The following is a 68400-nucleotide window of genomic DNA, read 5'->3' on the forward strand; positions in this document are numbered from 1 at the left end:
AGGGACCCTGCTCCCTGAGCTCCCATGCAGCCCCATGACCTTCCCAGCCGCGCCCCGAGCTGATGCCTCTCCCAGGTGGGACCCCGGGGGAGAAGTGAATGTGCCTAGGCTGAGCTGTCAATCTCTGTGTCCCCAGGGCCAGTGCCTGGTGTGTGTCCCCTGGGCAAGCAGTGGCTGGACAGTGCACAGGGCCCTGCTTCCTGTGCAGAGCTCAGTGCCCCGAGAGGGACTGACCAGCCCTCCCACCCTGGCTGCTGCTGCAGAGCACTGAACTCAGGGCGCGTGGCTCTGCTCTGCCAGCCCCGTGACCAGCACGTGACCCCGGGCGAGTGGCGTTCAGTATGGGCCTCTGTTTTCCTGTTTGTAAAATGTTGATTGGTCTGGAAATTCTTTTTTTTTTTTTAATTTTTATTTATTTATTTTTGGCTGTGTTGGGTCTTCATTTCTGTGCGAGGTCTTTCTCCAGTTGTGGCAAGCGGGGGCCACTCTTAATCGCGGTGCGCGGGCCTCTCACTATCGTGGCCTCTCTTGTTGAGGAGCACAGGCTCCTGTGGTCACCCTGGACCCCATGGAGCGAGTGCTTGGCCTCCTGTGGCCCTGCCCGACGCCACCGGCACCGCTTCTGCACCAGGCCCCCCGGCGTTACACCGTCCAGCTTGGCACTGCTGCCCCCACTGGCTTCAGCCCCACCTCCTTGCCCAGGCCCTGAGGCAGAGGAGGAGCCTTGCCTCCTGCTGGGGTGTGACCGTGAGTCCCGTGGAGCCCAGATGTGGCCTCTGCGCCCTGTGGATGCCTGCCGCCTTGCACCAGCCAAGCCCCCGCCACTCCTGTGTGGGCGGCCTCCAGAGCCGGACCCCACCCCGGGGCCTGGGGGATTACTGCGAGGGGCCTCGGGCCCAGGGGGCCGCCTGCCAGGCTCTGCCATGCCCAGGTACCTGCTGGCGACGGGGCTGGGTCAAGGGGCAGAGGTGGGAAAGCTGCAGGGAGCATGACGGGGAGAGGGGCCTGGGTGGGCCGGGGTGGGCGACCCACCCAGCTCTCTGCCTATCCTGTCCCCTCCCCCCAGTGACCAACTGCACCGCCATCCAGGGGGACGAGTCCAGCCCCTGTGGCCCTCCCTGTCCTTGCTCCTGTGACGACCTCGTGGTGAGTCTGGGCTCCTGAGGGTCACTTTGAGGGACGGCAGGGTGTGGCTTTGGGGTGTGGCCCCTCTGACCTGGGATTGACCCGCAGTGGTGAGAAGGGGCGGGGTCAGCGCCCATCAGGGTCCCACTTGCTCTAGAGAGAAGTGGGAGCGAGCCTCACCCAGCAGCCCTTGCCTTCCTTACCGCAAACATTTCTCAGTTTAAACGTTTTATGACAGAAGCAGCATAAACACATAGGCAGGGGCAATCATCCCGTTATATCATCGTAAACCCCAGGGGCGTATCGGCGCACAGGCCTTACCTCCGTGCGCGCGCCTGTGCGCCTGCGTCTGCGGGGGTGTGGGGCTATCCTCTGAGCGCCCGCCCAGGACCATGGAGAGGGACACAGGCAGGCCGCCGGGGTCTCTGTCCAGCAGCGCCTGCGCGGTGGTGAGGAAGCCGACCCGAATCAAAAATGCTGAGAGAAGGGCTGGGGAGAAGGGACGCGCTTGGAGGCCCTGCTCGGACCTGTCCAGGGAGGTCGGGAGGCTCCCACACGGGGGCAGGACGAGGAGGCGGTGGGTCCCGGCCTCCCCCAGGGAGCCCCAGCGCCTTCCCAAATGCCCCCTCCCCCCAGCTTTCCAGTCGCCTGCTCCCTACGTTCTAGGAGGTCTGGGAGATGCCTCGGTCCCCACTCATCCCTCCATGGGGTCCACGTTTGGAGGCCACTCCGCCCAGGGAAGCTCCTCTCAGGCTCTCCTCTCCCTCCCCCTCCTCCCCTGGAGGAGAAACTCCGGTGGCCGCGCGGCGTAAACTGAGTGTAGAACGCAGCAGTTCTGAACTGCAGCCTCGCACCTTCTCCCCTCTGCCCCCCTCCCCCTCCACTTCATCTTCCGTCCCGGGGGCCCCTTCCCGGTCCCCTCGGCCCTGCTTTCTGCTGACCGGGGCCCTCCCTTGCTGTCCCCCAGCACTGGGTTTGGCACTGCCAGCCAGGCGGTTACTGCCCGCCGGACCAGGTGCTGAGTGCTGACGACGCTGTCTGCGTGCCGCCCAGCCACTGCAGCTGCCTGGGCCTGCTGACCCGGGAGCCGCACCGTCCCGGCGCTCAACTGGCGAGGCCCGATGGCTGCAGCTGCTGGTGAGGCGGGCGTGCGGGCAGGATGCAGGGGTGAGGCACCATGTGGGCAGGGTGAGGCACCATGTGGGCAGGATGAAGACGCAGGGGTGAAGGCACCGTGTGGGTAGGATGCAGGATGCAGGGACAGGTGCAGGGGTGAGGACAGGACTAGTCCACTTTGTGTCTCGTGCACCTGAGCTCTCCCGGTCTCAGCGGATGCACGCTAGGCTCCCACAAGCCCTGAGGAGGTGTGGCAGGCCCCCTAACCCCTTGTCTGACAGGTGGGGAAACCGAGGCAGCCAGCTCCGCAGTTCTGGGAGACTTTGGAGGGCTGGGCGTGTGCTGTGAGGGGCAAGGGGGCAGCGGTGTGGTGTTTCCTCCTTCTGTCTGGCCCCTGTCAGCAGCAGCGACCTGTGATCATTTCCCCATAGGACAGAGTCCACAGGACACCTGAGAGGGCCCTGAGTGGGTCAGGGAGCAGGGGCTGGAGGCGCTAGAGGACGGGGAGGGTGACTGAGACCTCAGAGGGAAATGGGGCCAGGCGGATGGAAGGGAGGGCCGATTGGGAGGGGTGTGTGCGGAGGACCCGGCGGGACTGAGCTGCCCTCTCCCTCCTGTGCCTGCGTGCCCCGCCCAGCACCTGCTCCGAGGGCAGGCTGACCTGCACAGACCTGCCTTGCCCAGGTATGCACCCCGCTCCGGGGAAGGTGAGGAGAAGCAGCCCAGGGGCGCAGAGAGAGTTGGGTCCAGGGGAGGGATGGCTGCACCCCAATGCCCGCCATTCGCCTCCACAGTGCCTGGAGGCTGGTGCCCGTGGTCAGAGAGGACAGCGTGCTCCCAACCCTGCCGGGGCCAGACGAGGACCCGCTCCAGGGCCTGCACCTGCCCGGTTCCTCAGCATGGAGGGGTTCCGTGCCCTGGGGAGGCGGGGGAGGCAGGAGCCCAGCATCAGAGGGAGAGCTGCGCCAGCCCCCCTGAGTGCCCAGGTGAGATGCCCCACTAGGTTGCGCCAATCCCAATAGGCTGGGACCTCTTGGGCCTCCTAAGGCCGCTGGATGATTTTGTCTTCCTGGCACAGTGGATTGAGGCTGGGGCCCATGGGGACCGTGGTCTCCCTGTGACGTTTGCCTGGGGCAGTCCCATCAGAGCCGAGCATGTAGCTGGCCCCCCACTTCTGAGGGAGGCCGGCCCTGCCCTGGGGGCCACAGGCAGAGTCGCCCCTGCCAGGACAGTTCTACTCAATGCACAGGTGAGGGCTTCTGTGGAGCTCTGGGGGGGTCCCTTGTAAGGCTAGGAGATGCTGCCTCTGACCTTTGACACCCCACATACACACTTGCATGTCACTTTCTTCGAGGGACAGCCCTTAGGTCACTCACCCCGTGGAACTGGGGCAGGGTGAAGGTCCGAGCGGGTGGTGGGCATAGCAGGAGGGCTTATCGCCCGACAGTCGGGATCCCCCAGGGTGGACCCCCTCAGCACCCACCCTCTCTGCTTCCCTCCTGCTGTAGACTGTGCAGGTGGCTAGGGTCTTCTCCCTTGTGGGCGGCCCTGCCCCCGCTCCTGCCGGGACCTGTCCCCCGGGGTCGTGTGCCAGCCAGGCTCGACAGGCTGCCAGCCCAGCTGTGGGTGCCCCTTGGCCAGCTGTCCCAGGACGGCCTTTGTGTGTCCCCAGCCCAGTGCCGCTGCCAGTACCAGCCGGAGCCATGGGTCAGCGCCTCCCCTCCCCCCCCCAACGGCCCCCGAGCATGGCGGCACCCGCCTGCCCGGCCCCTGCCGCTCTGCCCACAGGGGCCAACCTGGGGCTGTGGGATGGGAATGGGCAACTCCTGCATCCTTGGGCTGGTCCAGCTTGGGGCTTCCATCTCCTGCGTCCAGGATCCCGGTCCCCATGGGGTGGAGTCTGGGAGGGAGGGAGGGAGGGAGGGAGGAGGGAGGGAGGAGGGAGGGAGGAGGGAGGAGGGAGGGAGGAGGGAGGAGGCAGGAGGGTATGAGGAGGGATTGATGGGGCTGAGCCGTCTGAAGTGTCCGCCCCCACTCCTGTGTCCTCAGGGATCCCTGAGAACCAGAGCCGGTCCGCAGGGTCTGGGCTCAGCTCCTGGGAGAGCCTGGAGCCCAGGGAGGTGGCGACTGGACCGTGTGACAACTGGTGAGCCAGGAGGGTGAGCCAGGCAAGGGGGTGGACTGCCAGCCGGGCAGTAGGGCTGTCGGGGAAGCGGGCAGGGCCCTGTCTTCTGAAGCTGCCTTCCTTGTCCCCAGCACCTGTGTGGCGGGCATCCTGCAGTGGTGGGAGGTGCGGGGCTCCTGGGGCCCCTGGGAGGACGGCAGTGTTTCGTGTAGAGGAGGGGAGCAGCTGTGCTCCCGGTGCTGCGCCAGGCCACCCTGCCCCAGACCGCCCGCCTGAGCCGCATCTGCTGCACCCAGGTCTGCAGAGGTGAGTCCCAGCCCAGGCTCTGCCCTGGACACTCCGACTGAGCTGATTCCCACTTTGGCCTTTGACCCTGACTCACAGGTGCCTTTTGACCTCTCCCACGCCATCCCCACAGGCTGCCCCTTACCCAGGCCAGTGATGGGCAAGTGAAGGAGGAAGGAGGTAGACTCGGGCTGTGCTGAGGTGTGGGGGGACCGCAGGAGCGGGCGTGGCACGGGCCCTGAGGGGCAGGCTCGGGAGGGTGTTGTTGGCCTGTCTGGGGGTGGGCGCCAGGGTGAGCAGAGGCAGGCCGCGGGGTGGGCGCAGGAGGCAGCGAGGGCAGCGGGGCCGGAGCTGGGCACTGACGCAGGTGCTGCCTCAGAGGCAGGCTGCCCGGCCGGGCGTCCGTACCGGGAGTGCCAGCCCGGCGAGGGCTGCCCCTTCTCCTGCGCCCACATCACTCGGCAGGTGGGCTGCTTCTCCGCTGGCTGCAAGGAGGGCCGTCACTGCCGAAGGTGCCGAAGGCACCTTCCTGCACCGTTTGGCCTGTGTCCCGGTTAGAACTCACCCTGCCTGGAACCCACGCCTCTCCCCTTCCCTGTCAGCTCTCACCTCTGCAGACCCTGTGGCCTCTGGCAGCCTCTAAGCCTCCTGACTTAGAACTGGTGACACTGAACCCCAGGGAGGGGAAGGGACACACCAAGTCAGGAGACAGTTACTGGCAGAGTTAGACTCAGACTCAGGTGTCCTGGTTCCTGGCTGAAGCCCTTTCCTCCTCCCTCGCTCCTCGCTCCCCGCTCCCCCGTCCCATCCTAGAAGGGCCTCTGTGGACCCTGCCGTGTCCTGGCTAAGTGCTCTGTACAGGAAGGTGCCTGGCCATCTCCGATCAGGCCCATAGCCTTGCATCGCTCACGTTCATACCCCTGACACAGGTGAACAGTCCCACTCGCTGCCGGAAATGCTCTCCTAGGGCCCAGGGCCTCACCCCTGCCCCCTACCGTCCTCCCCTACCCGCTTCCTTCTCCCCACGCGCCTTCGGAGGATGTGCACAGATGCGGAGAGCTGGCACCCGGCAGGTGGCTCCAGCCTGGGCCACCGCACTTTCTCCTGCGCTCCCCGCAGCAGTGCTCCTGTGTGCTGACTGCCTCGCTGCTGCAGGAGCTGCGAGCTGCCGGCGCTGACCCGGGGGCCACCTGTCCATTCCGGGAGAGGGGGGTCAGCCCCTTGGGCCTGGAGATGAGTTGGGCTCAGGTCAGACCCTCCATACAGGCTGCAGCAACTGGTTTGGACCGTGGAGAGCCAGGGAGCTGCATGGGGTTCGGGGCCTGGCACTGGCAGGTGCTCCAGGGATTGGCAGATTGGAGGCAGAGGGGCAGAGACAGAGGGCAGCTAGGGCAGGAGGTGGGCAAGACCCACTGTGCCTGGGGGCAGCTACAAGCGGACACAAAGCCACAGCTGGGCCTGCGGCTGCCAAGTGGGAGAACTGTGACGGCTTGGGGGCGGGGGGCCGGGGAGGAGCTGCAGGAGGAGGGGCCCCCCGTCCACCCCCACGCCTCCTTCCCTCCGTGACGTCCAAGATGAACCCCTCTCCTGCAGACCTGCGGTACTCGGGGCCTTGACAGCTCTCGCATTCTGCCTCGTGGCCGCTCACCCATGCCCTGGTTGAGCACCACACGCGTGCAGCTGCTGTGGGCCCTGCACGGCGCTGGCACTAGGATGACGAAATGATTGCCACACAGCCCTGTCCTCGTCTCCCCTTCTGCACAGGGGCTGCTGGAGCAGGCTGGAGGCTGCATTCCCCCAGAGCAGTGTAACTACCAGCACATCTCAGGAGAAGGAGCTGGGGTGACCCTGGCCCCCGGGGACCACCTGCAGCTGGGCTGCAAAGAGTGGTGAGTGTTGGGGGCGGGGAAGGTGGCACCAGAGCGCTGGGACCCGAGGGTGGAACAGGGACGGGGAGGGGTTCCCCGGGGCAGCCGCACAGAGAAGGCCAAGCTAAGCCCCACGGGCCCGGTCCCAGCTTCCTCTTGCTCCAAATGAGCCCAGAGCCCAGGTTACCCCTACGTGAGCTCCCTGCCCACGGCGCTGGGCTGGGTCCTGCCTCCTGAGCCCACCCTGACTGCCCCCTCCCACAGTGAGTGCCAGCATGGGGAGCTGCAGCGCACCAGCCGGGGCTGTCAAGGTAACTCGGGACCAGGGGGACCAACCGTCCCCGTTTGCCCAGGGTGGAGGGGTGGGTTTCCGGGACTTGGAACTTTCATTTCTAGGACAAGGACGGTCCCAGACAAACCAGGATGGTTGGTCACCCTGCCCTGGCCCCCTACACCTCCCTCAGCCTCTCCTGTTTCCGGACCTTCCTGGTCACAAGCTGAGCCCCTCCCTCCCTATCTACTGCGGTCTCTGGGTCTGGGGGAGGGTCCCGGGAAGGATGCTCAGACGCCGCCCTTCCTAGGTCTTCTGCCTCTGAGCCGCTGGTCCGAGTGGTCACCCTGTGGGCCCTGCCTCCAGGACTGCCCTAGAGGAGCGCTGGCCCGGGGACCCAGCTGGCCTCTCCTCCACCTCGGTCCCCACGCTGGCTTCAGAGCAGCACCGCCGCCGCCTCTGTTTGGACCCCGAGACGGGGAGGCCATGGGCCGGGGATCCAGACCTCTGCACCGTGCCACTCAGCCAGCAGCGTCTCTGCCCAGACCCTGGAGCCTGCCAAGGTGATGGGCGGGGCGGAGGCCACAGGGGGAGGGGCCTGGAATGCGGTGGAGTCGGGCCTGGCCAGGTAGGGCTGGGCCGCGTTGTTCACGTCAGCGTCCCAGCAGTCAGCTGGCCTGCTCGCCCTCCGGCTAGTCCCCAGGGCCTGCTGGATTTGAGGCTGGAGGGTCAGCAGCTAGAAGGTGAGGAAGGGGGCTCAGCTGGAGGCAGGAGGCGGGCCTGGGGACCGACTTCCGCTTCTTCTCCCCAGATTGATGCCAGTGGAGTCCTTGGGGGGCCTGGAGCCGCTGCCAGGTACCCTGCAGTGGGGGGTTCCAGCTGCGCTGGAGGAGGCTGCCAGGGGCCATGGGCTCAGACTGAGAGCTGCACCATGGGGTCTTGCCCAGGTAGCCGGCTCCAGCAGCGGAGGAGGGGCCAGGGGTATGGCACCTGAGGGGGATGCTGCCTCTGGCCCTGGAGGTGCCCAGGGAAGGCTCGGGACTCATGAAGTCCCGACACAGACTCCTACCTTCTGGTCCGCAGGAGAGAGCTGCGAGGCCCGGGACCCCGTGCCCACCCTGGACCGTGCCGACCACTGCCCAAGAAGCTGTGCCGACCTCTGGGTCCGCGTGCAGTGTCTGCAGGGACGGTGCCACCCAGGTGGCGGGCAGACGGCTGGGCCGTGAGTTATAGGGCAGCCGAGTGGACCTCTGAGTCACTTTCAGCAACCGGCTGGGAGTGCTGCCCGAGTGAGCCTTAGTCAAGACAGGCTGCGTCCTAAGGATGCTCTCAGGAAGCCTCAAAGTTTCCCAGGGGGTCTTCCCTGGTGGCGCAGTGGTTGAGAGTCCGCCTGCCGATGCAGGGGACACGGGTTCGTGCCCCGGTCCGGGAAGATCCCACATGCCGCGGAGCGGCTGGGCCCGTGAGCTGTGGCCGCTGAGCCTGCGCGTCCGGAGCCTGTGCTCCGCAACAGGAGAGGCCACAGCAGTGAGAGGCCCGCGTACCGCAAAAAAAAAAAAAAAAAAAAGTTTCCCAGGGTGGTGCCCACACCCAGGGCAGGTGGAGAACAGGTCGCGTGGGGGGAGGGGCGGGAGGAAGGGCGCTCCAGGGCTGCCTGAGGCTTTGGACTCCAGATGGCTAACAGAGGGATCCGTCACGTGCGCCCGCCCCAGCCCCGCTCTCCCAGGCTGCCGCTGTCCCCCTGGCCAGCTGGTACAGGATGGGCGCCGTGTGCCCATGTCTTCTTGCCGCTGTGGCCTCCCCAGCCCCAGTGCTTCATGGGTGCTGGCTTCGGCCGAGGCGGGTGGCTGCCGGCCGGCGGCCAGGCAGGGACATGGGGAGCCCTGGGTGGGAGGCTCGGGCCAGGTCAGGGTTATGGGCCTTGCTGGGGAGCAGAGGCTCTGTTCACCTGACTCTCAAGGGTCTGAGCCCTTTCTGCACACCGCTGGCACAGCACCTGTGTTAACGGGTCCCTGGTGTGCCGCCCCCACGAGTGTCCAGCCCTCGGGCCTTGGTCAGACTGGAGCAGCCGCAAGGAAGGTCCTGCGGGGGCACCGTGCCAGGCCCAGGACACGGAGCAACGGCAGGAACGTAACCTGCAGCCCTGCCCCGGTGAGCACCCAGGGCGCTGGGTGCCTGCTGTTCCCTGCCGTGCTGCCGAGCCCAGGGCCCGTCCCGGCTGATCGCCACGGCCGGCGGAGGGTCCCGAGGCAGCCCCCTCCCTGGGACACCACCTTGCTCTCTGCGCTCCCCCCAGAGCGCCCACCTGGCCAGGTGCTCAGCCCCTGTGCGACCTCGTGCCCGCGCCTGTGCTCGCATCTGCAGCCTGGCACCCTCTGCATGCAGGAGCCCTGCCAGCTTGGCTGTGACTGCCCTGGAGGGCAGGTGGGTGTGGGCACCATGCCCTGACTCTCCCGTGAGGGAGCAGGCAGGTGGGGGGAAGGGGGGATGGTCCAAGTGTAACCGGAGCCTGCCCTGCCGCGGCAGCTGCTGCGCTACGGCACGTGCGTGCGCCCAGCTCTCTGCCCTGGGGCCTCAGCTTGACTCCTGAAGAGCAGGGTCGGGAGATGCCCCCAGGGACTCTGCTCACCCGGAACTGCACCCGCTGGTGAGGGCTGGGGGCGTGGGTGGGGATGGAGGGCGGGGCTGCTGAGAACGGGGGTGGGGAGGAAGGCGTGGCAGGCATCTGAACAAGAGCAGTGTCTTCCCAGTGTCGGCCAAGGCTGAGCCTTCAGCTGCCCCGTCGCTGGCTGTCGGGGTGAGATGTGGGCTGCCCACATCCCTGCTGGTCCCTCCAAAGCCAAGGCTAGGCTGGCCCTGATAAGGGGAGAGGGGCCTGCATGTCCTAGGCGGTGCTACCTCCACTTACCAAGCTGAGCGCCACTAGTATTTGGGAGGGTGGATAGAGCAGAGAGGTATATTCGGAAACCCAGAAGTCTGGAGGCTGCTGGAGCCGAGTGGGCAGCGCTGGGGACAGGAGCAGGGACCCAAGGGTGCCTAGTGTGGGAGGGGGGAGAATCGAGGCTGCACCCAGGGCTGACCCGAGTGGTGGGCTCGGTGGTCTTCCCTGGCAGAGTGCCTCCCCCGGAGAAATGTGGCAGCAGGTGGCCCCCCGGGGAGCTGGGGCCCTGTGAGCAGACGTGCCGGGAGCCCAACGCCACGGAGACTCAGGGCAGCTGCAGTGCGGGGCAGGCCCCGGGGGACCCTGGTGCGTGCACACCACTGCGAGTGCTGGCACCACGAGCGCCCCCGCCCGGTGACACCACAGCCCTCCACGCCCCCTAGCCCTTCTTTTTTGTTTGTTTGTTTTTTTTTTCGGTACGCGGGCCTCTCACTGTTGTGACCTCTCCCGTTGCGGAGCACAGGCTCCGGACGCGCAGGCTCAGCGGCCATGGCTCACGGGCCCAGCCGCTCCGCGGCGGCATGTGGGATCTTCCCGGATCGGGGCACGAACCCGCGTCCCGTGCATTGGCAGGCGGACTCCCAACCACTGCGCCACCAGGGAAGCCCCCAATCATTCATTCTTAATCACATATATCCCTCAATGGGGAAGGACTGTCAGAAATATTGAGGAAAGGAAATGTGTAAAAGGATTGCAATTCCTGATGATAAAGCAGCTATTATAATTTGATTGTCCACATGATTTCTGTCCTCGAAGATAGGTTACACTTGCTATGCACTTGTGCATTCAACTGCTGACTAGAACATCAATTTGAATATCACTTAGATACTTAAAATCATCATGTCCCAAACTGTGCTCATCATCTTCCCACAACTCCGCTCCTTCTAGTTACTCTACTTATGTAATCCCTGTTTTATCCACCCTCAAAGTCTGTGGAGCCAGAGAAAGCAGTTGGCCAGAAGCCACACTGCTGAGCTAAGCATTTGGGACAACACTTTTATTATTTTTTTTAACATCTTTATTGGAGTATAATTGCTTTACAGTGTTGTGTTAGTTTCTGCTGTATAACAAAGTGAACCAGCTATATGTATACATATATCCCCATATCCCCTCCCTCTTGAGCCTCCCTCCCACCCTCCCTATCCCACCCCTCTAGGTGGTCACAAAGCACCGAGCTGATCTCCCTGTGCTGTGCGGCTGCTTCCCACCAGCTATCTATTTCACATTTGGTAGTGTATATATGTCCATGCCACTCTCTCACTTCTTCCCAGCTTACCCTTCCCCCTCCCTGTGTCCTCAAGTCCATTCTCTAGGTCTGCGTCTTTATTCCTGTCCTGCCCCTAAGTTCTTCAGAACCTTTTTTTTTTTTTAGATTTCATATATATGTGTTAGCATACGGTATTTGTTTTTCTCTTTCCGACTTACTTCACTCTGTATGGCAGATTCTAGGTCCATCCACCTCACTACAAATAACTCAATTTTGTTTCTTTTTATGGCTGAGTAATATTCCATTGTATATATGTGCCACATCTTCTTCATCCATTCATCTGTCGATGGACACTTAGGTTGCTTCCATGTCCTGGCTATTGTAAACAGTGTTGCAATGAACATTGTGGTACATGACTCTTTCTGAGTTCTGGTTTTCTCAGGGTATATGCCCAGTAGTGGGATTGCTGGGTCATATGGTAGTTCTAATTTTAGATTTTTAAGGAACCTCCAATACTGTTCTCCATGGTGGCTGTATCAATTTACATTCCCACCAACAGTGCAAGAGGGTTCCCTTTTCTCCACACTCTCTCCAGCATTTATTGTTTGTAGATTTTTTGATGATGGCCATTCTGACCTGTGTGAGATGAAACCTCATTGTAGTTTTGATTTGCATTTCTCTAATGATTAGTGATGTTGAGCATCCTTTCATGTGTTTGTTGGCAATGTGTATATCTTCTTTGGAGAAATGTCTATTTAGGTCTTCTGCCCATTTTTGGGTTGGGTTGTTTGTTTTTTTGTTATTGAGCTGCTTGTATATTTTGGAGATTAATCCTTTGTCAGTTGCTTCGTTTGCAAATATTTTCTCCCATTCTGAGGGTTGTCTTTTCATCTTGTTTACGGTTTCCTTTGCTGTGCAAAAGTTGGACAACACTTTTATGATAGTCATTTCCTTACTTTCTGTAGTTTTACCCCTATGTATACATAATGGGAGGGCCACAAGGAAACTTTCTGGAGTTCTGGAAATTTTTTATATATGATCTGGGTGTTGACTACATGGTACACATGTAAAAATACATTGAGCTGTACACTTAAGATTTCTGCACTTTACTGTCCATTATTTGTATTATTATTATACACATTACATCCATATACATTACAAGCGAAACAACACATTGTTACTACTACTTTATATAATTTTACAACTTTTGAAGAAGATGAGAGAAGAATGGAGAGTAAATATATGTATTTAGAGTTTGGTTTTCTCTCTTCTATCTTTTCCCCTCTATATTCACCTTCTACTCTTCAGTAACTAAAGTGCAATTTGCCCACACCAGTCACCAGCTAAAAACTTACTTCCAGCCCTTAAAGGCAGCACACAATGCCTTCCACATCCATCCCTCGTGTCTCTCCAGCGTCATTTCCCACCACTTCCTGTCTTACACACCTTCCCTACACACACTGTTTGCTCACCTCCCTTGCTTTGCCGAGGTTGTTTCTCATGCACAATTGCTCTTCCTAGCAACACTCCTCTTCTCCTCCCGTTTTAGTTGGCTCAGGTTGCCATAACAAAATACCATAGACCAGGTGACTTAAACAACAGAAATTTATTTTCTCACTGTTCTGGAGGCTGGAAGTCCAAGATCAAGGTGCCAGTATGGTCGGGTTCTGGAGAGAACTTTATTCCTGGCTTACAGACAGCTACCTTCTCTTTGTGTCCTTACATGGCAGAGAGAGAGGGCAAGCTCTCTGGTGTCTTGTCTTATAAGGACACTGATCCCATCATGAGAGCCCCACCCTCATGATCTCATCTAAACCTAATTACCTCCCAAAGGCTCCACATCTAAACACCATCACATAGGGGTTAACACATGAATTTGGAGGGGACACCATAGCACCTTCTTTACGTGGCTAACTCCTACCTCTTGTTTTAATTCAACTCAGGCAGCATTTCCTCAGGAAATCCTTGACTAACTACCCCATATCGTCCCACCACTGCACCCTAAGGTGACAAAGTGTGCTTTAATAGAGTCTTGTGTTTACGTCTTTCGTTGCACTGTCTCTTCATTTTGTAGTTATGTTTATGGTCTGTTTCCTCAATAGACTACGAATTCCTTGGAGGCAAAGTTTCTGTTTAACTCAACTGCGCATTCCCAAACCTTTGCACAATGCCTGGCAACATGACAGGCAACCAATGATGTTTTTTGAATGAATCCTACAAAAAGTATTTACCTCCTTGAGTAGATACAGTCTGGAATCTTCAAGGTTGACATTCGCCCTAAAAATGCGAGGGAATAGACGCAAGCACGAGCAATCTTATAGCCCAATCAGAGTACTTTGCCCTTCCTATAGGGCCTGGGAGAGCGTCGTGGGTACGCTACCTAGTAACCATCGCCGGGGGAGGGAGGCGGGAAGGGCGGAGAGCTAGCTGCTTCATCCAATCGGGACCCCGTATTCCCGGAGCAATAGCAGCCTTGGGAGCCGCTTACCGAGCCTGGACCGCGCTTCCCATGATGCCCCGCCGCCTCGGGCTAGGCTGCTGCCGTAAAGCGACTCGCTCGGCGCGACGCAAGTACCAGCTGCGCGCCTCTCCTGGCTCCGGGAGCGCCACCGCCCCCTCTGACCAGGGGCAGCCGGTTCCGGGCCGCGCTCCCTCCCCGCCGGGGCGCCCTCCCTTCCGGGGGTCCCGGTCCCCAGGGTGGTCGCGGCTACGGCATCCTCAGTCCAGGCCGCGGGGGGAGGGGGCGGCCTGGAGGCCGTGGCGGGGTCAGCACGGGCCACCGAAAGCTGGGCCATGGAGCCCAGGGAGTCGGGGAAGGTAGGCCTGGAAGGGCCCTGGGGCCGCCCACTCCCCTCCCGTAGATCCCTGGTCTGGGCGAGGCGGGCGGTACGGGCGGAGTCCTCGCACATGAGCCAGCCTTGCAGGGAAGGACTCGCCCGCTCGCCCGCTTCTTCCTCTGCACTTGGGCGGCCGACTCCGGGCGAGTCCCGCGCAGCCTTCCGCTCCCTCCCCACGCGGCTGGCCTAGCAGCCCTCCGCCGAGCCCGCCGCCCGGTTGACGCTGGGTGGGTGACCCGCTCAGTGTAGTAGTGCGAAAGTGCTTCCTATTTTCCCACACCACCACTGGCGTTTGGAAGAGGCCCAGCGTGTTTTAAGGCCTTGAGGCTGGATCGGACCCCACTGGGAGCCAGGCATAGGGATCACCGAGAGGCAGGATGAGGGCTTGGCCCTGCCTGGATCCCCCTTCCCAAGAAAGGGCTGAGAAGAAAAAGACAAGGCATCTGGCACATTCTTGCCGATTTCTGTTTCCAGCTTATCTACTTCGTGGAGTTTTTGAGTATTGCTTAGAAGCTTATTTCATAAACTTGCTTCCGGCTTTGAGCAAGAGGCTGTGAATTGGAAGAAAAGGTGGGGAAAAGTGCTTGAAGGTAGAGTTAAGTGGGTTTGACAGGATTGCTAGAGCTCGGAGTCAGTGTCAGCAAAGACGAGCGTGGTCGCACGCACTTGATTCGGAGACATTGGCAGCCTTTGGGGACCGAGATCTTTCTGGGTATTATTTGATACCAGTTCTTGAGGATTGTTTCTTCTTTGGCACAAAGGGAACCTCCTCAACAAACGTTTTCGGGTGCATACTGAGTCTCTCCTTTAAAAAAAATTGCTCATTTAATAAACATTTGTGATCCGTGATTTAAGTTGATGGAAATGCTGGAAGTACATATGAAATGACTACTTTCCTCCAGGAGCTTTCCCGCAGTTTTCACTTCAATAACATGGACAAGCCTGGAAGGGTTGTCCGACAGACAAAAGACAGAAAAGATAGTGAGGTTATTTTGATGCTGTACTTTTTCCTGGAAAGACTGGGAAGGACTCTGAATTACAAAAGAAGTTACTCCTTGCTTAATCATCTCTTCCGTACTCCATCCTCTCCACAAGTTACCGTGATGCATTTTCCAGATGAAACAACCTATAAACAGTCCAAGACAATAAAGCTCAACAGAACGTAACCAGAGAAAGATTGAAGGTGAACTGCATGCCAGCCTCATGCTAAGCACTTTAGGGGATACCAGAAAAGTAAAGGAAATGGCTCACACCCTCAGGTAATATCCTGAGGTTTAGTTTAGACTGAACCTGAATTTGGACAGAGGGGGAGCAAAATGCAGTAGCAGAAGGGCTATACACAATTGGCACTGAAAAGTGGAATTAGTGATTTGAGGTTGATTTCAAGGTATTCTGTTCAGTTGTAGGATTTCTTAGCCTTTGGTGTGAGAAGAGTGAAATACAGATATTTGGGGAGGTGGAGGAGAAATTTTATGTCCTTTTCAGGCCCAACCACTAATTGAAAACACTGGGGACTGGAAATTTCACCCTTGATTCTAATCGTGATTGTAAGGTGTCTCAAAAGGACACCCTTCCCAGGTACATCAGTTTTTTAACCTAGGGAATGAGGATGTTATCCAAAGATGAAATAAAGTAATTGCAAAACAAACTAGCAGTGTAAGAGGTATTGCAGATGAGTGACAATAACTAAGGCCTGGGTGCAATAGCTGTGCTGTTCTAAAGTTCCATTCTGAATATCACTTTTTTCTCTCAAAGCTGGAGGACTGGGGGGTCCACCTGAGGTAGTAGCTTGGTGTATTATTAGAATCTTCCTTAGATGCTATTTTGTGATATTTATTAACTAAAAGCAGTCTTAGCCTATTGGATTAAGTGTGGGGTATCTTGCTTGCCATTGGCAGAATAATGGATAGAGGACAAAGACCTTTCCCCATCACTCTAACCCGTTATCCTGTTTTATTTTCTTCGCAGCCCTGTCACTGTATAAAATTCTCACATTTATTTGTTTGCTGACTTCACTCTATCCCCAGCTAGACTAGTGGAGCAGTATCTGGCATGTAATAGGTTCTCAGTATTTTCTGAATGAATGACTCAAGATAGCATCTCATACAGGAGCCCTTTTGTTGTAGGTATGGGTGCTGTGAAGAACACTGCAGTCTGACACCTCATGTGCCCTCTGGGAGACTATTGTCGTTGCTGCCAAGTAGGAGTATTTACTGTGTATGTATTTATTGCTTCATACACGTTTACTGTGTGTATTTATTGCCTCAACATCTCTGGTTCCTAGCCACCACTGGCACCCCACCCCCCTTAGAAGTTTTATTATTGCACTTATATCACAGTTGTCTGTCATCTCCTGATGGGTTTTTCTCCTTGACAAATAGAGATAGTGTCTTTTATATCTTAGGATCTCCAAGCACACAGAAACAAATAGAATATGTTGAATGAAAAAATGAATTAAATGCCTATGAAATATTTTCTGTATAATGTGCTGGTGGGGAAAGGGGTGGTGATGGTGAAGGGGGTTATAAAATAAGATGATCAGCATAGGCTTCCTGTGGACCAGGCACCACGAGGGGTATAAAGCCTTCCTTGCTCGGGAGAAGTAGAAGTGCTTGGGCTAGGTGGGCAGGAAGTCCCTTGCGAGAAAGAGATGGAATGTGAGTAGGAACTTGATGAGTGAGTGGGAGGAAGTAGGCAGAGTCAGGGAATGTAAAGATTGGGTGTGAAGAGGGAGGAAAGGTACAAGATAGGTTGAGTGGCTGCAATTTAATGTTTTATTTTTTTAATTTTATTTTTGGCCGCGTCTGGTGTTAGTTGCAGCACACGGAGGGTCTTCATTGAGGCACGCGGGATCTTCCGTTGCGGTGCACCGGCTTCTCTCTAGTTGTGGCGTGAGGGTTTTCTCTCTCTAGTTGTGGCACGGAGGGTTTTCTCTCTCTAGTTGTGGCACGTGGGCTCCAGAGCATGTGGGCTCTAGCTTTTGGCACACGGGCTCTCTGGTTGAGGCGCGCCAGCTCAGTAGTTGTGGCACACTATCTTAGTTGCCCCTTGGCATGTGGAATCTTAACGTGCCGACCAGGGATCGAACCTGCGTCCCCTGCATTGGAAAGCAGATTCTTTACCACTGGACCACCAGGGAAGTCCCTGAGTGATTGCAATTATACTAATCTGGCTGTAGTAGAGATTCCAGGTGGGGCAATACCTAGAGCTGAGGTTAGGAAGGTAAGTTAGGTTCAGATCCAGGGGACTTGGTGCTGGGCTGAGAACTCGGAGCTCTGCCTTATAGACAGTGGGAATCAGTAAAGTTGAACATCCAGAGATAGTCCTTGCTTTCTATGTAGGTAAGAAATTCCTCTTATTCAAGCAGATTTGTGTTTCCTTTACATTGCAGTCATCTGAAGGCTCTTGCCATAATACTCGTTAAAAGAGAGGTTTAAGGCTTAGCATAGTTACTCGTTGGGAAGACAGTTCTTCATTATCTAAACATTCAGCCCTGGCCATACTCTTCATCGTTGTGGCTCTCATAAAGTGATGGGTCTGTTGGCTTTCATTATGCCCACCTGTCCCCTCAGGAAGACAGGGTGGGTGGGAATGAATAGGGAACCCTGCTTGCCCTTGGCCACAAACTCTAACCTGCCCTGATCAGAACAGCTTGCCCTGTAGTCCTAGTATACGGTCATCCTGCTAGGATCTGCCTTCAGTATAATCTCAAGGGTTTTCTTCCCCCCTCCCCACATTGGCTCTCCTTAGGCCATATGTTGTGTGTACCTCTTTGCCGTCCGCCCGCCTGCTCTTAGTGGAGCCCATCCTGCAGCAGGTTTTTGCAATTATAATCACATTTTGCTTTGGAAGACACTCTGAGAGCAAATCGTTATTTAAAATACACATTGGCATACTATTGGCACATACACATTGGCAGTACAATTCCATGTTTGTTTTTAAGACTGTTCATTTATACATATTCGTAGACAAAAGACTGGAAGGTTACATACCAAATGTCAATAGTAGTTGTTTTTCAGTAAGGAGATTGGGGGTGATCTTAAAACATCTTTTCTGCTTATTGTCTAAATTTTCTGCAGTAAACATATATTGACTCATAAGAAAAATACTCAACTTACTTTAAAATATACAAATCAATAGTGACTGATAATTATCTGTATTGTTTTTCTCAAGAAGCCTCTATGTTGAAGTTAAAGTAGATATTTCATGTGCTTTAAGTTTGAGTATAAAATTACAGGCGATTTTAAACAAATGTACTAGAACTTGTTACAAATGGAAATGACTGTGTCCCCTTCAGAGTTGTCACGTTGGAAGGACATCCTTATGTCACAAGGATGCTATTTCCCAAAATGTTGTTTTTTGGGGGTTCGGGGATTTCCTTTTTTTTTTTTTTTGCAGTACGCAGGCCTCTCACTGCTGTGGCCTCTCCCGTTGCAGAGCGCAGGCTCCAGCCGCTCTGCGGCATGTGGGATCTTCCCGGACCGGGGCACGGACCCATGTCCCCTGCATCGGCAGGCGGACTCTCGACCACTGCGCCACCAGGGAAGCCCGGGGATTTCCTTTTTGTTGATAGTTTTATTTTTTTTTTATTTCTTTGACTAGCTGATAAATGTTGGTGGTATGAAATTTAAAAGGGTAAACAGCAACAGATTCTGTTTTCCGATTATTTCTTTTATAACCGCTTTTTTCATGGCTGCAATATCTTACCTCTCTGAGGCTATTGATGATAGTTTTGTTTTTTAAAGGTTTTTTGCTCCATGCCCCACTTCCATTTCCTCAGTTCCTTCTCACTCTTGCTCATCTCCTGTCTGTTTTGATCTCTATCAGACCTGTTAGAGCCTTTCCTCAGATGTCTGGTAGTCCAGTTGTTTGCTGACGCTTAACAGTGGAAAACCAGAATTCTAACTGGAAGCTCTGAGCACGTGGAAGGGAGGGACTTGCCAACTTGGAGCCTGTGTAGGGGATCTGGGCAGGCATTTGTTCCGAACAGCTTCCCCCAAATTCTTATTATTTTAACCTCGCTGCGTTCACTCCCAGGCCAGAGGTTCCTGGGGCTGCCAGATCCTGAGTGTTTTGAGGATTTAGCAAATGTAAATTGGGTTGTTTCTCCATTTGCCCACTGCTGGCTGAGGGTATGATTTTCTTGGATCTGCTCAGTTATTACTTTTTAATCTGCTTTTCAGTTAACAAAATTGTATTGCTATTGTCCCCTTGTGTTGTCCATCCCAGAGGGTGTTTTTTTTTAACAATTTTTAAAAACATTTATTTATTTATTTATTGGCTGCATTGGGTCTTAGTTGCGGCACGCAGGATCTTTCGCTGTGGTGTATGGGCTCTTCGTTGCGGTGCGTGGTTGTGGTGTGCAGGCTCAGTAGTTGTAGCTCACGGGCTTAGTTGCTGCGCGACATGTGGGATCTTAGCTCCCCGATCGGGGATCGAACCGGCGTTCCCTGCATTGCAAGACAGATTCTCAACCAGTGGACCACCAGGGAAGCCCTTAGAGGGTGTTTTGTTTGGAGTTTTTTTCGGGGGGAGAGTGTCTTTTTAAACTCACAGGAGGAAGCAAAATTCAGTGTACATGTTCAATCTGCCATCTTAATTCAGAACTTCCTGAACGTTTTCTGAATTTCCTCGCCCTTCTTTGGTGGAACAGGAGAGCTCCTTTATAAGCCCCAGGGAATGCAGTTCTCAGCTCTAAAGCTTTGCCCATCTTGATAATTGACCACATTCACAGACATAGTTCTCAGTGACGGTTGACTGCTTCCAGAAATCAGATACATCTTCCTAAGTGACGATTTACCACGTTGAAGATTTTGCAAAAGAAGTGCTGTTGGTTGTTGCTGACGCACTGGCTGAGAAGTAATGGATCCCGTGCGAAGGCTGGTGAGGAGTGTGCAGGGGGACGCGTGTGGGAGTCCGGAGCTGGCCTTCGTTATGACACTGCTGTTGCAGTGTGTGGCTGTTCCTAGAAGAATGGGTCTCACTCCCGCTGTGACTTGCACCCAGGGGGTGAGAGTAACGCGGTGTAGGTCTCGTATGTAGATTGATAACGCCCCCTCCCCCAGTCTGATCTGTTCCCAGAGTGGGGGTGTCCTCAGGTGGTTGTGAGCTCAGGTGTGGAAGATTAAGGAAGAAGTTGGTGCTTAGCTGGTGTCATTTTTCCTTGCAGGCTCCTGTGACGTTTGATGACATCACGGTGTATTTGCTTCAGGAGGAGTGGATGCTGCTGAGTCAGCAACAGAAGGAGATCTGTGGTTCTGATGAGCTGGCGGCACCACTGGGTATGGGCTCCTGTTCACTTCCCCACTGCCTGAATCTAGGTCAGCATTCCCAACCATGTCTGACTATGACATACTTGAGAATTTTCTGGAATCCGACCATTTTTTTCCAGGCATCTTTATACTGTTTATCCACTCAGTCCCATATCTGACTTAACTGCACACAGATTCACACATCACCCTTTCTCTTTTCCACTTAAATTAGCCAAGAGAAGTGGGGAAATTGAGCGTGTCAAGGCTAGACCTGGATGCTTCAGAATATCCCAGCGTGCCAGAAGGGAAGCCCCACCTGTGGACTGTGGCACTGCAGGTGGATTTTGTTTCAGTGCCCAGAGGACATTGGAGGTGGTGGGTGGTGGTGGAACGAGCATCAGATCTGCAGCCTGGAAATCTGGTCTCAGTCCCAGCTCTGCCACATGGTACTGACCAAGCCCATTAGCCTTTTCAAGCCTTGGCTTCTTTCTTCACAGGCTTGTCATAGAGGTTCAATGAAATAAAACAACTTGAAACTTTGTGCCCATGTAGGTAGTTTTCATCTTTTCTATTTTCTGAATGTCCTTTCTCTGCTTCTATGGGTAGACTTCCTAGACCATGGACAGAGAGGAATGTATTTCATCATGTGTACATGCACACGTACTCTTTTCGGATTTCAATTTGATGACCATGCGCCATGCCTTTCTCTGCTTCTTTTCTTCTTGACCCCTCAGGGTTCTGGGGGCAACAGTCTCAGCTCTCTGTGGATGGAGGGGTTGTGGTCTTACTGTCTACTAAAAATGGTTTGAAAACCAATGATTCTTTTAAACCAGAAGTTGCAAAGTAGCAGCTGTGGGCCAGATTTGGCCTGCACCTTTTTTTTCTTTCTTTCTTTCGTCTCTTTTCTTTGGCTTTAAAATATTTAAATAAGTTGTCAGTATTTCGCCATGGGGGGGGTTTCATATAGAAATATGATTTCTGGCTTCTGTTGGAAACTGGGATGGTCTAGAGGCCATGCTGACCCTGTATTCAGCTGGCGGCCCCTCCTGGACTTGAGTAGCTACCGCACACCTGGGTTCAAATCCACAGCCTCCCACCCCTGCCTGGTTTCCTCAGAGTATTGTCTGGTCCCGCTCCGCATTTGAGTTTGAGCCTCTGTTCTGGACCAGTAGTTTTCATACCTTCTTAGCCTGTGTGACCTGGATCCGACCTCACAGTGCATCTCTCTGTTCCTGACTCAGGACCAACTATTGCCAACCCAGAGCTGTTCTATAAATTTGAGCGAGGGCCAGAGCAGTGGCTAGCCAATGTCCAGGGCCAGAGGAGTCTCTTGAGCCTCCACCGAGGTGAGTGCGGACCTGTCCCCGGGAGGAGGGGTCCTTAGCTGGAGGGAGGGAGCAGGAAGCTGGGTCCCAAGGCTCCAGTCTCATCCTCTGCCTCTCCCTGTTCCCCACCAATTACACACGAATGCTATTCTTCCCCCAACTGTCACCCCGTCTAAGATATACACACCTCCCCCAATGTTGTTCTCCAAACTCTCATCTCCCTTTATTTTATTTCTACCTGAGAGTAGATGTTTATGTATAATTATATATTCTAAGTTCCATGAAGGCATGACTTGGTCTTACTTACTACTGTAGTCCCAGTACCAAGAACAATGCCTGGCACGTGGTTGCGTAGTAGACAATCATGGAATGAATGAGTGAATAAACAGATGGCTGCTAAATCCTGGGGACTGATGTTTGCTTTCCTCCTTTGATAAGCATGTCCTGTTCAGGGATTGGCTTGCCCAGAGCCAGGCCAGATGGCCTCTGTCATTGTGTAAGACGAGCGCGTTAACCCAGCCCCTTCTACAGGAGAAAAGGGAGGTGGAACGAGTTCCCCGATGGATCGAATTGTGGATGTTTGCTCTCCCTTGTGATTTATCTCAGATGGACCGCAAGGAGCCCTAGACTTCACAGATACTAATTTGTTTCAGTTTGTTTCTCCTGTGCTTGGCTCTTAACTTTGAGCCCATTGACTCTTTACTCGTAGCTTTGTGCTTCCAGGGTTGGCTACAGTTTCGTAGACTGACTGGTCCATTGGCCGGGAGAAAGTACTGTTGAGTCCTTGCCCACTGGGCATCTGAACTTGTTGGTGCATAATAAATGGCTCCAGAGGAGTTAGAGTTGTCTAAGCTGCATTTCAACCAAGGAGTGAATAAAGAAACTGCTGGTTTAGCTTAAAGAAGAAAAGTCTTAGTGACGTCATGGGATTTTTCACTTCTTGGAAGGGCTGTGGTGTGGGAAGGGCTGAAGTAGCACTCCTGAGGGGGAGGTACTCAAAGATGGATTGCAGCTCAGGGAAGACTCTGGGGACCAAACTGTCTGCCCGGAAGGTAGGTTGCTCTCTTGCTCTAAAGGTACATGAGCAAAGTGCAGATGCCTGTCTGGCAGGGGTACCAAGGAGGGGGGTTCCTGCCAAGTGTGCAGTTGCAGTGTTTGCTTTAATTACCTTTTTAACCCTACCTTCTCTTAGTTCAGTGTTCTTATCCATAAATAAGTCTGCTCTCCTGAAGACTGTGCCACTGTTTTAGGTTGCAGAGATCTCTTTTTTGCCAGGTATATCTGTCCTTTATATCAAAAAAAAAAACAACTGTTTTCTTAAAGCCCATTTGGTTTCTTCTGGGTTAGGCAAGGTGGACCTGGGGGTTGGGGGCTGGAGAGAAGAGAACACGGGTGCAGGCTGTCACTTTGTGGGTGTGGTTGCAGCTTTGATAGTCCATGGATCTAAGCACCTCTGTGAGTTGCAGTGACTCAACCTATAGGATGTCAGAGAAAATTCCATGTGTTTCTTTTTTCTAAAGGAAAAAACAAGATGGGCTTCATGGAAGAAATGGACATGCAAAGTCCCGCCAGAGAAGCTGGACTCTACCTGCCTCCTCAGAAGAAAGCCTGTCCTTCGCATTTCAGCTCAGAGGGTGGCAGCCTCCAGGGAGACTGCACAGGAAGAAGCAGAAAACCATTGAGACCCCGGTCCATCCAGAAGGCATGGTTTGCGCAGTTCCCATGGTTGGTCATGAACGAGGAGCGGACGGCTCTCTTTTGCTCGGCTTGCCGGGAGTACCCATCCGTCAGAGACAAACGGTCAAGGTTAATAGAAGGTTACACAGGACCATTCAAGGTGGAGACTCTCAAATACCACGCCAAGAGCAAGGCCCACGTGCTCTGTGCCAAGGCCTTGGCAGCTCGGGACCCCAGCTGGGCAGCCCGTTTCCGGAGCATCCACGACGTGTCCAGAGAGGTGCTGGCCAGTCCGGGACACCTCTTCACTGCAGATTACCCCATATGTTACCCCCCAGGGCCTCAGGGGATCTATGATAACATGGTCCAGCTCCTGCCCAGCTCGAGAGCTGCACTGGAGGACCCTGGAGGGCGTGGAGCAATTCCTGCATTGTACCTAGACTGCATTCCTGATTTCAGGCAAAAAGAAATTGCTGATGACATCCGCAGCTCCTCAGACGTTAACATTTTGTGTAATGACTCACCTGAACCCCGTGGCCAGGTAATACGTTTATAATGATTGCTCAAGGGGAAGGATTCTGTATAACGTTACCATAAGCTGACATGCTTGTGATGTGCTGGGTGTTGTTTTAAGTGCTTTGCATGTATTAATTATCTCCTTTATTTGTGACAACAGCCCTACTCTCATCATCTCCTTTTGGCAGATGACAAAACATAATTAGTGGACCAGGATATTCTAACTTCTGATATAAAGAGAGCACCTAAATTCAGAACAGTAATCTTTATCCAGAATCCAGAACGACCACAGAACTCAGGAAATTTTCCACAGCCACAAAACAGCCACAGAGCTCTTAAATAATCAATGTAAACAAATTTTTTAACGTTAACTTCAAAATCATGTAGCACTTTTAAACACTGCAAAGTTTCTTCAGACGTGTCCTTTTATGTAGTGTTTTTAATGCTGCTATGAGGTGGGTGGAGCAAACCTAGTTAAACTCATCTTGTTGGGGAACAACTAAGACTTAGGGGGGGAGTGACGTAGCCAGAGAACAAGGGCTCTTGCGGCAGTGACCTCCCCTCAGAGCCCTTGACCGCCAGCCCAGTGCTTTCCTTCTACTCCCTGCAGCACTGGTGGGCCCTCAAAGACTCTAGTTCTCACCTCAGGTTTATTTTGTAAAATAAAATAGGTTTATTTTCTAATTCTTTGGAAAATTGTCCTGCAAAGAAACTGTATTAATTGGAATCTTCGAGTAACCAGATCTGGCCCCTTTTCTCAACTCTTCCATGTAAGCGGGATTTTGCTACAAATCACTTTGAGCAACCCCTCTGGTATTCCGATGAGAAGAGCTCAGACGTTCCGCGTGCCTAACATCATACGTAAAGTTAGTAAGCTCGAATTTTTATGGAATCCAGAAAAGTGACAAAGCTCATTTCCCTTCATGTTCATGTTCCTTCTAGTTTTTAGTATTCGAAGCTAATAAACAGGTCTAACCTTTTACAATCTGAATTCCTTTAGCAGTAAAGTGTGTGTTAACCTAGTCACTGAATATGAGCATCTTTAGTTCTTTTTCACTGCTTCTTCCTTCCCATCCTGGTGGGGAACCTTAGCAGGGGCTGCTAGAGGCAGCTGGCTACCTTTGCAGTCGTGGATGAGTAGAAGGTGCCCCTTGGGGCTGTAAAGAACAGGGTGCAGCCATGAGGTTCTGCAAGACCCCTGTTCCTCAGTGCATTTTCCTTTCCTTCCAGGAAAGAAGAGGAAGGATCATTCCTTCCTTCTAGAATAACACTGAGGTTCGTTTGGTTTTTACCTGCTAATTCTGGGCCACACACATTTGCTTCTTTGACTTTTGGTGGATAAATGAATTCCTCAGAGTGCATCGGGGCCTCTTGGCAGGCTTCCCAGGAGAAAAAGGCCTTGAGCAGGACCCCGGAAGGATCATGCTGGGTGTCTGACGTGAGAGGAGTATTGAGTGACTGCTGCTCTTTGTTGCAGGATCCTTCTGAAGAGGGGCTGTTTGAGGAGGTTCCCGTGGTGTTTGAGGATGTGGCGGTGTATTTCACCCGGGAGGAGTGGGGCACGCTAGACAAGCGGCAGAAGGAGCTGTACAGAGACGTGATGCGGATGAATTATGAGCTGTTGGCATCCCTGGGTAAAGATCCGTGTAGACCTTTGTTTGCCACCATCACTTGACGTGGGGACCCACGAGGGCAGCAGTGGCTTGTAGTCGTGTTCCCATTTCTGCCCTCACTGTGCATAGGCAGAGAGTGCTTATATCTCTGCGTCTCAGAACTCTCCCTGCTTTGGGGTACTGTGCTTTATCTCCTCTTCATCCACCCACCCATCATCCATCTTCCACCAAACATTATTGAGTACCTACTACGTGCTGGATGGACGTGAACGAGTCACGGTCTCTGCTTTCAAGGAGCTGGCAGGTTTGTGGGAGAGACAGACACTATATATAATAAGAAACTATGCAATGACACCAGCTCCATTAGAGATTCAGGAAGAGTGTCCTGGAGCTGCTGAAAAGGGTGACTTAATTTGGCCAGGCATCCGAGGGAGGGATAAGGGCTGTCTTTACAGAGTATGAAATATTTTAACTGAGTTGAAAGCCAGGTGCACAGGGACGGGCATCTAGACATGTCAGAGGTGGGGACAGCGTGAGCAAAGGCAGGGAGGCGAGAAAGGGCCTCCGGGAGGATTCCTGGATTCCGCGCTCTACTTTGTGCTGGGGCTGCTTCATCAGGGGCCAGCATGGCGGGCGGTCTCGGCCTGGGCGTCACTAGGTTATAGGCACTGGAGAATGAAGAACAGCACGTGCTGTTCATTACTTTCCCAGAAGAGGCTCCTCTCCTGCATCTGCTTCTTGTTCTTTGCCTCCTTTTTCCATCAGACACCCAGGATTTTCACGTGGCACCAAAAAGACAACTTTTCATCTTACACAGCTGTTATTTACTATTTTTTTACCAGCATATATTGTAACAGAAACCTTGCAGAACAGGCTGCTGTACATAACTTAGGAATTCCGACAGCGACCTGTATCGTGACTTGTACGGAATAGGAAATTGGGGTGTTTGTGGCTTACCTGATGTCATATCCCCAGCTTACACACTGCCCTTTCATGTGCAGCTGAGATACGGATTATTTTCTGAACATACTTGACCTATAGACTACTTGTTTTTATCACTGTTCACAGTTTTTAAATGGCTCCCCAAACATTCAGAAAGGCTGTGAAAAATTGTTTCTTTTATGAGGAGAGAGGTGCTGTAATCGTGTTCTGGGCCAGGGCACTTGTACCAAGTGCACCTTCAAAGAGCATCACTACCACTGACAGCGTTTAAAAGAGAGAGAGAGGGACTTCCCTGGTGGTCCAGTGGTTAAGACTCCACACTTCCAATATAGGGGGCCCGGCTTTGATCCCTGGTTGGGGAACTAGGATCACACATGCCATGAGGCACGGCCAAAAATAAATAAATAAATAAAAATAAAAATACAGAGCGAGAGGGAAATTCGTTTTACACACCCACTTACAAGAAGTTGGTTTTCCTTTGAAGGAGTGAGCAGCAGTGATGCCCTTTGCCCTTTGCACCCCTGTGGAAAGTCATGGGGAAAGTGGTGGGTGACCAGTGCTGTAACAGTGTGTCTCCCACAACCTGGACCTGACTTGGATTGTTCAGCCAGACAGCAGCATTTTCTTTTTAACTTCCGTATGTTAGGAAGTGGGGAAATCTTAACGAACTGGGGAAATTAAGGGACAGTTCAGCCTCAGTTAAGTGTTGTTTGGATGAACAATAAGTATAACCACGGGAGGGGTAATTAATTTTGCTTGAGGGTTGAGGGCAGGAATCAGGGAAGGCTTTATAGAGGATGGGGCTGTCCTCTTCAGTTGTCTGTGGAATTAAAATAGGTCCAGGGGTCTAGGAACGGAATTGCATGTGTGAGTCCTTCTCGCTACTTTAATTAGGTCTCCAGTTTTTATCCTTCAACTGTCCTCCAGTTGAGATGATTTTTCATGCTTGAGATATAAAAGCATTTTAAGGAGCCTTGAGGATATAACTGGGGCCAAACGTAAATGATTTGTGTGTTTAAAAATAACTTTTTAAAGGGCCTCAAGCTGATAACTGGGATGTAAAACAGTGTTGAAATATAGTGGACCTAATTATTATTTTTGCTTTGACAAGGTTTTCTTCCTCCAATACTTTATCCTCCTGTGACAAGTATTTTAAAAATAGAAAACCTAATATTATTTGGCATTATCTTTTTTTTTTTTTTTTTTTTTGCGATACACGGGCCTCTCACCGTTGTGGCCTCTCCCGTTGCAGAGCACAGGCTCCGGACGTGCAGGCTCAGCGGCCATGGCTCACGGGCCCAGCCGCTCCGCGGCATGTGGGATCCTCCCAGACCGGGGCACGAACCCGTGTCCCCTGCATCGGCAGGCGGACTCTCAACCACTGCGCCACCAGGGAAGCCCCTCCCATCCATTTTTTTTTATATCTTTGTTTGTTTGTTTGGTTTGGTTTGGTTTTTCGATTTCCTATTTCTTTATTTATTTATTTTGGCTGTGTCGGGTCTTAGTTGCAGCACGTGGGTCTTTCATTGTGGCAAGCGAGCTCTTCGTTGCAGCACACAGGCTTCTCTCTAATTGTGGCGGCGCAAGCTCAGTAGTTGCAACGCACAGGCTCTCTAGTTGTGGCACAGGGGCTCCTGTGGGCTCAGTAGTTGAGGTGCGCGGGCTTAGTTGCCCCGCGGTACGTGGGGTCTTAGTTCCCCGACCAGGGATTGAACCCACATACCCCGCATTGGAAGGTGGATTCTTAACCACTGGAACACCAGGAAAGTCCACTCCCATCCGTTTTTAACGTTTATTATCTTTTAATTGAAGTACTGTGATCTGCTTCTGTTGGGTGTTACAGGAAGCCTTTATGTTTTCTTTTATTCTTATGTCTGGAAATAATAATAGGCGCTTTTGCTGTTGACTGAACACCTACCAAAGGCTATGTTGAGTGTCTTGCGTATCTGCTCTCTAATCCTTAAACCAAACCTGTAAAGCAGGTAGTAGTAGTATTTTCAGGTGAGAAAACAGCCCAATGGCTTTGAGAATCCCACCCATTTAGCTGGAAAATGGCTAAACTGAAATTCTTACTATTCCACCTACTGCATGTGCGTTAGACTTGGCTAAAATTCCTGCTTCGTATATGTTTATTACCAGTTGGACTCCAGTTCTTTTAGTTTCAAGATTTGCGCTAATCATTGTTAATATTAAAATAACTATAGCACCAAGGATAATATAAGATTATTTAAAAATTCAAGCAGTATTAGGATTTTTTAGAAGTCTCCACTCCTATCCCCAGTCCCCCTAGCAAGAGGGTTAATAGTTTGGTCTGGCTGTCTCAGACCTTCTCTGTAGGTCACTGTTAGTGCTCTTGCCTCCGCCTCCATGAGAACTGAGGTGCAGAAAGGGGCTGATGCCCTGGGGTGAGAGGCTGTGGTTGCTTCAGCCCAGCTCAGGTCAGGTCATGGGTCTTTGTGGTCTGGTGTTCATCATGCTACATTGCAGCACATTCATGCCGTTGATTTCCTTTTGCTCTTATCATTTGAAGAAACGCAGCTAATTCTTCCGTTGCTCTTATTAGGATTTACAACTAGTAGATTTGTTCTTTTAGGTTTTATAATTTTTGTACCTGTTTTTAAAAAGACAGTCTCAATTTGATGCAGTCAAATTTAATATTAATTTGTCGGTTGTGTGGCAGTTAAATTGCGTCGACTCAAGCTTTTCAACTGATGGTAGTTTCCAGGTCAGGTCCACTCACCTGTCAACAGCCTCCTTGGCCTCACCAGCTCTCTTATCAATAGGACTGAACTTGCAGAGGACAGTCATTTTGATTATGGAGAAAAGAAGAGGTTTATGTTGTTTTTAATGCTTTCCTGTGTCAACCTCTACTTTTGTGGACTTGCTTTTGCTTAGAACTATTTATCACTCTGTAGAGTTCCAACTGTTCTTTTATTTCTGTACTTTAAATTCTGGTTTCAAACTTTGGCCATATTTGGTGATGTCTCTTGCTTCCCCTGCAAAAAAAGAAAACTCAGTTATATTCCACTGTTAAGAAACTAATATTTGTCAGTAAGAACAGAAAAGCCAATATAGGGACTATGTGGTAACCCTCGTTTTTACTAGGAAAGGTGTCATCATATGCTGAGTGGCAGGTCACTCACTTCAGGTGTTCAGTGTCTTTTCTCCATGTGAGGTCATCAGCTACAGCTAGACCTCACATAGCTGAGGGAAGAAGTCATGTCACTAAGTGGAAAGCAAAACTAAGCGGGAGAGCCCTCAATGAGATGAGCAGGAGTTAGAATGGCTCATATGATGACTAGGAGGCCAGCTGCTGTATGGTGGGCAATATACGGCCTCCAAGTGGGGGCCGTGCTGAGCTAGAGAGAGAAGAACCAAGGCAAGGTGCCAGAGTGGCCGTCTCCAAACTGATTCGTTGGCAGGCCTGCCAACCTTGGGCTGAAGTTAGCCTGGAAGGATCAGAATCTGTCTTTGTAGGCCAAGCCATTTTTATGGGCTTTTATGGAGTGTGTGTGTGTGTGTGTGTGTGTGTGTGTGTGTGTGTGGCCATGCTATAGTTATGTATTCTTAGTCACTTTTCCATTACTAAGACATAGGAAAATCTGTCTGAAAATTCCCTTCTGTTTCACTTGTTCTGAAGAGAACAAAAAGAAAAGGTTTCTGGCAACATTTCAGCCGTAGCTTCAGAGAGGTGTGATTGGGGTACAGCACTACTGGGGCCAGTGTGGTGGTGCTAGGGGCAATCAAAAGTGACCAATCCCCAGGGTAATATAACTTAGGCAAACACATCCAGGGATACTCAGTATCATGTATGTTTTCAGTAAATCTTTAAAAAACATTTCTTCATAATTACATTTCTTTAATCAAAGTAGTTCTCATAAGACATATAACAAAAAATGACAGTTCCCTGTCCTACCATTGTCTGTTGCCAGGTCCTCCTCCCCCCAATTTTTTAGCTGTTTCTTCCAGTACTTGTTTCATTATTTCTGAGTAACACCTGTAGACGTTATTTTTAAAAGCATGAACTTCAGTAGGAGGCACTCATAAAACAGCTTCACTCTTTTCCATCAGCACTTGTTTGGATTAGCTCTTTGGGGATTTTCTTTCTCACTCTTTGGGTTGCCAAAAGAAAATTCAAAGAGCTTTACTTGCTATGAATATTTTTTTGAGCAAGGAACAAACTGTTCATGAACTGGGAGACTTCAAACCCAAAGTGGTTAAAAACTTGGCTCTCAGCAGTTAAAGCTCAATTTGTAAAACATGAATGAAGAAGTACATTGTTTTTTAACTGTGATTATATTCTCTTTAGGGTCGTAGCACCGTGTACCTTTTCTTGTGTGTACTGATTGGCTTGGAAACTGTAAGGTCACACTGACATGAAGGAAACTTCAATTTTGTTTAAGACCAGAGTCAGCGTTTTAAGGAAATCAGGACAGCTTAAGATTTGGTTGTGTGACTGTGAGTGTTTGGTCCAGGGGTCTGTTCAAATTGTGGCCTCCATTTTGGTTTCTCTTTACAGGGTGAAACCTGGGGCAGGGCACATGACTTGTCACACTCAGGTAAACAGAAAGTCCTCCAGTCACTTTTTAGTCACATTAATGATCTAATTTCAATTAATAAAATGTCCAGTACAGTACTCTTCAAAAATGTCCTGATTAGGAGGAGGACTCTGGTGGAGCTCTAGGAATCTGTCTCCTCAGGTAGACAACAATTGCACTGGTAGAATCTGTCTGATGTGACTATTTTGGAACTCTGAAATCTGTCAAAGGCTTGCAACTTACAGGAGAAGAGTTGGAAAGTAAATTGTGGTGAAGTTCGGTCAATTTCAGCTCTTAGCACCTTAGCAGCTGCCCATCTCCCACCCCTACGATGTTCCTGGAGCCGCTTGCACACAGATTGCAGGAATTAGGGTGGGCAAAAAGAATGCTGTCCTCTAAGCATCAGGGATCAGTGCTGTGATCACCGATCGCTGCTTCTCATCTCAGAGGTGCAGACAAAGAAGTAAGCAGCCAGTGTTGTTGCACCTCCCCCATTTTTGCAAGTTCCTCCCCCTTCTCTTAACTTTTCTCTTTTCCCTCTTTTGAAAACCAGACATTAAAGACTAGGACATTCAAAAACATATAGAAGGAAAATTAGAAAGTGATTTTGCATACCCAGGGAAAGACTCCAAAAGACCTGAGAAGACTTTAAGTTTACACCTCAGGTTGATCCTTGGCACAGAGTAGCCTATAAGGATTAAAAATTTTTAAATAATAACAATAATCGAAAACAATGAAAACAGCAAACCTTGGGGATCGGGGAGAATCTGATATCCAGAGTTACCACATTATTAGATTCAGATATCCAGTGTTCAACAAAAAGTCACAAGGCATACAAATAAATAGGAGAGTATGACCCATTCAAAGGAAGAAACTAAATCAATAAAAACTGTCCCTGAAGAAGACCTGATGGCAGGTATACTAGATAAATACTTTAAAACAACTGTCTTAAAAATGCTAAAAGAAATTTAGGAAGATGTGGAGAAAGCCAAGACAGCAATGTATGAATAAAATGGAAATATAAATAAAGAGAGGAAACCTAAGAAGGATCTAGAAAGAAGACTGAGAGCTGAAAACTACAATAACTGAAATGAAAAATTAACTAGAGGAATACAAAAACATTTGAGCAGGCAGAATAGAGAATCAGCAAGCTTGAAGATAGGACAATGGAAATTATGGAGCCTGTGAAACAGAAACAAAAAAGGTCAAAGAAGAGTGAACAGAGCCCAAGGGACATGCAGGAAACCATCAAGTGGACCAGCATACACATTGTGGGAGTCCCAGAGGGAAAAGAGAGAGAGAAAGGGAAAGACATAATGGCTAAAATCTCTACAAATTTGATCGAAGACATGAATATAAACATCCAAGAAGCTCAACAAACTCCAGGTAAGATGAATTCAGACACCCACACTGAGACACACTATAATTAGAATTTCAAAAACAAAGGCAGAATCTTGGAAGCAGCAAGAGAGAAGTGAATCAACTAGAGAAAGCCCGCACGCAGCAATGAAGACCCAACGCAGCCAAAAATAATAAATAAATAAAAATAAATTTACTAAAAAAAAAAACAAGGAAGATCTCAAATCAACAACTTAACTTTACAACTTAAGGAGCTAGAAAAAGAAGAATAAACTAAACCCAAAGTAGCAGAAGGAAGGAAATGATAAAGATGAGAGCAGAGATAAATAGAGAATAGAAAAACTAGAGAAAAATCAATGGAACCAAAAGTTGGTTCTTTGAAAAGATCAACAAAATTGACAAACCTTTAGCTAGATGGACTAAGAGGCACAGGCAAGAAAGGAAAAAATAGACAAGTTGGGCTTCATGAAAATTGTAAAATTTTGTGAATCAAAAGACATACGTGGGGCTTCCCTGGTGGCGCAGTGGTTGAGAGTCCGCCTGCCGATGCAGGGGACACGGGTTCGTGTCCCGGTCTGGGAAGATCCCACATGCCGTGGAGCGGCTAGGCCCGTGAGCCATGGCTGCTGAGCCTGCGCGTCCAGAGCCTGTGCTCCGCAATGGGAGAGGCCACAACAGTGAGAGGCCCACATACCGCAAAAAAAAAAAAAAAGACATACATATAAATATAATAAAAAGACAGCATACAGAATGGGAGAAAGTATTTGCAAATCATATATCAGATAAGGGTTTACTATCCAGAATATATAAAGAACTCCTAAAACTCAGCAACAACAAAAAACCTGATTAAAAAATGTACAAAGGACTTGAATAGGCATTTCTTCAAAGAAGATGTACAAATGGCCAATAAGCATATGAAAAGATACTCTATCACAATCATTAGGGAAACGTAAATCAATACTACAATAAGATACCACCTCACACCCATAAGGATGCCTACTATCAAAAAAATAGAAAACAGCAACTATTGCTGAGGATAGAACCTTTATGCCCTGTTGGTGGGAATATAAAATGGTAAGTCACTGTGGAAAACAGTATGGTGGATTAAATTATAGTGTTATATCAATGTTAAATTTTCTGATTTTGATCATTATACTTTGACTATATAAGACATATTAGTTTTTGGTTGCCGCATAACAAATTATCACAAATTTAATGGCTAAAAAACACCCATTTATTATCTCACAGTTCTGGAGTTCAGAAGTCCAGGTGGGCTTAGCTGGGTTCTTTGCTTAGGGTCTAACATGGCTGAAATTAAGTGTGCCAGACTGGCCTCTTATCAGGAGGCTCTGGGAAGAATCACTGGGCTGTTGAGTTGTTGGCAGGATCAAGTTCCTTGTGGTTGTAGGACTGAGGTCCCCACTTTCTTTCTGGCTGCCGACCATTCTCAGCTCCTAGGGCCTGCTCCCAGGTCCTTTCCACATGGCCTTCTCCATCCTTAGGCCAGCAATAATACATTGAATTTTTTTGGTGTTTTGATTCTCTGACTTCCTCTGCTTTTAAGCGGCTAGTGTGATTACATTAAGTAATCACCCAGACAACATCTCTTTTGCTATGTAATGTAATTACGGGCGTGATATCAGTTCACACATTTCAGTCACACTCCAAGGGGCAGGGATAGGCAAGGGTTAGGGTCTTGGAGCTCGTGTTAGAATTTTGCAAACCCGATAAGAGAATGTCTTTTCTTGAGTACTACACACAGAAATATTTAGGGATAAAGGGAGGAATGAAAACAATTTAGCCTCAAATGGTCCAGAAAAATATTATCTATATATATTACTTATATATTTTAAAGCTTCCCAGGTAGCTCCAGTGTGCAGCCTGCACGTATACATGTATATGTATTTATATATTATACATATAGAGAGAGGAAAGGGAGGGAGGGAGAGAGGGCACATGGGCATGATAAAGCAAATGGAACAAAATGCAAATGATTGGAGTTCCTTGTTTTATTATTAAAACTTTTCTATAGGTTTTAAATGATATCAAAAATTGACCAAAAAAAAAATCAGGAAACAAAAGTCCAGTCCTTGTGTAGTGGTTAAAAATCTGGACTTCATTTAAAGCTGAAGTTTCTTGCCTCTCCCACCTCAACCTGCTTTAGGTCTAGAATCCGGAATCGTGTGATAGGAAGAAAGAAGTTCTCCTCCTACCTCCCAGCTTGTTCCAGGATTTCTGCTGCATCCTGGCTGGGAATGGTGGTGTGTAGGCGGGGAGGAGAGGTACAAGAATTACATCCATGTAATCTGATACCAGTTACATGTAGCTGGGATAATTGAAGCTGATTCTCCAAGTGTGTTTGTGGGTTCTGCACTCCCCCAAACCCCCGTTACTGGAGATCTCTCACTACAGTGGGTAATGTCTGCTTTGGCAGTCTGCCCCATATGGGCTCCTTAGGGGAGCATCACCAATAGGCAGACAGGGGCAGCCCCTTTAAGTGGCTCTGGGCCTCTTCTCTTTCCCTCCAGGGCTCACATCTGGACCATGGAAAACACTTATATATCCTTTGCTCTGACAAGCCCTGTGAATGTAGGCTCTTCCCAACATGGCCACCACCAAGGAACCATCGGTCAGTTTATGCCTTTAGTCTTTTCCAGGCCTGGATTCCTGAGCAGCCCCACAGCTCCAGGAAATACAGGTCGGGATGTCATTCCCATTAGGCTTAAGGTCAGAGGAAAGTAGCCCAGTCCACCCCACCCCTCCCCATGGGAGTGTGGAGGGCTCACAGTACACTTGACAGCTCTTTCCAAAGCATCTCTAATATCCAACTTCCTGACCTCCTCACTCCCAGTGCTTTGACTCCCTCTTAGTGGCAAGTGCTTGGGTTACAGCCCGGTGTTTCAGCCACTCTTTCCAAGTTGGCTTCGGTGGTCTAGCTTTGGAATGGGGGAGAGTTGGCTCCTATTTTGGGGGGGCCTTCAGCCAAAACAGGCAGACAGAATCACACTTTAATATCCTGTTGCATATGTTTATTGCTATTCCTGATTTATTGATTTTAGATATTATCTATTGATTCCTACTGTGGAGGATGAAGATATGGCCCTCTTACATCACCCCAGGCCCCCACTTCTCTTCCCTCCATCCTCTCAGAACAGGTATATCATACTTTTTTGGTTAATTCAATGTAAATTATTTGCCTAATTATGATTATGTATTATTTACTTCTAATCAAAGTGACATATTATGATGATGTTTCCTTTGTTGTAGGATTTTCCCCCCAGGAATTGAAATTTTTTCTTATTTTTTTACTTTGCTAGCTTTCTGTACTATCACCAATTCTTCTCAAACTCTCCATCGAATTATATAACTCCTTTGAAGAGTCTTTAACGCATCATCAAACATCCTGTGACCTATCCGTTTCACTTTTTTTTCTGGAAACTTCTGTCACTGGGTCTTCCATTCCTCTGCTCTATCTAAACTAGTTATACTTTAGGCCTGCTGCACAGCTGTGGGCTTAGACTTTCCTTCATCTCTCTCCTATTTCCTGGATCTATTGCTTCTTTTAGGTTTATGTCTTCATTTTGTTGGAGCACATCCTTCAGTAACTTCCTAAGAAAGGGTTCATGGGAGGAAATTTTTTAAAGACTCTGTATATCTGAAAATGCCCTTATTCTGCTCTCACAATTGATAATGTGGTTTGGGTATAGAATTCCAGGTTGGAAATGTTTTTCCTCAGCATTTTGAAAGCATTGATTTTAGGTTTTACAGGTGCTGTTGAGCAGTCTAAATACCTTTTTATTCCTAAATCTTTGAACGCAGCCTGTTTTTCCACTCTGAAAAGCTTTAAGGCCTATTCCAGTGTTTTGAAGTACTTAGTGCTTAATGATACGGATTTTTTTTCATCTTTTGTTCTGCATATCTGGTGCTTCCCTTCCATGTGGAAACTCACAGTTTCCATTTTGGGGAAACATTCTTGTATTATTTCTTCCTTTATATTTTCTCTTTTCTTTCTTCCAAAAAAGTCCTATTAGTTAGATATTAGACTTCTTAAATTAAGCCTCTGGCTTTGTTTTATTTTTTTCTCCTATTTCCTGCTTCTGTCTTTTTTGTTCTACTTTCCTGGAGTTTTCCTCCATTTTATTTTCTAACAATTCTATTTAAGTTAAAACATTTTTTTCTATCATATTTTAAACTAAGAGCCCTTATTGCTCTTTTCATGGATAACTATCATGACTTTTCTCTGTGGGAATGTTCTAGTTTTGAGGGGAGGGGGTTGAAATTTTGTTTTGCTTCCTGCAGTATCTCTAGTTCCTTCAATCCTTTTCCCTACTTGTTAGCAGTTTGTCTTAAATAAATATCTTTAGGTTCATTCACATTTAAGAGTAAAGCCTTAAAAACTGGCTGGAAGCTCTGTGTGCATGGCTGGGACTCAAGGGGTAGGTTACATTGTAGGGTGACCAGCTGTGAACCTGGATGTTTCATTGAAGAGCCCAGCAAGGTCTGGATCCGTAGGTCTTTTAGGGAGGAGGCTTGGGGAGGGGCAATTCCATTTCTCCAAAGAAAACTTCCAGTCTCCTGCTTGGCTGTACCCCAAGCTGGTGTTCTCGGAGCCGAGTAACGCAGCTTCTGGTCTGTAGACTGTCTCCATCTGTTTGCATCACAGCTCTTCTTCATCTTTCACTCACCCCACCATCCCAGGGCCCAGAACCTGTCTGGTTAAGTTTTTCTGTAGACCAACCTCTCTCTCCTCCTTGGGGGAGGGTGGTGGTATTTTCTGGCTTCCCGGAATAGGTGAGCGGACCTGGCCTTGAACCGGTCTCTCCTTACCCACCACCTTCTGCTGCACCTGGTGCCTCCAGGTACTGGCTCTTTTGGGGATTCTGGGGTCAAGTTCACTTCTTTGTCCTTATTACCCACTCTGCTGGCATTTGGTGTCCAGCTCTGTTAGTTCTTCTCTTTTATCTCCTTTCCTTCATCTAAAAATGTATTGACATTTCTAGTACAATGTTTCTCTTGGGCTTACGCTTCTTTTTATTATTATCCCTTTGCCCTCATTTTAGAGACGTTTGAAGATGAATAAGTGTTCAATCTACCACAGATTAATAATGTATTATATTTTTATTAGTAGTAAATATGTGGATACATACACACACAGGAACATATAAATACATTTGAATGATCCAAAGGTGAATAGTGAAAATCATCTCCCTTTCACCTTGTCCTTCAGTCCCTCCACAGAGGTGCCCGCAGTTACCAGTGGCTTGTATATGTCTTTCCAAAGAAAGGCTATACACCCTTTCACATCGATGCGTAAAAATCATGTAAGTAGGGATTAATGGATTTTACTTTAAATCAAGAAAGCAATTTCTTCGCATAGCCCTGCAGAATATTCATATTTTCAGTAAAGGGCAGTGCTTAACCCAAGGACACGCATCTCTTCTAGTCGGATTTCAGGTTCCACTGCAGGTGGCAGGCAGTGTTAGGGGGCTTTCCAGGTGCCCCGTGTAGTTAGCTACCTGCACCACGGCCAGCTGTGGGTGTTGCTGAGGGCCACATGCGTGGGACAGTTGTTGGTGGCCCTCTCGCACTTCCCGTGTGGCTTTCTTTATCATCCCTGTCCTCTCTCCTTCTATTTTGTCCTCCGTATTTCTTCCTGTTTTCACCCTTTCCCCTCCAGATCCGTTTAGCTGAGTCATGCTCCCATGGGTGAGCCATGGGGCTAAGGGATGCACCCTAATTCGGTGCCTCTGTGGGTTTAAAAATAAATTAGCACCCTAATGGGTGTGCTCATCGCGCCCCTGGTGGGGAGGTTTCATTAGGAGATGCACCCAGAGGCCTCCCTGGGGCTTTCAGATGGGCTGCTTGACCTGACAGTCCAGAGCTGTGATGTCGCTGTGACTCTTCGTCCCTGCAACAGGGCCTGCTGCTGCCAAACCAGCCTTGATCTCAAAACTGGAGCGGAGAGCTGCACCCTGGATCCAGGACCCAAACGGGCCAAAGTGGGGGAAAGGCCGTCCTCCAGGTGGGTCTTGACCTGCTGGCTTCTGAAGGGTTGTCCGGGGGCCCAGGCAGCCCTGGCGAGTCACACGGTGCTAGTCCCGCCGTCCTCCTGCTGGGCCTGCTGTGCACCAGGCCGTGTATCGGTAGGAAAACGTGAATAAGCAACTGACTGTGCCTTCGCAGTGTAGACGAATCTGAGAAACCGGGACGGTTTGGGAAAAATAAGGAGCTTTGATGAGCAGAAGTGAAACGGGGAGACTGTGGTAGAGCTGATGGGGGTGGTGCGTGGTGGACACTGGCCATGAGGAGCCCCGTGACCCACGGCTGGGAGCCTCTGCTGCCTTCTCCCCGCTCCTCTGGTGTTTAGTGACAACACTGCTGGTCTGTGAGAGTTAGCAATTCGTGTATCTCTGTCAGTAACTTACTGGCTAATAGCTACTGTGTATACTGCTATGCCTCCCTTGTTTCCAAGACTCATAAGAAGACTTTTGGATGTTTAACCTCATTTCTTTGTGGTGCCTCGAAAGAGGATTAAAACCATCCAATAGCATCTGTGGCCAAGGTGCTAGGTAAGCTTATTAGCATCTGATGTCACATGATCTCAGGGTAGATATGTGGATAGGGAGGGGGAGGCTGGCTAAAGAATCCACAAGGATTAGCAGACAACTCTTGGGGAGACAGACTGGCTTTCAGAGAAACTAGTGGGAAAGGATTTAAATAGAAGCCACTACTGATTTCTAGAAAGGTGGATGACATTCATCCTCTCTGCTTTGCGTAAGGGGTACTTACTGAATTGGGGTGTCTTAGCTGATAGGAGGCTGCAGAGTTCTGGGCAGCAAAACCGAGCACAGTTTGACTTGCTCCAAAGGGAAGAAGACGACGGTGGCCATCAGAGAGGCACACACACAGGCCTCGGCTGAAGAATCTGCACTGCTCCCAGCTCCTGCCATGGAGACGTGCACCTCCTACTGCAATCCCAGCCTTTGTGAAGTAGAAGCAGATGGACGGAGGAAAATCAAGAGGACTTACAGACCCCGCTCAATTCAGAGGTCGTGGTTTGGGCAGTTCCCATGGTTAGTAATTGACCCCAAAGAGACCAAGCTCTTCTGCTCAGCTTGCAAAGAAAGACCTAGTCTCCACGACAGATCATCCCGGTTAGTCCGAGGTTACACGGGTCCTTTTAAAGTGGAGACTTTAAAGTACCATGAAGTCAGCAAAGCACACAAGCTCTGTGTCAACACCCTGGAAGTCAAGGAAGACACCCCGCAGGCCGCCCTCGTCCCCGAGATCTCCAGTGACCTGATGGCCGACATGGAGCACTTTTTCAATGCCGCCTATTCCATCGCGTACCACTCGAGGCCCCTGAACGACTTCGAGAAGATCCTGCAACTCCTCCAAAGCACTGGGACCGTGATTTTGGGCAAGTACCGAAATCGCACCGCCTGCACTCAGTTCATCAGATACATCTCCGAGACTCTGAAGAAGGAGATCCTTGAGGATGTCCGGAACTCCCCGTGTGTGAGCGTGTTGCTGGACAGCGCCACAGACACCTCCGACCAGTCCTGTGTGGGCATTTACATCCGCTACTTCAAGGGAATGGAGGTGAAGGAGTCTTACATCACTCTGGCCCCACTCTACAGCGAGACGGTGGATGGATACTTTGAGACCATCATCTCTGCCCTGGACGAACTGGACATCCCCTTCCGGAAGCCTGGCTGGGTAGTGGGCCTGGGAACCGATGGCTCAACCATGCTGAGCTGCAGAGGAGGTCTGGTGGAGAAGCTCCAGGAGATCGTCCCCCAGCTGCTGCCGGTGCATTGTGTGGCCCACCGGCTACACCTGGCCGTGGTTGACGCCTGTGGAGGCATCGACCTGGTCAAGAAGTGTGACCGGCACATCCGAACCGTCTTCAAGTTCTATCAGTCCTCGAACAAAAGGCTGAATGAGCTGCAGGAAGGCGCGGCCCCGCTGGAGCAGGAAATCATCCGCCTGAAGGACCTGAACGCTGTCAGGTGGGTGGCCAGCAAGAGGCGCACGCTGAGTGCGCTCATCGTGAGCTGGCCCGCCCTGGCCAGGCACCTGCAGAGCGTGGCGGAAGCAGGTGGCCAGGTCGGGCACAGGGCCAAGGGCGTGCTGAAGCTGATGAAGGGCTTCCATTTCGTCAAGTTCTGCCACTTCCTCTTGGACTTCCTGAGCATCTACAGGCCTTTGTCCGAAGTGTGCCAGAAGGAGATCGTGCTGATTACGGAGGTGAACTCCACGCTGGGCCGGGCCTATGTAGCACTGGAGACCCTCCGGCACCAGGCAGGACCCAAGGAGGAGGAGTTCAATGCCGGCTTCAGGGATGGGCGGCTCCACGGCATCTTCTTGGACAGAATGGAGATGGCAGAATGGCGGTTCCAGGCGGACAGGGAGAGAATGATCCTGACTGGGATTGAATACCTCCAGCAAAGGTTTGACGTGGACCGTCCCCCTCAGCTCAAGAACATGGAGGTGTTTGACGCCATGGCCTGGCCAAGTGGGATGGAACTGGCCGGTTTTGGGAATGATGATATTCTTGCCCTGGCCAGATATTTTGAACTCTCACTGCCCCCAGGATACAGCGAGGAAGCACTGCTGGAGGAGTGGCTGGGCCTGAAAGCCATCGCCAAGAACTTGCCATTCTCCATGCTGTGCAGGAACGCCCTGGCCCAGGACTGCCGCTTCCCCTTGCTCAGCAGGCTCGTGGCAGTGGTGGTCTGTGTGCCCGTCTCCACCTCCTGCTGTGAGCGCGGGTTCAGTGCCATGAACCGGATCAGGACCGATGAGAGGACCAAGCTCTCCAACGAGGTGATCAACATGCTCATGATGACAGCGGTGAATGGTGTGGCCGTCACAGAGTACAACCCCCAGCCCGCCATCCAGCACTGGTACCTGACCTCCTCAGGTCGGCGCTTCAGCCACGTCTACGCCTGTGCCCAAGTGCCACCCCGCTCCCACACAAGTAAGTATGCGTGGCAGAGTTCCTGGACATGGGGAAGCAAAGGAAGAGAATCTTAGCTTCCCAACCCCATGCTGAGCCCACAGCCTGGTAGAGTCTGCTCAAGTCCGCTGTCACAGTGGGCTTGCCCTAAGGTGTCACGTGCCCTACCATTTGCTAGACCAGTGGGTGCTCAAGACGGGACACCTGCCCTCCAGGAGATTATGATCCAGCTAGCAGGCAGGACGCCCACCCTGCAGGGCACAGGGCATACAGCTAAGAGCAGGACTTTCCAGAGCAAGGCTGCCCAGGTTCAAATGCTCGTCCTGCCGCTGACTAGCACGTGACCTGGGGCAGCTTAATCTCTCTGTGCTATGGTTTTTCATCTGTAAAGCGGATTAATAGACGTGAAGGGCTTGGAACAGCGTCTGGCCAGTAGTGCCCACGGCAGTCTTTAAAGGTGCAGACTAGTACCAGAAATCACGCGGGGACTGGGCCAGCGAGGGCAGAGACACCACATCCCCGTGGGGCTGTGCGGACCCTGTTTGCAGAGGGAAGAGGTCGGTGCAGGTCACAGGGGCTGTGAGGACGGTGCTGTGTGGAGGAGAAGGTTGGGGGTTTCAGGCAGGGGAGGGGTCCGTGAGGAAAGCCTCCCACCTAGCCTGGAAGGCCAGGTGGGGACTGGGCTTGAGGGGGAGGTGACATTATCCTGGAGGCCAAGTTACTGGAAGTCTTAAGTACGAAATTTTCCTCTTTTCAAGTAGTCACTGAACACCAAAGAAAACCAGAGCTTCTCCAGGCTGCTCCTGTGTCACTGAACGGTGACAGAGCCATGGTTTTTCTCCCTTGGCGTCTTCCTACAGCGGGTCTCCGTCCTCTTGCTTCTGCTGTCATCTTACCTCAGGGTCTGTGATCAGCAGCAGTGGACTGGCCTCAGGGTTGACAGACGCTCTGTAGGAAGCATGGTGGCCCTGGACCTGCAGCTGGGGGGCGGGTGCAGGGAGGGGGCCGTAGAAGTGGAGAGAAGGAAGGAGGGTGATTCCAACATGGGAGTCCTTCACCCACGCATTTGGTGAGTGAGTTGCTCTCAGTGCCCTATCTGTGAAGGTGAAGGAGAAGACGCCATCAGCTGTGCGCTTCTGCAAGTTGTAATCATGGGGCGATGGGACTAGTACGTCTGAAGCAAACAGAGAACACGGCCAGATTGTATATGACAAAGCCTTCTTTCCCAGGCAGTTTCTCAGCCTCAGCACTGCTGCCGTTTAGGGCCAGGTAGTGCTTCGCTGTGGGTGCCTGTCCTGCGCCTGGCCACCCCTGGCCTTTCCCACTACACACACACTGGGTACCAGTAGCACCCTCCCCGTTGCAGCAATCAAGAAGGTCTCCGGACTCTGCCAGATGTCCCCTGGGAGCAAAATTGCCCTCCCGCATGAGCTCCGCTGCCCCAGGGTGAAAGTCAGCAGAGTGGGACTCCATCAGGCCTGCAGAGAGCAGCCCTTGTGCGTCTCCAGTCTGTTCTGCCAGGGGTTCTTCACCAAACATACCTTGGGGCGCAGTTGGTTGTGGGGAGGGGATTATCATCTGATCTGTTTTCTCTGTCTGACTGTACCCTCCCTTTCCTCCCGCACGAGGGGCGGGGCTCAGGAAGGAGAAGATGGGAGCGCTCCGTGTGGAGGAGGCCGTGACCCAGAAGCCGCCCATCCCGTCCTACAGGGAACCCATGGAGGTCCTGACGGACTGCGTCCTAGAGCCACGCCACGGACTCCTGTGTCCCCACCCCAGCCAAGAGGCCCTGGGCTGTCCTGATAAAGCGCTCCTGTAAGAGCAGGACCCTGAGGGGTTGCCTGGGAGCCCCCTGCTGCCCTGGCCCTCGTGATCATGGTGACAGGCCCTGGGATTCTAGGCTGCCCTAGAGTCTTCGCTTGGTGGGGACTCCCTAAGCACTGGGAAGCGGCAGTGACAAGATAATTCAGCCCACATCCCAGGGAGGCGGGGGTGGGGGTGGGGTGGGGGGGGTGGGGGGGTGGTCAGGAGGCGCACAGCCTGCTTACCGAGGCCCCGCCTAGGCTGGGCGCGACCTCCCAGCACTTGAGTATGCAGGAGGGTTCGCGTCTCAAGCTCATTTTAAAGGTGCTTCAGGAGACAATTCCATCATGAAAGATTTCACCCCATGTTTTGGTGGCAGGAGGACTTTTCTGAAGTGGGAGAGACGGTTGGGGGTAGGGGGCTTAAAGGAGCCTTCCAGCCCCTGGGTAGCTGGGGAGCATCCCAGCGGGCTGCCCACAGCCTGAGTGGCGTGGGGTAGACATGTGGTGAGGGGCCTGGGATGAGCAGGTCTAGGGACAGCGGCCTGGCTCTGGGATCTATCCCCCTGGCTCCATGGCAGAAGCAGGGAAGCCTCAACTTCAAATGGGAGACTCGCATCAGAGACTTTCTCTATCTCCTCCCAGGGCCTTCCTTTAGGGTGAGGCAAGCAGAACCCCTTGGCACAGAGCAATCAAGAAAGGTTATCCTCCTGCAGCTCCCAGACAGGGGAGGAGTGTTTCCCTGGAGGGGGCCTGGCCTTTTCCACCAGTCGCAGCCCTTGTGTTTTGCTGAGCCCGGGTCTTCTACGGAGCAGAGCGGACAGGACAGGTTTGCACTGGGGGGGCTTGGGATCCTGTCCCAACTCTGCTGCAGGCAGTGGTTCAACCATGATTAATCCCTTCCTCCTTTCTGTGCCTTTGTGTCCCTCTCCATGAAGTGGCAGTAGAGAAGCCAAGTGCCTGCTGGTGCCCCAGCTGCCACAGGACTGATGGATGACAGCGCCTCCAGCTCTGAAAGACGGCCCTCAGGCTGCAGAGTGGACTTGGCTGCCTTCAGCCCTTGTCCTTGTCCCTTGCCACCCAAGTCCTTATTACGGGAAGAGGTGCTCTCTCAACATGCCCTCAGCATAATGGTCTAGTCCACTCTTCCCAAAGTTGCTCTGGGGACCAGCTTGGGAATCACTAGGGGTGTCTGTTTAAATCTGTTTCACCCCAGACCCACCTGATCAGATCCCCGGGACTGTTTCCAGCAAGGCCCTCCAGGAACTTTGTGGGCTTACTCAAGCATGAGAACCACCGCCCTGGCGGCACAGAAGGGTGTCCCACGCTATTTGGCTCCCGTTGCCCTCCCCACATCAGCCCATCTCCTCTTCCACCCGGAAGTAAAGCACTTTTCCTTCCAGGGCAGCTGCTTTGGGCAGGTTCCTAGGCTGCTCCTCCGGCTGAGGATGATGTAGTGTCTGGGTCCCGCCTTCCTAACCACAGGTGGGAAACGAGGGCAGGTTAGAGGGAAGGGCTTCTTTGCCGCTGCCTTTCTCTTGTTTTAGACGGGCAGGAAGTAGTGCTCCGTCCTGGCCATGCTGCCTGGCCCTAGGTGGGGTCCCTGCTCTGTGATGCAGGTCCAAGTGGCCTGGCCCTCAAGCAGCCATCTGTCCACTTCCCACTCCTAGAAGGTGCCGAGAGCCCCTGAGATGCTGGTAGCGAGTGTCTCACTGTCTGGCAGAACCCCTGGTTCCCAGTGTCTCTGACTCTCCCTTCCCAGCACCCCACCCTTAGCACTTAGCCTTAGCGCCATCGCTTTCCTGTTTTCTTCAGCTTCGAGCTAGGAATTCCGTTTTCGCTTTCTGCCGTTTCACCTGTGGCACTGTCTCCCTGACAGCCCCGTGTTCCGGGGGCTGAGGTGTACCACGGGCCCTTAGAGCTTGAACCCTGGCGGTGTTACTGTCCACATGGCCAAGATGGAGCCCAGGCCTCCCTCTGCCATTCGCATAGGTCACCGTGGGGAGTTCAGGAATCTGCACTAGGCCAGGCACCGCGGGTGTGAGTTGGTGGGATGGAAGGGAGGAGGGCCCGTTAAAGTGGGCCCCCCCACCCTATCCATAGCGATTCAGATTGAGGTGACTTTCTCGTAGGCATCCTCCCCATGGCACCTTCTATCCTTTAAGAATCCTCAGAGCAAGAGGCTAGTCCTGCGAGCAGTGCCGTGCCTGAGTGCCACATGCACGATTCCCTGTGCGAGTCTAGTCGTGGAGGTGGAGGCCAGCTAGGGACGCCCCTGCCTCTCCACATCTGTGCTCTGAGGAAGCCTCCGATGCCAGCTCGTGAGAAACTTGGGCCCCTTGGCAGGGTGTGGGGGGGGGGCGACTGAAAATGCTGTTTGTCACAGGGATTTGCACTACCCGCTTTCTCGAGGGGCACAGGCATGCCCTGGGTCCCCTCTGTTTGCTAATGGCAGAGAGGACGCTGACCATTTTGTGCAGGACCCCAGGCTGAAGCTTGGTGAGACCCCTTGCCCAAGCTGACATCTCGTTTTTGTTTCAAGAGACTTGCAGCATTTCAGACCCCAGGGCCTGGAGACCCTGTTGTTGGAGAGCCTTCCTATTTTTGCCTCACAAAAAAACAAGCTGAAGGGCATTGGGGATGGAAGGAGCAAGCTCTTTGCCTTTGGCCAGAGTCCTAGCCATGCCTCCACCCTCATTCCCTACCTGTGATCTCCATAGACATGCCCACAGGGCTGACATTCTGAGTGACCAGCATTTTAACTGACAGTTTGAGTTCAGTAGCCATAGAGACCAGGTGGGAAGGCGGGGTCCCGACCCCCTGTTCTAGCCAGACACGTTGGAGTGTAATTTACTCCAGACACTTTTCTTCCCTCGAAGCGCAAGTTCAGTTCCTAGGGTGCTAAGTATTTAGCAGGACAGTGTGAAGATGGGCCGTTTCCCTCATCCAAGTGGCTGACGAGGTCACCCCAGGTAATTGGCCCAGGGATGTTCTCTCCTCCTCTGGTTTCAAAGATGTGCAAAACATGGTTTAAAAAACCATGTCTGGGTCTTCCCTGGTGGCGCAGTTGTTGAGAGTCCGCCTGCCGATGCAGGGGACACGGGTTCGTGCCCCGGTCCGGGAAGATCCCACATGCGGCGGAGCGGCTGGGCCCGTGAGCCATGGCCGCTGAGCCTGCGCGTCCGGAGCCTGTGCTCCGCACCGGGACAGGCCACAACAATGAGAGGCCCGCTTACCGCAAAAAAAAAAAAAAAAAAAAAAACCATGTCTGATTCTCAACCTTTTTTTATTTGAATAAAGCAGAGTTTATTTCGACACATGCCTCAGTCCTGTTAATCCCGTAACCAAAACTAGCATACTGGGGGAGCTGCTCAAAGCTAATTATCTCTGGCTCAGAGCAAAGCCCGCCCACGCCCCCACCCCGAGTGACGCGCTGAAGCGCCTGCGCGGGTCGGGCTCGCTGAAAGGGCTTTCTTAGGCGGCCGGGTCCTGCTGCGCATACTCGGCGCCCACTGCCTGGGCCGGACCTCCGCGCACCGGAGCATCTGCAATTCTGACTCGCATCCTGGCCTGGGCATCCCGCACCGGGCCATGACGGCGCACTCCTTCGCCCTCCCGGTCATCATCTTCACCACGTTCTGGGGCCTCATCGGCATCGCCGGGCCCTGGTTCGTGCCGAAAGGACCCAACCGCGGGTAAGGATCGCACGGCCCAGCCTCCCTGTGGACACCTTCGCGGCCGCGCGCTCCCCCTCCCCCGGCGGCTGCGCGGGCGGCGGCGGCGGCGGCTGCGGCGGCCCGCGGTGCAGCGAGCACTGTCCAGGCGCGCGCACGGCGCCCCACTCCTCTCGGGTCTGTGCTGGGCCGCGTTCAGCAGGGAACAGGCAGGCGGTCGGGGCCAAAGGGCAGAGATGCTCGTGCTTTAGAAAGGTGGAGACAGTTACGGGTCACCCTCCAACCTGTAAAGGTAAAGGCTGTGGCTAGACACTGATGCAGTTTGTCCACTGCTGCCCAGCTGTGACCTTGAGCGTCTATCACACCTTCAAGCCTCGTTGCTTCTTAGGTAATTGGGGGTGATGATGATACCTGCCTTTTAAGGTTGCTGTGAGGCTTACACAAAATAATGTATATAAGACTCTTAGTGCATGGCACATATTGTATTGAATAATTTTTAGCCAGTATCATTTTTTTTTTTTTTTTTTTTTTGTGGTATGCGGGCCTCTCACCGCTGTGGCCTCTCCCGTTGCGGAGCACAGGCTCCGGACGCGCAGGCTCAGCGGCCATGGCTCACGGGCCCAGCTGCTCCGCGGCATGTGGGATCTTCCCGGACCGGGGCACGAACCCGTGTCCCCTGCATCGGCAGGCGGACTCTCAACCACTGTGCCACCAGGGAAGCCCAGTATCATTATTTTTTGAAGGTCCCCTAGCAGGTTTCTCTACCTCTTGCACCATTTACCAGTTTCTGCTTCATACCATCTTCAGCTGTAAAGCACTCTCTCCCCTTGATTACAAGTTCCTCGAGGTGGAAGATTGTCCTGTTCACCACTGTAGACGCCATTGCCCAGTACAGGACTGGCCCACGGCGCTTGGTAATGTTGAAAGAATGGATCAAATGCTAATTGCTCTGGCACCAACTTAAAGTACTTTAGATCAGAGGTCCTAGGGCCTGGTTTGGGTTAGATTTAGCTTTGGCTGGAGGCTGCATTTGGGTGTTGCCTCTGTTCTTAAAAATCTGCAGGGCTAGGGACTTCCCTGGTGGTCTAGTGGTTAGTACTCCAAGCTTCCATTGCAGGGGGCACGGGTTCGATCCCTGGTTGGGGGACTAAGATCCTGCATGCCGCGCGGAGTGGCAAAAAAAAAAGGACCTGCAGGGCTGAGGTCCCACGGCCTCACTTTGTAAACCATTTTAGTGCCTCGCCTCCCTTGCAGACCTTGGTGAGTTCTTCCTTTTGAAGTTTTCCTCCTGCATTTAAAGCCTCTGTCTCCAGCGTTTGAGTAGATTCAAGGTAGCCAGTTGCTATTGTCATTATAACTGCCCATTGTGCCTCAGAGATGGCTCACGGTCTCCTTGCCTCCTGCCCTGTCTTCTGGTCTCCTGTCTTCCTTCCCTTTGCCCGATGAACTTTGGATTCCAGAGGCCACTCCATGGTGGGTGGCTGCAAGTGCACCTCTGTGCAGTGTCTTTTCCCAACATGTTTGCATTAAGATGGAGAAACAGTGGGACTGAGAAGGCAGATAGGTGAAGGGAAAGATGCATAATGTAACTTGGATGTGATCAAGGTTGGCCTCCCCAAGAGGTGACACTTGGCGTTTTTATTTTCCATCTAGCAATTCTTACCCTGAGTAGAACTCAGCCTCCCTGTGTTCAGGTGGCATCAGACGGGAAAGGGGCTGGCACCAGGAGCTCTTTCTCTGGCCTCGGCCAGGCCTCCTGGGGGCAATGCTTCCATCCGTCCTGACCTGACGTCCTCTTCCGTTGCAGAGTGACCATCACCATGCTGGTGGCCACCGCTGTCTGCTGTTACCTCTTGTAAGTACTGCTCTCCCAGCTCGAAGTCAGCTGGGGCCTTTGTGCCCCCTTCTTTCCTCCTTTCCCAGCCCTGCTCTCCCCTCTGTCCTGGTCCTGGCACGTTCAGCTCTTGAAAGGCTGAGGCTGTAAAGCACAGAAGGGGAGGCAGTTGGAGAGGCAAAGAGAGCGATGGGCTGGAAGTCATGAACTCTGGGTTCCGGTTCTGAATGTAGCACCTGGACAAGCTCTGTCATGTTCATAGGCTACAGTTTTCTCATCCACAAAATGAGTGAGTTGGGCCAGCTCAGTGCCTTTTGTACCTGATGGGACATCAGAATCACCTGGAGAGATTGTAAAAACACAGCTTTTAGGGCTCCACCCTGGACCCACTGAATCACAGTTCTCATGATCTGCACTTGGGAATCCATATTTTTAATGCATGCCCCTGGGTGACTGTGATGCAGCCAGTTTGGAACCACTGGATGAGCAGTAGTCTTCAAACTTGGAAAAGGTCCCTGGGATATAGAAAACGTTCCAAGAGATGCGAGTGCCTGGACAGTGTGAGGGAATCAATTTCCAGGTCCTTCATGTCTAGAGGTTCTCTTTCTAAAACTGCCGTTCATGGTAGTCCCTCCCCTTTTACAAAAAAGGCACTCTGCTATCCCTCCCCAATCCTCCTATGTTAGGTTGCTCCGTGTTAAATCACCCTGGCTGCCAAACTGAGGAATAAATCCAAGCTCTGGTTTTGAGGGAGGCCTCTCTCATGCTCAGTTAAGCCGGTATGGCTTCCCTTTGTGCTCCTGGAGGCCGTCTTACCTCTTCGCTAATCCCAGGGTCCAGCCCCAGCGCAGGGATCTTATATATCTACAAAACATCAGATCAAACCAAACCTAAACCCAAACCCACACGCCCCAGACTGAGCCCCCGTGCCGGCCGCAGTGTGGGTGGCTCCATGAGGCCCTTCCCTCCAGAACCCAGACCCTGCTGCTGGGTCGGTCATGTGACCAAAGGCGTGGTGGGAGGTGTGCACGGCAGAGTTCCTTGTGTCTGGGCTCACCCTCACTGTGCTGTCCCTGGCAGCTGGCTCATCGCCATCCTGGCTCAGCTGAACCCCCTGTTCGGGCCCCAGCTGAAGAATGAGACCATCTGGTATGTGCACTTCCTGTGGGAGTGACCACTGCCGCCTCCTCGGCCCCAGGTACTGCTGGGCAGACGGGCAGGGGTGGGGAAGGGCCCGGGGCGGGGGGAGGACAAGGTCAGGCAGGGTTGTAAGACTTTGCGTGTGGATTCAGGCATTCATTTATTAAGGAAAAAAAAAGAATGCTGAGCGCCTGCTCCCTTCCTGCCCAGTGGTGCGCTGGGCGGCCGGGACGGGCGGAAGACTCGGGGTCCTGCGGGGGAGCATGTGGGCCCAGCCTTGTTTGCGGGTTTGCAGGCCCCAGAGGAGGCGGCCGGCTGCAGAATCTGTTCTGAGTGAGGGGAGGGTGGGGGCAGGGAGCGGTCTGAGGTGAGCTGGGTGACGGGCACAGGCTCTCCAGGGCGGGGCTGGGGGAGAAGGGTCTCCACAGCGAGGCCGTGACTTGTTCTGTGATGTGCTTTTCAGGTGCCCCAGCTCTCTGGATGACCTCGGCTCCGCTGTCCCTGATGACCCTTTTGTCACCCCTACAACTGTGTCCCAGTCCCTCCGTGCTCCCTCCCCCAAGGCCTGCCTGGTTCTGGAAAGTACCACCCTCCCCAGCCAGTCTGGGCCTCAGGAAGCCCCGAGCTCAGAGCCAGGCCGGAGCAGATGTCCAGCCCTCAAGTTCCCACTGCCCGCTCCCGAGTAGGTCCAGGCCAGGAGCTGACAGGGGTGGGGCTGCGCCTTTTACCCAGTGGGGCAGCCAGAGAAGGCTGCTTGTCCTGGGGAGGAGGCCGTTCAGCCCAGGGTGCTCTGAGCACCCTGGGCCGGGCCGGGGAGGAAGCCCTGGGGGAAGAGGCAGAGCCCTGCCACCGTCCCCCTGTGTGACCCCAGGAAGCGTCTGCCTGTGTGGGCCTCCTCACCTGTGAGATGGAGGGGCTCGGTCAGGTGTGGCAAAGGCCTTTCTTGGAGTTCTCCTTTAATTTTTGACATGTTTTGATGTGAAATTTCTGGAATTGTTGACGAAGTGGAAAAACAGTCCCAGAAAACATCACGATCCAAAGCGTCACAGTAATTTGGATCAAGGTTGGAACAGGTATGTTTAGCGTCCTTTACAGTCACGAAGTCACTTACGTTGGCTTGCTCAGGAAGTGGGATCTCCTCAGAATATCCTCTTCCCCCTTCCTCCCCACCTGGATCACCTCCCTCCCTTCCCAGAGGCGCAGCCTGAGCACCGCAGGAGCTGAAGAAACTGGAAGCAGCTCCTGCTGAGGCCGGGCCGACTCTGGCAGCGGTGAGGGTGGATCTCGGAGCACGTAGGTCACCTGGAGCGAGGGAGGGCGCAGAGGGACAGGTGTGGGCGAGGTGTGGGCTGGGCTCTGCTGAGATGCTGCCGGGCGGGGGAGCCCCTGGCCTGGTGACGCCTGGAGAGTTGGGGTGGAGACCTCGGAGACCTCAGACACTTGCCCGCAGCCCCGGAGCTAATTGGAGCCCACCCCCTCTGCTGCGCCACATTGCCTCCCTGGGGAAGAAGCCAGTCTCTTGTATTTATTGACGGTTGAGTTGATTGGCATTCTGCTTAGTAGGCATCGTTTTTGGAGCGGTGGTAGAACGTGGTATGTCTCACCTGGATTTCTTGGTTCTGGGCTTGGCCTGTTGCTCAGATCAGGGCCTCCCTTGAACATCCCACCCACCCCCTTTCCAACTCCCTTCCTGTGCTGACCTCTGTGGCCCCCCTGGAGTGGGGCTGTTGAGTCTCGATTGGCGGCTAGAAGCATGACCCGTGTCTAGTGACTAATGAGTGCTGAGGAAATTCCTGTTTGGTGGCAAAGTCCTGGCCAAGTTCGCTGGCTGCCGCTCCCCTGCCCACCTGATTCCCATTCCCTCGGTGGGTGGATTTGGGGCCCAGGAAAGGGACTGGCAGCTGCTTGGAGCTGCAGCTCTGGGATGTGGACACTGAGACTACATTTTCCTGAGACCTGAGCAAGAATCCTGCTGTCCTGGATTTTGCCCAGAACCAGGCCGGGCAGGAGGAGGAAGACGGAGGACTCGTTCAAGTGGAACTTTGCCCCACCACCCATCTGTACCCCAGATTACAGAGTGCATGGCCCCCGGGGCTCTGCAATAAAGCCGGTCCCCAACATTCCACAGAGCGTGGCCTGCATGTTCCTAATACCCCTACGTACCCAGGAGCCAGCCTTGGCCTGGGCGGGGATCAGCTTCCTGCCTGGGGCAGGGGGATGGAGCGAGCCGAGGGGAGAGCTCCTGGGGCTGGAAGGTGCTTGGAGGAGAGACCCTGAGCCCTGAGGAGTGCATCCAGAGAGAATGCAGAGCCACAGAAGGATGAAGCAGAGGAGTGACGTGACCCAACTTGGTTTCCAGGATGATCTCTACAGGGTGCATAATGGGCCTCAGATGAGATTGGTGGTGAGAATGGGGACGAGTGGGCGAATGGAAGGTCTAGTTAGGAGCTGAAGGGGGCCAGCGCCTTGACCGTGGGGGGAGGGGGGAGGCGGGGTGGACCCTGTGGTGAGCAGTGGGCAAATGCGGTGCCCAGTACCTGGCGGCTGGAACCTCTCAGTGACAGGCCACAGAGGGCACGTGATGACCTGGGGTTTCCTGTGTGTCCTGGTGAGCTGGTTGTGTCCGGGGTATCTCCATGGAGACGCCCAGCTAGTGGTAGGATACGTGGGTTTGGTCTTCAGGAGGAAGATGTGGCCTGAAGACGTGCAGTGTATGTCTGTCCCTGAGTTCTCATGGAACCACTCGTGGCGACCTCTGTTCCCCGGGTCCTGGGGCGCGCCCCCTGCTCTCTGGGCAGCTTCTGCAACTCAGGGCTGGCACACCCCCTCCCAGCACACTATCTTGCCGTCCTCCCTTTCTGCCTGTGCAGCCGTTCAGGGAGGGGGAGCTTGGGACGCCCTCCCAGGATCCGTGCCCACCCACTTTGCGTGGATGGCGCTGATCTCAAAGCTCTCACCCCACTCCGAGGGGGACTGCAGGGTGAGCAGGTCTTGTCAGAAATGAACACAACCAGACATTAGTTACAGACGGGAGATCAGGTTTTATTCCGAAACGACTGACAGTAGGGAGATGTGAGCTCCGTGGGGTCCGTGCCCCTGCAGGGTGACTGGGCACTTTAACAGGAGAACGAGAGCGGAGGGGAGGGGTGAGCGGGGCCAAGTAGAGCCAGGAGAGCGAAAAGCCACAAAGGATGGGTTGGCGTAAGGGTGAGTAGGCCACAGAGACCGGGGGACAGAGGCCCGAGCCTTCCTGATTCCATCTCAGAGGAAGGGTCCTTGGGAGCCACTCCTGGGTTGCAGGAGGTACATCTACATCCCAGAGGACAGAGGAAAGATTCACGGTCGTGAATGCTCTCAGAAAGGGTGGAGGGGCTAGGCGCCAGAGGCCTGTGGTCAGGTATTGGCTAGAACAGACGGTAAATTCTTCTGACAGCCCAGAGCTTGGTCAGACAGGAACTGGATGGGGCCAGGTCGTCCCTGGGTTACGGCCGTAGGCGGTCCGAAGCCAGGCCTGGCTGGACAAGTCTCTTAGTGCCTGGTGTGGACGGACTCGTCGTTTGTTTCAGGCAAGAAGTATCTCCCACCCCCCTTCCCCTGCCAAGTGGGAGGCACATCAGTAAATGTCAGCCTCTGACGTAGATGCTCAGAGCAACTACAAGTAGCACAAGATCCCTGAAGATGGGTAGTGGCTGGGGGTGGGATACCCCTGCACCAACCCTAGTGGCAGAGCGGGAAGCAGCCTGGGAGACCCTCCTGGGACTGACCGGACAAGCCTGTGGAGAAGACAAGGCAGGTGAGGTTAGCTCAGCTGCACGTACAGAAGGTGGCCGACAGAGGGCAGTGCCGCCCAAGGGACGGAGACCTCCAGACCAGGTTGTGCTGCCACTGGGAGTGCAACGCCCTGCACTGATGTGAGAGGTTGTGGCCTTAGAGCGTGGCCCTTATTGGGAACAGGGATGATTTTCCAGGTGGTGCCAGAGCCTGGATGAAACCTCCTTGAAGGATGTGTAATGACAACAGCAAGGTGCCAGGTATTGCTCGGGGAATCCAAAGGGCAAGAACTAAGGGGCCTTTTGCCAACTGGATGCTGCTCTGAGGCCAAGCTTCGCAGCAATCTTCCGCGACTTTTTCCCACCTCAGCAACCTGAGATCTGGTACATTCCAGCCTATAATAGGGACACCCGTCAGCCCAGATTCTCAATGGAGAGGAAAAGTTACATACAGAAGATGGCTGTCACTGCAGACCACAGGGTCACCCCTCCCTGATAAAGCACCTAAAGCAGGGCCCTTGATGAGGGCCTTTGGGTTGCTTTGTACAGAAGTCGGTTCGTTGATAACATTGGAAATACGAGGAGCAGAGAAACAAAGTGGGGTTGGCCATGTGCTGGACGTGACGTCTGTTCAAAAACCTTGGGGTTTCCAGGAATGAAGTCACTTGGCAGCCACCACAGTTTTATTTGGCTTGGACCCAGAAGAGTGAGGGCAGGTGACCAAAGTCTATGCTAATTCAGCCCACACTCCGTGTAACGAACCTGCGTAAGAATCACTCGGAACAAACAAACCCACAGAACGCTGGGACCAAAGCCACGCACGTCTGTTAGGACAGGCGTTCCCTACCTCGGCACTGCTGACAGTTCGGGCTGGATAATTCTCTATTGGGGACCATTGGGGGCGGGGCTGTCCTGTGCATTGTAGGGTGTTGAGCAGAACCCCTGACCTCTGCCCAGTGGATGCCAGCAGAACCGCTGTCCCTGCCCTTGGCTCTGACAATCACACGTCTGCAGCCATTTTGAAATGTTCTCTGGGGGTCCAAGTCCCTCTCCCCCACCCCTACGTTGGGAATCACTACTCTAGAATCTCAACCCCTCAAGTGATTGATAAAAATTTAATCAGTTTATCAACCCAGACAGGAGGTTGGGGAACCTTGAGGGAAGCTGGTATCCTGAATACCAGGGTTCCCCGTGAGCCATTCCCAGCAGGACCTGGAGCTTCTGACCTGGAGACCATGCCCTGGGGAGAAGGAAGCACTGAAGCTTTAGAGGATTATTGGGTGCCTGAGCGGACTCTAATCCCAGCACCATGTGGTCCAGCAGAGGCCAGATGGCGGGGGCAGGGGTCGGGGGGGGGGGCTCGGCCGGGGGAAGGGGCTGGGACAGATATTCTCAGAAACCCACAGAAGCCCCACCTCAGCTTCCTAACCACAGGATTAAGGGCCGGGATTGTATCATGGCTTCCCCCCTGCTGCAAAGGTCAGTCTTTCTTCCCCTGACAAAGCCCGGCAGACATTAGGGAGATGATTCTCTGCGCCCACCCACTGTCCCTCTCCTAAGCAGGAATACGGGAGGCGGGAAGGGTTACTGCAGAGGCTGCAGCCTTGATCCGTCGTGATCCTGGGTGCAACGGCCGTGCCCTTGGTCTGCAGCAATTGATTTGGCAAACATATTTTTCTCTTTTTTCTTTCTGCCCAGCCTTCCAGGAGCTGTTGACCCAACAGCCTCAGCTCAGCTTCAAGGTCGAGATAGAGAATCGAGACCTGGGCTCCCTGGGTTCAAAGTCCAGCTCCTCCCGATTATTAGTTGAGTGAAAGTTCGTCTTTCTGAGCCTCAGTTTTATAATAGCACCAGTGCCTGCTTCGTAGAGGTTTTGACTGTGAGCTGAGGGAACGGATTAAAGTGCCTGCCTCGTCACAAAAATGCCATCAGTAAATCACACGACTTTTACGTAGGAACTCTTTACTTCGATGGCCCCCTTCGTTCTGCCAGGATCTCAGCTTCCTTCACCTTTTCTTGTTCCCACCATGGACACCACACTGATCCACCCTGTGGAAAAGGAAGTGGCAAGCCCCCTGGGTACTTCGACGTGTGCGATAGGACCTGGGAAGTAAGCACCATGAAAAATACCTGGGGCCTGTGTATGCATCTGTGTTTCTGTGCTTCACGTCAAATGTCCTTCATGTAATCTATAAACGTAGTGTCCTCTTGTTGAAAACAATGCTTTGGGGGAGTGAGGGGAGAAGAGAGAATGGGTACTAGACTAGATCTGCTGAATTCTAAAGTTCTCAGGGAAAATAAACATGTAAGAAATAACCATGGGGACTTCCCTGGTGGTCCAGTGGTTAGGACTCCAAGCTTTCACTGCCGAGGGCCTAGGTTCGATCTCTGGTTGGGGAACAAAGATCCCGCAAGACTTGCTGCACGGCCGAAAAAAAAAGAAGAAGAAAGGAAGAAAAAGAAAGAAAGAGGAAATTTCTGAAAAAAGCAGAGTATTTACAGGGACATTAGCCCTCCCAGATGTTTAAAAGTATTATACAGTCACAATATGAAAGGCTACAGAACTGAAGACAGTGGTGCTGGGACATGAATAGACACATCAATGGAAGAAAACGAGTCCAGAAATAAATTGATAAACATGGCAAAGCTAATCCGTGAGGAAAAGATGAATAAAGGCAATGAACAGTGTCGGGACTCTCTCCCTCCCGGCAACAAAATAAATGCCAGCTGGATCAGAGATTTAACAAATGTAAATGAAACTATAAATGTACCAGAAGAAAACACAGGGGAGTTAAAAAAGAAATTATCATGGGGCTCGCGCCTGCGCGGTCTGCGCCAACCCGCGGGCTGCTCGGAGGGACGGAGGGACGCGCCCGCTGGGAATCCTCGGGACCAGCGTGTGGGGAGGTTCCCTCCCGCCCAGCCGTGAATGAGGGATTACCATCTCAAAGAGCTCATTTTTTTTTTCTTGAGGTGTTCGGAGTTAGTCCCACACCACAGATTTTCACTGTTTATTTTTATTTAGAAGCCAACCTGTTCTCCTGATCAACTGTTAGCATAATTGCTAACCCTTAGACGCTGAATGATTTACGGTGATGAGAGTGGAGGAAAGGGTGAAAATTATGGTGAGAGCAAGGCGACCATGTACACTAATGTGATTAATAAGTATGTTAAAGTTTGCATTTTGTTTGCTTGTTGTTTGAGTCGAAGATACTGTGACAGATTGGACCCCTGAATTTTTAATCATATAAACTGAATAGGATACATGCACTTTGGAGTCGGGTAAAATCTTCAATCCAGACCCTCCAACTTGCTGCATAACTGTGACTTTGGGTCACAGTTAAATAACTGCTCTGAACCTGTTCCTCCTTTGCTTAAAAAAAGAAAGAAAAAGAAAAGAAATTATCTTGTAATGGGGAAGATCTAACTAAGAGGGGGAAACAAGAAATCCAGCAGTGATGAAGATAAAGTTTGATAAATTTAAATTAAAATTTAGATTTTCTGCAAGGCAAAAAGAAAAAAATTTTAAAAAAAAGATAAATGACAAACGGGAAACGATTTACAACTCATGACAGACACAGAGGTCATCAACAAGATAAAAAGGACAGAGTAGGTAAATAGAAAAGGAGTCAAGCAGACGGATCACAAAAGAAGCGGTAGAAATGACTTTTGAGCATGAAAAGGTGCTTCTCATCATTTATAATCAAGGAAAGCAAATTGAAACAACAATGTAGCCCCATCAGTACCTATTATATTAGCAAAGATCAAAACTGATAATAGACTAGACACGTATATTAGTAACCATAGTCAACGTCCCCTGCATCTCCCCATGCTCTGAGTACTTCCACGCATACCAGCCAACTTCCCACTGCCAGCAGTCTTCATGTCCTGTGCCGAAGGCTGGAAGTGCTGTCAGGAAATTATTGCCATCAGCACACTCCTCAACCAATGACTGATGGGACTTGTATGTACACGCTCCCAGGGTGTCTCCAGCTCCAGGCGCCCATAGAGCAGATGGCTTGCGCTTCTGCCTTCACCATGAGAAATGCATGCCCTGGGCAGCCTACCCAGCGAAGAAACATGGGGAACAGACTAATCCCAAAATGACCTGGAGCCAAGTCTGGCCAAACCTCAGCAGAAGCAGAGTCAAATGAGCAAAAAAATAAATGCTTGTTGTTCCAAGTCAGGGTTTTCAGGTGTTTATTATGCAGGATTATGGTGACATAGCTGACTGATGCTGTGTTATGACAGATAGATCTAGCCCAGGGTGATATACATGTTATGTTTCTACTCCCTTGTTGATGACACTTGCATTACTCCAGGTCTTCCTGTTATAAACAATCAGCATCCCTAGATGTGTCTGTGCAAATGTGCTGGAACTTCCTTAGGATGTATGTCTCCATGTAAAGAGCGGAGTTCTGGGTGATGTTTACTTTCAACATCACAAGATATTGCCCAGTGGCCCTCCAAAGAGATTGTTTACACTCCTACTAGCATTATATGAACTCCTGGACTTCATCTGTTATTCAGCCTTTTTTATTTTTTCAATCAGATAATGTGTGTGAAATGGTATCTTGTTTTAACTTGCATTTCCCTAATAATCACTGGTGAGCCTGACTTTCTTTTCATGTTTGTTGACCATTTGGGTTTCCAATTCTCTAATGTGCCTGTTCATATTGATTGCTTTTCTATTATCTTTTTTTGGGGGGTATTTTTTCTATTGATTTATAGAATTTCTTTATGTATTTTAGCTACAAGTCCCCCTAATCCTAGAGAATCTAGTGCCAGGAAGAGAGAGGGAAGAAGACGGTGTGTTTGGAGGGGATGGTGGTGAGATAAAAAACAGCCCCATCTTTTCTACTGCTCTTTGAAACCATCGTTAAACAAATGAAAAGCTAATCACAAATTAAGAAAAAATATTTGCAAGACACATATTTGTCAAAGGACTTGTATCCTGAATATATAAAGGGCTGAACAAAATATAAGTATATAAAGAATATAAAGAATTCAACAATAAGACAAACCCAGTTTTTAAAAGTGGGCAAATAATTTGAACCCACACTTCACAACAGTTTTTTCATTTTATTATTTGTATCTCCCAGTTTTGCAATCAAGTCATCCTTGGTTCTAGAGTGCCTCTGGGTTAACACTGCAAAGGGACCAGCTGAGCCCATTTTATACAGACCCTCATGCGACAGTACAACTGTGAAATCATCTGTGGCTCCCTCCATCTCTTACTTTAACTCTCCGTGTGACTGAGTCTCGTTTCCTCATCTGTATAATGGAGAAACCAATACCTCCATCTCTGAGGCATGGAGAGAATCAAATAAGATTAAAAATCACTTTGATAAAGGGCAAAGATATATACTTTTATTGCAGGGGTCCTAGTTTTAGCTCAAGCTGGAGGACTGCACCAGCCTGGAGTTGATGGGCCCAGAGCGGGGCGCTGGAAGGAGATGGAAAGAACTGAGATCAGCCCTGGGAAAGTGAGCAGGGAGAACTACCCAAGGCCCGGTGGTGCCCAAGCTTAGGCCCTTGGATTTGTCTGACTCTGGCGGTGGAAAGAAGCTCAAGGTAGCCTATGAAACAAGAGTTGGGTACTTTGGTGTCCAGGTGGGACCAGGTGAGGAGAGGCATTCTCCGCTCAGCCCAGGAAACGCGGCCTTTTTGGCCCCGGGATAATTCAGTTTGGGGAGTTGGCAGAGCACCTCAGTGGAGGCGCGCACGGACGACCCCTGGTTGTCGGCGAGGCCTCCGCGGTGTCACCGGGAATTTGCCCCAGGAGATACCCCGGGTGGGTGTCATGAAATGCTGGGTGAGCTCTCAAGGCGGGAAGAGACTCCAACACACGGATCATTAGCATTACCGTGGTCCCTTCCGTCCGCACGTGCGCACAAACCGCGGGCTGCGCTCGGGCGGTCAGACTGCTGCGGCGCAGAGCCGGGGATGGAAGGGGCCTTACGAATCCGCCAGTGGAGGAGGAAGACTAGGCCACCGTCGGCCCGGAGCGCCTGCGAGTGCTTCCTCCCAGGCCACACAGCTAAACAAGCACTATTAAACACAAACAAAGAAACAAAGCCCCCCCCAATCCCCCACAAAAAACAAAAAAAACCCCAGCGCTGTTAAACTTCTACGAACGAGTCCCGGTCAGGTGAGAAAAGCGCGCGACTTCCGGCGGAGGAGGCGGTGTAACACCACTGCTTCCGGCCGCTGCGCCTGCGCCTGCGCACTGGGAAACTGCGCCTGCGCACTGCGCAACTGCGCCTGCGCACTGCGCCTGCGCACTCGGTGCTGGCTTCCTGCTGGAGGAACGTACCAACGGCTGGAGAGGAGTGGGTGCGGAGGACCTGCTGACTATCGCTACCGGAGGTCGCCCAGGAACCTGGACCGCCCACCAAGCTCTGCAGGGCCTTTGGCGCCTCAAGGTAGGTCCCGCTGCGGTGCGGGGGTGGGAGCGAGCGGGGCGGCGGATGGCTTGTGCTTACTACCCGCCGCGGGGGCGCGGTCGGCCGCCGTGGGAGCTGCGCCGGCTTCACAGCTTCGCTAGCCCCACTAGCCAGCCAGACCTTTGGCCCTAGGTAAGCCGGGGAGGGGGCGTTGTGGTCACAGACGTAGACTTGGGGGCGAGGCGGCTTTCCCTGACCTGCGCTGCCCGTCGGGCGGCCCAGGTGTCCCCCTTCCAGCTTCCCTCCCTTTCCCAGTGCCCCGCACCTGAAACACCCGGTGAGGCCAGAACTGGACAGCGGCTCGTATCCATCACTCACTCTGTGCCAAAAAGTGTCTTTAAACACTGCTGCTGTGTGCGTACATTAACTCCGTTAATCTTTCACAAGCCAGCGAGGTGGATGCTTTTATCCCTGTCGTATAGGCTCGGACACCGAGGCACGTAGCGGACGAACACAGCTGGTGGGTAGCAGCCAGAATTTAAACCCCCATAGACCGGCTCTGGACTTCATGCTCTCAATCCATTGTGGAGAGCAGCCTCGCAGAAAAGAGCAAAGGGTTCTGCTGGTTTAAAACATCTCATTTTATGTCACTTTTGCATATTGTGAAATCTAATGAAGCTTGGTTATTTAAAGTCTCTCCCTTAGGGTTTAAAAGCAGCCAAATTTGCATGTGGGACAAAACCCCAAAATGTGTAGTGGTTTGCACTACTCTTTTTCTTCCACACATTCCTCTGGTCCCATGCTTTTCTTCATCTTCCATCTCCTCATAGGTGAGCGGGTGGGGGAATGAGAAGCCGAGGACTTGTAGGCTCACCAAGTGCTTTGAAGTCTCCTGGGGTCTGGTGGATAGACAGGAACCACCTCCTCCTCCCCCCCACCCCCCCAGTGCAGGGGCTGAGAGAAGAGGGGGCTGGTAGGACTGGGCAGAGTGAAAACTCAGAGAAAGGTCTGGCATAGGTATCGAATGCCCAGGGTGGACTGAGCTCTGCATGAGGCCCTGGGGTGAGGCAGGCCCAGGAGAAACAGAAAAGTGACCACTGTGCTTCTGGGCATGCGTGTGGGAAAAGGCCTGGTGAGCGCAGTGAGGAGGAAATCTCTGATCCATGGAGCCAGCACACGTGTAAGTGCTGAGGCACTTCCTGTCTCAGGCTCAGCCAGCATGTTGCTAACCCCTCGGGAATCTACAGGCTCTTGGGCATAACTGCCTTGGGCCCTCCCCGTGCCCACACTCAAGGACCTGCCTGCCACCATAGCCGTCCTTCTTTGCTGTGTCAGGAAAAATAAAAAAACTTCTTTCTCATCTGCAAGGATAAACCCACCCACCTGTGCCTTGAGTCCCTCTCCCTCAGGAACTCCTGCCATCAGTCCTCCCTTTCTTCCCACTGTACCTTTTCTCTCTTTTGAGACAGAGCCAAGCCTTTTCCCTCCCACCCCAAAGCGTGACCCTTTGACGTTGCAAGTGCCTGCGTCCCCTGCTTCTCATTGCATAGCCCCGGGGCTCCACTTGCTTATCTGCTGAAGGGATCCTGTCTGTCCTTTCTGGAAAGTCTTCCCTTGGCTTCCCTAACATTACTTAGGTTTTTCTGTGTCTCTGTCCTCTGCCTGTCAGGCATCTTTGGAGTCTGCTCATCCCCTACCCTGCCCACAGTGTCAGTGTTGCCTGGGCAACCACCCTCCACTCTTCTCCCACCGGTGTTTCCCCTCAGTTTCTACGGAGACTTTTACACGGATCTGTATCTTTAGCGCAGACTTCTGTCCCCTGACCCTGTATCTGTCACATCTACTCCTGAAGATTTGTTCCAGAAGAACCTCAAAATCACTATATCTGTAACTGAACTGTATTTAGCAGGGACTGGGGTGTCCCTCTGTATCCCCTCCTCCTCCACACCACAGCCCAAGTATTATCTGCATGGCTCTCCAGACTGTCCCTTCCCCTCCAGTCCCACCTCTGTTACCTGCTCCTGCCCTCCTCCCCACCTGCTTCCCAGGGCTGCACCTGCTGCCTGCCTCATGTGGTCCCACCTGATGCAGCCCTGGAGTCTCCACCTTGTTGCTGTATCAGGTGCGTGTATCAGCTCTTATGAGAAGTGTCACAAACAACTTCTTACTAATAATCAAAGTCCTGGAGTCTATGGGTGATTTTCTTTTTAAATTTTACATTTTAGATTCGTGTCGACTCCAGGCTGGCTCTCCACAGCATCCATCCCGCTGTCATCCTGATGTGCTTCAGTGAAGAGCAAGGGGTGCCGGTCATTGCCCAAGATCCCAGACCTGCCCCAGGGACTGTCGGGATGAGGTTCCTCAAGCAGTAGCCTGGGGTAAGCAACCCTGCCAAGGCAGAATCGAAACTCCCGTGTCACAGACTCGATTTGCCTCTCGGTCAGCCCGTGGCCTGGCTCCACAGCACTTACCCTGCTTGCCTTGCCCTGGTGCCAATAGCCATTTCCAAGTTGTCTTCTCGTCCTGCGCCCCACGTGCCAGCTGGGCAGTGACTATCCTGTTTGTATGTTTAGGGCACGGTGCTGGCTCATGGTAGATATTTGACGAAGTATTGTTAAATGGTCGAGTGGCTCAAGGGTATCTGCAGAGTACAGGTGGGCTGGTGGGACAAGGCTGGTCGGGGAACAGAACAGGGTTGGTGCCCTGGGTTCAGTTAGTGCGTCCTCAGGCGAAGGCTTTGGGGTGTAGCCCAGGCTGCAGCCTAACTCACAGGTATTTTCTTTTTCTCTGCCCTCATCAGTGAGAGCAGGTGGGACATAGGCCTGGTTTCAGTACCGTGTTCTGTGTTCTCGGGAGCAGTGAAGCCTATGGACTGCTCTGGTCCTCCGCTCTGCCACCGAGCATCACGTTGCTGCTCTGGGTTTCTGTTTCTTCAGTCAAGATAAGAGCAAAGGTTAGTCCCCTCTGGCTCTGACATCTAGAGCCCTTCCCCTGGACCACGACGGTGTCTTGTACTTCATTTACCCCTTGATCCAGCCCCTCCACCGCGTCACCTCCCGTGAGCTTCAGACCCCTGGTTTGGTGGTGGCTGACTGGGTCGTCGAGTGATGGGCTTGGGTGGTTGCCTCTCGGTTCTTCCGAGGCCCCTGTGGCTGGAAGGGGCTCCTCGGTGTCGCGTTGTCCACCCTGGTTCACAGCTGAGTCTCGCTTGAGCTGCCCAGCGGGCTCGTCCCCAGTAAAGGCCGTCCTGCCATCCCTGGTGATCCTTCTGAATGTTTACCATCACTCAGTGTCAGAATGTTCTGGTTTAAACCTCCTCATTTAAGCTGCATCTCGCTCTGGTCTGAAGAGATGCACGCTGCTCACTCTCAGCTGTTTGGGGCAGGATCTGCGCCATCTTACTCTGAATCTTCTCTTTCCCAAGGAGACACAGCCTAGCTCACTGGGCTTTTCCTTCCCTCTCATTTGCTTTTCTTCTTTCCGCATGTTTCTCCTCTGACTTCTTCATGTGTCTTTTCTTTGAGAGCCCTGGATTTGACCTCATCTGCAGGAGAATGAACGGGGTGGGGAAGGGAGTCGAGGACTGTGCTGAGGTGTGCGGTCTGAGCATCTGGGTGAACAGGAGTCCTGTGTACTGAGCTCGAGTTGACTGTAGGCCGAGCAGGTGAGGGGAAGCCTGCGAGGGAGTCGTGAGCCGAGAGGGGCTGGCGGTGCTCAGCCGGTGAAGGTGGCCCTGGTCAGGGAGAGGGTGTGGGAGGAGAGACGAGGCCTGGAGACGAGGAAGCCCAGGAAACACCATTAAGGGGCGGGCAGAGGAAGAGGGACTAGAACAGAGACTGAAAAGGAGTCGCAGGTGACAGGAAAGCTGAGGAGATGTGCTGTCCCATAGCTGCGGGTAGCAGCATTCCAGGTGGGGGGCATGGGCAGGTGCTGTAGTGCGGAGAAGCGCGCTGAGGCGGGGCACTAGGGGTCCCTGGGGCCTCAGCGGGAGCACTTCAGGGAGCAGCAGGGGCCGCAGCCAGAGAGGAGTGGGCTTCGAGGGGAGGGGGCGCTGGGGGCCTGCGTCACTGGCATCAGGAGCTGCCCCGTACCACGTGCTCTGACAGAGGCTCGGGAAGCCTCGGGCCGCGTCGCTCCCCGCTACCGAGTGACGTTGCCTGTTTGTGAGGCCCTGCAGGTGCCAGGCACGGCCCGGGTGCCCAGGACGCAGACTGGCCTCCGCACCCCCGTGGCCTGTGCTGACAGCGCCAGCATCCGCAGCTCTTCCCGGGAAGCCTGCCTGACGTCTTGGTGAGGCCCCTCCCGCCGCGGCCCCCCAGCCCTGCAGCGCCACTGCAGCGCCCCTGCACGCCCTGCACCTCGGCTCTTGTCTTCCCTGCCGTGTGTGGGGGGACATTTTATTCTCATCTGCCCCCCGCCAGCCTGGGGGCCACGTGCACACAGGGGCCTGGCCTACCTTCTACTGTATCCATCGCACAGGAAAACTGCCAGTGCCTACCAGCCTCTGGATAAACATTGAAGGAAAAAAGAGATGTGAGTTAACGTGGCAAAGAAGATGGACACAGAAACCACTCCTGTGCAGAGGGCTGGGGGCTCCGGTCGAGGGCTGCTCCGTTGGGTCTGGAGGAGTGAATGTCAGGCTTCACCCAGGAGGTGGCGTCTGGAGAGTTTTGTCCTGGGATTGATTTCATATGGTTACTACGCCTTAAATCCTCTGCTCCCTTCTCTCCCCTCCGGCCTCACTGTCCCGTCAGTGGGCCCCGAAGTGAGTAGGCAGCTGGCTGAGAGCCATTCTCTTCATCTTGCCTTAGATCTTGTCTTGTCTTCTGTCACCTTGCCAGAGGACAGCCTGGGCCTGTCTTCTCATTGCCCCAAGCTCCCAGGCGCGTCAGAAGTTGGAAAAGTCAAAAAGCCCCACAAGAAACACACACTCTCAGGATCCACGGGGCAAGAGTTCCCTGTGTGTGCTGACTCCTCCGTGATCAGAGCCAAGACCCCACCTGCCACGCTGGCTTCTCCTGGCTCCAAGTTCAACACCGGAGCTCTCAACACCCCTTCTGAACTTGGCCGGGGCGCCAGGGAGCACCTGCCAGAAGCTGAGGTCAGACTTGAGTTTGTACGCGAAGGGGAGGAGGCTGCAGTGGCCCCGGGAGAATCAGAAGCCCCGGCTCCCAAAGGAGGAGTGGGAGGGACCTATCCCTGCAGGGGAAGAGACCAGCCCGCGCCTCGGCAGCAGCCTGCGGGTCCCAGCACCTGACCAGGCTTTCCTGGAGGAGCAGGAGGAAGGCCTCCTGGGGCTGCGTGTCCGCAGTGAGAAGAGAGCAGCCAGCCCTGGAGAGGCCTGGTCTTGGCCTGGCTGCCCCCTGTGCAAATTGCCACCCCAGTGCTGGGCAGGATAAGCCAGAGGGAGACTCCGGACACTGTGGCCTCCAGTCCGTGCTGGGGCAGGAGCCCCCGGTGCAGCCTGAGAAGAACGTGTCCAGGTGGAAGGCGAGAGGAGGGGGAGCTGGCAGGAAGGAAGTCGAGGGACCCAGAGCTCAGCTGCAGTCCGGTCGCCTCTGACTTGCTGCTGCTCCAGGCAGCCAGCCCGGACAGGCTGGAGGCAGGCCAGCCTGGCGAGGATGAAGTGGCGAGGCCAGCCGACATCCTCATAGCCGATCTGGCCGGAGAGGCGCGTCACCTCAAGACACGGAAGAAGAGGCGCTTGCTTCCTGGGGAGGACTGCGCAGGCCAAGACCAAGGGCTGGGCTCCCGGGCACTCCCTGGGCCCCCTGGACACCCTGGGTCAGAGACCGTGCCTGACGTGAGACGCTTCTTTACCATCAACTGCAGGAATGTCTGCCGTGTCACGTGCACTCTGTGCCGCCGAGCATCAGACAGGGCAGAGTTAAGGGGCGGTCCCAGCCTTCAGCTCTGGTCTGCCACCTGGCAACTAAGCGCGGGCGGGAGGTGGGGAGGAAGCCAGCTGCAGCCGGCCCTGGGGGGGAGCGGGGAGGGGTGCCCGAAAAGAAGCAGAAGGACCTGCCCACGGGGGCCACCAGCCGTGCCCCGAGGAGCTGCATTCACCATGCTGCCGCCAGGTGCCTCACCTCTGGAAGATGGTGACGGACAGGCGGGCCCGAGCAGCTGGGACAGGCTCGGCCTCCCCCGCCTACTCCCACCCACGGCAGCTGGGGAGGACTGAGGTGGCGTATGTGCCCCCAGCCAGCTCCGAGCACGGGCCTGGAGCCAGAGTGCTGCCGAGTTGCCCTGCAGCCCGGCGCTGCCCCTCTCCTTTGTCTTGGCCCCGCTCTTCAGGAGGTTTAGGGCCCAGGTGGACCGTCGCTACCGCCTGCCGTCTCCAACCGCCTTCTCCCGTGAAGCCCTGCCCCTGCTGCACGGGGCGATGGGCGAGCAGGTGCGTCGGGATGCAGTGGACCGAGGGCAGCCGCGTCCACCTCACTGTTTCCGTGGCAGCCCGGGTCGCGGATGTGGACTACGCGGCTATCACCGCCCACTGTGGGGTGACGCAGCCGGGTGGCCAGCAGGTGGCGTCAGGCAGCCCGAGGAGGCAGGCCACGCCTGGGTCCGACACCTGCCCCTGGACAGGGCTGCGGAGACGGGCCGCGGGAGCTGCAGGGGCCGCTCAGCCTCTGTGGCTTGGCCACAGCTCTGTGCCTGGGCTTCCTGGTGTCGGGCGGCTGCCCGAGTCTGGAGCAGGCTGTGAGGACGGGGGGCTACACCCACGCCCCTCGCTTCACCCACTGCCTCGACTCCCTGGTGGGAAACTTCTGTGTCACCAGCATAGTGTCCAGATCATGCTGGGCATGGCTAGGGCCATCTGCAGCCACCTCCAAGGCTCTGCGGAAGCCCGGCAGCTCCTCCCAGCTGCAGCGGCAGTGCGGCCTCCCAGCCCACCAGCCCTTCTTGGGGCTCTCGCATCCCTGGGTGTCCGCCTACCACTTGCTGGAGTGGCTGGAGAAGCGGCAGCTGGGGAAGGCAGGGGCGGCGCCGTCGGCCGTGTTGCGGAGCCTGACGGACAGTCTGGTCAAGCTCCCGCAGCCCTTCTGGATGGAGGTCCGGGAGGCGAGCGCCGCGCAGGCCGCCTTCAGCCTGGTGCTGCCCCAGCTGTGCTACCTGCACGTCTTCCTGGCGCAGGTTCGGGGGCGCTTTGAGGAGCGGAGCACCGGGGAGATGGGCGCGGCCGTGCGGCTGGCCGAGGGCCTGGCCCTGCAGCTCTCCACAGACCACCAGCTCCCTGAGCTCTTCCACCGTGAGGAGTTCGTGCTGGCGACCCTGCTGGACCCCACTTCAAGGGCAGGATAGAGGCTGCCCTCCCCGAGGGGGCCGACATCAACCATTGGAAGCAAGTTCTCGTGTACGAGGTGAAGGAGCTCGTGGTGTCTGAGTACTCCTGCCGCCCTCCCCTTCCCTGCAGGGCCCCACTGCTGTGCGTGTGGGACGCCCCTGAGCTGCGCAGGAGCCAGGAGCCCTGGGGCCGACGGGAAGGGCCGGGAAGCGCCCGAGCAGAGAAGCGGGACCTCTGGGTCCTTGCTGCTGGGCCAGAGGGAGAGGAGCCTCCTGGAGCAGGTGGAGAGCGGGGGGCTGCTGGTCTCAGAGAGGGGCGGCGCTTCCCTCTCCACGGAGAGCCACCTGGTCAGCATCATCCGCAAGAAGTACCTGCGTGAGAACGAGACAGTGGGTGCCCAGGAGGACCCCCTGCTTACTGGCAGAAGCGGCGGGACGTCCGGCCAGACCTGGCGAGACTGGCCACCATCTATCCTGCGCCCTGACGGGCGCCTTCTCTGCAAGTGTCTTTGCGTCCCTGGGCAGCCCCGCCATCGTGGAGCATGACTCCCCTCTCCCAGGGGAGATGGCTGAGCGTCTTCTCTTCTTGAAGACCAACCTGGAGCATCTCCCAAGCTACACCCACGCCCTTTATCTTCCCCAGCAGGGACCTGGCCGAGGCGCGCAGGCCGGTGAGTCTGACCGCAGGGTCCGATGCCCTGAGAAGCTGCCTGTGGGAAGTCTGCGTAGATGACGGGAGGGGGCACAGTGTCGCGTCCTAGGACATTAGACGGGGACAGCCAGGCTCCAAAACTTGTTCGGAAGGAATGAGGACAGTTTCTCAGTTCTTGACAGATCGTCATTTTCGTTTTCGCGGAGATGTCATCTTCCATCTGCCCACTGCTGGAGTCACTGCCGGCAGTATGGGGGCGGGAGGGCGGGCTCTGGTCATCGGTGACTCTGAGTTGTACCACGCAGCGTATGGACCGCGGTGCTCCTTGAAAGTGTCGCTGGGCGAGGGGCCCTACACGCGGCTTGTCCGTGTGTGTCGGGGCGGCAGGCCCTCGAGGTCTGTGTTCTCAGCAGCCAGGCCCTGTGCGGGATATCCTCAGCCACCTAGGGCCTGGGGAAGCCGTGGACACTCTTCCTGGAAAGGAAAGAAACCCTAATATGATGGAGGGAGGTGCCCACACGCACACCGGTCTTCTTAGGGTCTGTGCTTGCCCGTGGATCCTGGGGTTCCCAAGAGCCCTGGTGGAGGGCACCGCCCAGCTCCCGCGAGCGTGTGATCGAGGAGAGCTGGGACGCCCAGTCATCACGTGGCCGTTGTCGCCTGTAGTTTGTTTTCAGACTACTGGAAGCCTTGGGGTTTCTTCTTTCTACAGTGAAAGCAGTCTGAGGAAGCAAGAAAGGGCATGTATCCCAGTGACTGACCGGCCTGAGTTCCTTTAGGGTCGAGTGCAGGACCTGAGGGCATGGGGCCCAGGCTCTGGTGGGATCAATGGGAAAAGAAGGAAGGGTGAGGCCGGAGTGTTTGGGGCGGGGCTCGTCACACCCAGAAGACACAAGT

At 53.2% G+C, this 68400-nt stretch overlaps 4 protein-coding genes and 1 long non-coding RNA gene across 11 annotated transcripts in view; 4 read left to right on the forward strand and 1 right to left on the reverse strand.

Annotated features, from left to right (window-relative positions):
• Positions 1-13435: 13435 nt before the first annotated feature.
• On the forward strand, positions 13436-46378 carry ZNF862 (zinc finger protein 862). Of its 3 annotated transcripts, none has more exons than XM_073810042.1 (9): positions 13436-13755; positions 15902-15992; positions 19945-20056; positions 21268-21372; positions 22872-23569; positions 25022-25178; positions 37914-38018; positions 38865-40979; positions 42600-42739. In XM_073810042.1, exons 1-9 carry the CDS (start codon positions 13448-13450, stop codon positions 42638-42640), a joined length of 3732 nt encoding a protein of 1243 aa, XP_073666143.1. In that variant the 5' UTR covers positions 13436-13447; the 3' UTR covers positions 42641-42739. The 3 variants fall into 3 exon arrangements, with proteins under 3 accessions (XP_073666143.1, XP_073666144.1, XP_073666145.1); XM_073810043.1 differs by lacking the exon at positions 15902-15992 and adding an exon at positions 46239-46378 and having other exon boundaries at positions 13586-13755; positions 42587-42773; XM_073810044.1 differs by lacking the exon at positions 15902-15992 and having other exon boundaries at positions 13586-13755; positions 42587-46075.
• On the forward strand, positions 46326-51531 carry ATP6V0E2 (ATPase H+ transporting V0 subunit e2). The gene is made up of 4 exons (XM_033863452.2): positions 46326-46455; positions 48242-48289; positions 49349-49466; positions 49872-51531. The coding sequence occupies exons 1-3, from the start codon at positions 46352-46354 to the stop codon at positions 49440-49442; spliced, it is 246 nt and encodes an 81-aa protein (XP_033719343.1). The 5' UTR covers positions 46326-46351; the 3' UTR covers positions 49443-49466; positions 49872-51531.
• Positions 51532-58245: 6714 nt separating this feature from the next.
• Positions 58246-59331, reverse strand: LOC109549758 (uncharacterized). The gene is made up of 2 exons (XR_002176156.3): positions 59045-59331; positions 58246-58483 (listed from the first exon to the last, which is right to left on the reverse strand). It is a non-coding gene; the product is annotated as an uncharacterized lncRNA (long non-coding RNA).
• A 118-nt stretch (positions 59332-59449) lies between these two features.
• LRRC61 (leucine rich repeat containing 61) overlaps positions 59450-68400 on the forward strand; it is a 14392-nt gene continuing 5441 nt past the window's right edge. Inside the window, exons 1-3 of one of the 5 annotated variants that reach the window (XM_073810058.1) lie at positions 59465-59603; positions 61613-61686; positions 61790-61942. The gene's annotated coding sequence lies outside the window, so the exon portion shown is untranslated. Of the gene's footprint in view, positions 59604-59640; positions 61687-61789; positions 61943-62364; positions 62518-67230; positions 67523-68400 lie in introns of those variants that run through there. The other 4 variants (XM_073810057.1, XM_073810059.1, XM_033863453.2 and 1 more) reach the window with 4 other exon arrangements.
• Positions 62524-66992, forward strand: ZBED10 (Putative protein ZBED10P). The gene has a single exon (XM_073810063.1). It carries the CDS (start codon positions 66615-66617, stop codon positions 66867-66869), a length of 255 nt encoding a protein of 84 aa, XP_073666164.1. The 5' UTR covers positions 62524-66614; the 3' UTR covers positions 66870-66992.

This window comes from Tursiops truncatus, chromosome 9, assembly GCF_011762595.2.
Source record: "Tursiops truncatus isolate mTurTru1 chromosome 9, mTurTru1.mat.Y, whole genome shotgun sequence".
In the NCBI taxonomy this organism is placed as follows: Eukaryota; Metazoa; Chordata; class Mammalia; order Artiodactyla; family Delphinidae; genus Tursiops; species Tursiops truncatus.

Coding starts and splice junctions, on each gene's coding strand:
- ZNF862 (XM_073810042.1), top strand. CDS start 13,448: ATGATGCCCCGCCGCCTCGGGCTAGGCTGCTGCCGTAAAGCGACTCGC. Junction 13,756..15,901: donor AGCCCAGGGAGTCGGGGAAG/GTAGGCCTGGAA, acceptor CTTTTGTTGTAG/GTATGGGTGCTGTGAAGAAC. Junction 25,179..37,913: donor TGAGCTGTTGGCATCCCTGG/GTAAAGATCCGT, acceptor TCCCTGCAACAG/GGCCTGCTGCTGCCAAACCA.
- ZBED10 (XM_073810063.1), top strand. CDS start 66,615: ATGGAGGTCCGGGAGGCGAGCGCCGCGCAGGCCGCCTTCAGCCTGGTG.
- ATP6V0E2 (XM_033863452.2), top strand. CDS start 46,352: ATGACGGCGCACTCCTTCGCCCTCCCGGTCATCATCTTCACCACGTTC. Junction 46,456..48,241: donor CCGAAAGGACCCAACCGCGG/GTAAGGATCGCA, acceptor CTTCCGTTGCAG/AGTGACCATCACCATGCTGG. Junction 48,290..49,348: donor GCTGTCTGCTGTTACCTCTT/GTAAGTACTGCT, acceptor TGTCCCTGGCAG/CTGGCTCATCGCCATCCTGG.